At 39.1% G+C, this 72,089-nt stretch overlaps 1 protein-coding gene and 1 pseudogene across 1 annotated transcript; both read right to left on the reverse strand.

Annotated features, from left to right (window-relative positions):
- Nucleotides 1-19,379: 19,379 nt before the first annotated feature.
- Nucleotides 19,380-59,150, reverse strand: RAB11FIP2 (RAB11 family interacting protein 2). Its single transcript, XM_032423114.1, has 5 exons — nt 58,798-59,150; nt 52,792-53,234; nt 51,623-52,091; nt 27,305-27,350; nt 19,380-21,494 (listed from the first exon to the last, which is right to left on the reverse strand). Exons 1-5 carry the CDS (start codon nt 59,148-59,150, stop codon nt 21,267-21,269), a joined length of 1,539 nt encoding a protein of 512 aa, XP_032279005.1. The 3' UTR covers nt 19,380-21,266.
- Nucleotides 59,151-66,746: 7,596 nt separating this feature from the next.
- On the reverse strand, nt 66,747-67,335 carry LOC116643926 (annotated as a pseudogene).
- Between the last annotated feature and the right edge of the window lie 4,754 nt (nt 67,336-72,089).

Raw genomic sequence — 72,089 nt, forward strand, 5'->3', positions numbered from 1 at the left:
ATATTTGGGGGAGGGACAGTACTTGAAATGCAGAGATATGGGTTCATCATACTCAGTTCATAGTACGCTATTATTCCATATACTATCTTTCCATCCATAGCCCCCTTTTCTGTATTTTTAATTATAATATTTATTCTTCATGCCCTACTCCCATCACCCACCTCCACCACATGCAATTGACTAGTGTCTTTTGTTTTTGTATGTGTTCTTGTAAAATGCATACTGTTTTCTGTATGCAAGTATTGTCGATTTACATAAACAGTGCTGTCATATAGATCTCATTCTGTATCTCGCTTTTTTTTGGTCAGGACTATGTTTTATCCAGTCAATCATCTTGCTGTGTAGATATCTATTCTGTTACTTGGAATTACTGCACAGCATCTATGATATGCGCCACCATGTTTTACCTGCCCACACTCCCCAGTCTCTTCCAGGATCCCCTATGAAAAATAATACTGCAATGAAACCATCCTCTACCTGTCCTGTAGGAACCTGGATGAGCATCTGCTTAAGATCTACCTTAAAAGGCAGAATTGCTGAATGATAAGGCATGCAGGCTTACCTGCCCAGCACCGCCAGCAGTGTGGGAATATGCTTGCACCCCTGCGTCCCCACCAACTTCCTTCTTCCCAGCCTAAGTGGAAAGTGATACCAAGTGATACCTCATTTGCTCTATGGTTCCGAAGAGTACTTCTAGAATTAACACAGCTCTTTTTTTGGAAAGCTCGAAAGACTTTAAAAACTCTTTGTGTTCATCCTCAGACCTGGTGATTCTCCCCACTTGACGTTGATTCAGTTATGCACCAAAAAACTTATATCTCATAAATTCTAACTTCCACCTACTGGCAAGGAGGGAGAGATGAGGATTGCTTTTCTTATCATGGTATCTCTCCATTGATTCAGCTCCGTATGCTAATCACTAGCAAATACTTCTTGGGTAGGAACCATAACACCTACTTCTGACTAGAATGTTTTGTCAATTAAAAAAAAAAAATGAATGTTACTTAAATAGAAATCCAAAGCCTAGACTATAAAGTGAACTTTTTCAAATGACTTCTAGAAGAAGTCACAGTCCCCATGTGAGATGAAATATACTCCGGACACAGAGAAGTTGCTCTACTTTAAGAACAGACTAATATGATGATCTGGTCCAGAGTCTTGACTGATGTTGCCTTGTCATTACAGAAATTATTTTCTTCCTTTTCTTATGGCATAATGTAATCCAATACTTAGGTGCTTAAAAAATGTTTCCCCTAAAGCGGCAGGAGTGATTATCATGAATGATAAGTGCATTTGTCAGCATGAGCGCACCAAAGTAGCTTCCATCGGTCTACTCGGAGACATACCCCAAGGCTGGCAGGGTGCTGTGGGCGTCCGGCTCACAAGAGGGGCTGTTGGGTGTGCGCCGTGTTTTGTTTTCCATTCTGACATCGCAAGAATATTATAAGTAATTTAATGTTTGCTAAAATATTGAAAATCCTTTTAATTGAATAAGTTTACTGAAAAGCTTCATAGATTTAAATGGTCTTACGAGTCATTTACTAGAAAAGATTGATTTCCTTAAGAGGATCCAGCTGTAACTTGCCTTGAGCATTGTACAAATTCTTTAGGGGGAACGGATGGCTTTTTTTCTTGTCAGTCTAGTTGAAAATGATACTCAATAGTTCTATTTATCAGTGGGGAAAACTTGTTTAAACACATTCAGAATGCTGCTCCTGTTTTTCTTGAATCTAATCCTTCTGTTTCCCTTTTTAAGAAGGTTTAAATATAAACACAATCAAATTTGTTCTGTGTGAGCTGTTAAAACCCAACAGTAATACAAAGAGGACCAAAATAGCTCTGCCATAATTCATATTGACAACATAATGCTATTTATTTATAGGACAGAATGATAACACCCGAAGAGATCAAAAGAAGAGTGAGGGAGAACACTGTCCACAATTAAAAGTAACAAAATTAAATTTCATAATTCTAGACTGCAGGTTGCTCAGGGCAGGGACCAAGTCTTAGCCTTCTTTATAGACTCGGTTCCTGGGAATGAGCCTGGCTCCTTGTAGGTAGGCGTCGATTGACTTATTGGAGTTGCAGGGGCCACAGTAAATCACACCCCTTTCTTCCTAATCTGAGACAGAGGAGGAATGGGACAACCGGAGACAAAAATACCCACTTTGTTAAAGATAAAATTAAAGGCATCATGCATCCAGAACGGGTTTCTTAATCCTCCATTCTGAAGTTGATAAAATTGGCCACTTAATCACAGTCAGCTCTGGCCAACTAAAGGTTCCCCTGCAGATGGGGGTGGGGAGCACCCATGAGCTCCCAGTTTGACTGAGATGCCCCAGAATGCATGCTTCCTGGGGACAGCCTGCCTCAGAGGCAAAAATGCTCCGCCCCCTCCCCACGCCCACCCATCAGGTAAGCCACGCCCCCTCCTGGCACCGAGCACCTGCAAGTGATTCAAAGGCTTTTCCTTTCTGGAAGCAGAGCGGGGACTGCAGCCTTTCTATGGAGTCACACAGCCTTGGCAGTGAATGTGTAGTAAAATGGGAGGGGCAGCGGGGGCCAAATGGTAGGTTTTAGTATCCTATATGGGCTGCGCTCTGGCTAGAATTCTCAACTTGACTTACGCTGGTAACCGAGGTATAACTATTGGCAAATACAGGTATCTCCTCCTTTTCCAAACTTCACATTTTGCCCCTTTGCTTTTCTGAAAGACCTACATGAGTACCTGTTTTCGCCCACCGAAGTGGGATTTTTCACTTTTGCGGAAAGAAAGGGTGGCGGGGGGAGTGAAAACAGCATCGAGCGCCGAGCGCCGTTTGCCGGAGGCCGGCGGAGGCTGCGGGCCCGGGGAGAGGCTGGGCAGTGGGGCCGCCCCGCTCCTTCCCTGGGGCGACCCTGGGCATCTCGGCACCCAGCCGCCCCGTCGGAACTGTCTGTGAGCACCTGTGCTTTATCTTGACTTGCTTTGTGCCCCCGTTAGCAAGATGTGTCCTAAGGTATCAGAAAAGCCTAGGCTGGGTCATTTTGGGGTCTGGAAATGCTCACATTTTTTTTTTCCTAAAAATTAATGGTAATTGTTTCTTCGCTTTACGCCTTTTCAAATTATGAAAGGTTTCGAGGAGCACTCTACTTTTCGATAGCGGGGGAAACCTGCGTTCCTCCAAGTAACTTGAAAGTTCATGCCATTGCTTAGATCCACATTTTATATCTGCCTTCCATTGAGCTTAAATTATGTTGTTGTCAAAGGAATTGCTTGATCATACTTTTATTTCTACGTTTGTATTTTCCCTCCGTTCTCTGACATGATTTGGTATACTCTTTTTGTAACTTGTTGCTGGGGAAACTCACTAATTCTAAGCTTGGGCAGCTATTTGAATCAGGGCACTGTTCTTTAATGACCCTAATTGGCTGGAAAGAAAAATCCTTGTTATAGTGCTTTCTATTCTGTTTTGGGTTTTAGAATTTCCGGATGTGTGACAAATATTAAACAAACGATCACTTTGATTTGGGGTTTCAGGCTCAGATCAAAGTTACCATCATCAAACACTCGGGGTGAGGTGATGAAACCAGGCACGGCTGGGTGGTGTAGAATGCAGACGCGCAGGCGGGCATCCAGTCGTGTTTGCCGAGAGGCTCCTCTGGGACTCAGATCAATGAGGAAGATACCCTGGTGTTGATTCACTGCCCTGCCTGCCCCCTGCTCCGGTCTTCACTTGTCTCCCGCTTCGTTTTATATCATCCTCACCCTGGGGTCTGATCAGGTTTGGCTGCTCAAAACGGAGCTATCAGAATTATGAAATACACAAAGGCATTTTCTAGACACTATCGGGGAAGAAGGTAAAACCCCAGACCACCCTATTTCACGGTCATGGGGCTTTAGGGCTGGAGGAGGCCCTACAGGTCATCAAATCTACCAGCCCTTTGCCCCACTTCCTCGATTTACAAAGAGGGGGAACAGACGCAAACAAGTTTGGTAACTTGAACAGAATTACAAAGCTCATCGCTGACTCGGTCAGGGTCAGTACTCACTTTTTCAGATCCTCCAACTATCTTTATTAGTCTCTGTTTCTCAAATGTTGGAAACTTGGAGGAAGAATACCCAAGAGTCAAGAGAAGAAGGCAGTGTCGATGCCACCTGGCCACCTGTACTTTGTGTCTAGTGCTGATTTGTTGAAGTATTTAACTAAGGATAAATCTATGTTGTAGATAGCAATGTTCTAGCCCGAAGCCTGACTGTCCCTTGGTTCCCACAATTTTCCAGTTTTCATTTCTCTTCTTGGTAGATTTTTATACTATAGTCACTATACTAATAGTCCAACCCATCGGACAGATCACAGCTCAGATCTGGGAAATCCAGGTAAGAATTTATCCATGCCTTGCTTCCTTGCTTGGGTGGACCCAGTACGAAAATCATTAAATTGGCCTCAACTGTTTGGATTTATTTGCTTTTGGTGTTATTTGGAAGGTCTTGGGGATTCCAGGAGAATGATAGGAAAGCTTTCAAAGTGTGAAAGTTAAAAGGTCAAACAAGGGTGAGAAGGGGCGGGGGGGCCCCCAGGAAGGAAGAAGCAATGGCACCTTTCTTGCCGCATGGGCTACTGACAAGTGGGAACACAAACCCAGACAGGCCCTCTCTAGATAAAACAGATGCTGATGATTGAGAACATGTCCCGGGGCACCCATGTTGGGAATCGGTGCCTGGAGAGACGTGGGGGCACTCTCAACTGGGCCTTCCTGGTTTTGGAAAAGGCCAACAGCAATTTACATCACAGCTATGAACAGGACACCTGGGGATGCTGCTGCCCGGACAAAAGGGAAGGGAGGGCAGGAAAGGCCAATGATGCTGACAAGAAATTCATGACAGCCCCAGAGGGGAAAAAAGAAAAAAACAAAAACCACCCACCCAAGGAGGCCCAGGACGGAAGACGTTGCCAGGTGGCACCACTTCAGTTTAATTAGACAAAGGCTTAAGGGGTGGGGTGAGGTCTGAAAGCAGAGACACCTGGGAGCAAGACAGAAAGGGGGGGTCAGGGCAAAGGTTGAGAAAAACAAGCCACCTAGGACCCTGACAGAAACACTCCCCCCGGGAGAAGGTGTAAGGAAGCAGGTCAAGGAGGCTGGCAGGAATGGAGGCTGCGCAGGGGGCAGGTGGTGCCCATGACCTGGCCTGCTGTTAGTCAAGAGAGGTCAAATGGACCGGGAAGAAAGGACAACGCTCACAGGGACCTTACCAAGAGAACGTCCTCCCCTCGGAGGAATCGGGGTACCTGTCAAAGCAGGAGGGGCGGCAGAAAGTGAAGGAGTCTAACCTAAAAAGTCTTCTGTCTTCTTTTTTATTTCATTTTTATTACGATTTGCTACTACTAAAATTAAATACTATGATCACTATTTAATACCACTTAATACTACTAAAATTTTCATTTTATTACTATATAACTACCATAATATTATTATTTTTGCTGTATTTGTTTATTAACAGTATGATTTTATGAGTCAAATCAGATTTTTTTTTCTCTCCATGTTTTCATTTGAAAATTTCAAACTTTCTTAAAGGAAGAGCTGAAAGAAATATACGCTCTCCACCCATCTACCCTTCATCTCCATTTACAAATTGTTGCCGTTTGCTACATTTGCTTTAGCTTTCTGGCTGTGTATTTTTTCTGAGCCGTTTTAAAATAAGTTGCAAACACCAAAATGCTTCCGTCCTAAACACTTTAGTAGGCCCCTTACCTAATAAGAAGGCCATTCTATTACATCCACATACCTGAGAAAATTAACAGTAACTTTACTTAATAAGAGTTCATATTCAATTTTCTCAATTGTCCCCCAAATATCTTTTTTTTTTTTTGCCTTTTTTGTTTCTAATCCAGATCCAATATTTGAGCAATACATTTGGTCGTGTCTCACTAAACTATTTTAATTTGGAGCAACCCTTTTTGGTTTATTGTTTTTCATGATGTTGAAGATTTCGCAGGCAACTGATTAGTATGTACTACTTCTGGATTTATCTGATTTATTTCTCATAATTAGATTCAAATTAAATATCTTTGGCAAGAATACTGCATAGGAGGTAACTATTTTTCCTAGAAGGAAAGCATGCCTTAACTACCCCCTAAATACCTAGAGGACAGAAAAGGTTCTCATCAGAGTGACTTCAAGCCTGATCATTTCTTTACAGTTTACTTTGCTGTCATGGTTTCTCCCATAAAAGATTTACAGTAAATGTCTTGGTCCCAGACCAGATCCTTAAATAGTTATTAAGCACCCAGTTATGTACTGAGCTCTGAATTTGGTTCTAAGATTCTGTGGGGGGGGGGAAAAAAAAGCAGCATTCTGGTAAAGAAACTGAATTCAAGAATTTCATTGTACAACTCATGTTGTAAAAAGAAATTCCTGGACTAATTTCTGCCGGAAATTTATCCTAAGAAACACATAATGGGCAGCACCCTCCCTGTGGTTCTCCAGCCGAGGCAGCATCCATCCTCATGAAGAGCCTGGGTCACAGGGATTCTGTGCTCTAAGGAGAAGGGCCCCATGTATTCTGGATGCCAGATGTGACAGTGGGGAAGCTGACAGTTTTGAAAATGAAGGAGCCTGACTCCTATTCTTGGCCAGATGGTGAACCCCTCACCTCAGCAACGCAGTGGCTTACCTGAGGTTCTCTGTGTGTTATTTTCCAAATACAGACCCCCCCAAATTAAATAAAGAGTGGCTCAAGTCTCTCATCAGAAAATAGTCAAATATTCCTGAAAAGGATCAAAAGATGTATCTTATTCAATTCTGAAAACGGCACATGGATACGATGAAAAATTAAAACAGGCCAAAAGGGGTTTATGAAACATTAATCTGTCTCCTATGCACATACCCAGTCCTATGTTTCATAAATAACCACCACCTCATATATTCTTCCAGGAATGTTCCTGCAAATACACATACCCATACCATACATAGTTTCATAAGAAGATTATTGGAGCTCTTTATACTTTTCTATTGCCTTTTCCTTCTCTCTCTACAATGTACCTTGGATATTTTGCTGTATCAGCTTATATACAGATTCCCTGCTTTTTAATTGCTGCATAGTACTCCATTAGATACCAAAAACGTTTGGCTAGTGGCCCATTTCCAGTTTTTTGTTTTCATCAACAATGCTGCAGTCAGCATCCTGGCAAGCACATGTTTGTATATGTTTGAGAATATTTGTAAGATAAATTCCTAGAAAAAAATCACTGGATCAGTAAAGGGATGCATTGAAGATGTTAACGGATCTTGTCAAACTGCCCTCTGAGGAGCTTGTCTCCAGTTACACTGTGAATGACCTGAGTACCCACATCTCCTTCTCCTGGCCAGCCGGTGTGTTTCTATGGCCTAGCAATCTGCTAGGTGAAACACAGCATCTCCTTTGTTTTTTCTATTTTGTAGATGTTTATTAGGATATTTGGGTTTCTTCTGCCTGTCTGTCATCTTCTGAATATTTTCCTAATGGTTCACCTTTTTCTTACAGGTGTGTGGCAGTACTTTGTATAATAGAGAAGTTAGACCTTGTTTATCACATGTGGGGCAGTCTTTCGCCATTTTACCATTTGCCTTTTGACTTTGTTTACGGTACTTTGTTGTTCAAGTGTTTTAAAAGGTTTATGTAGTCAAATATATCTATGTTTTCCTTTATAGAATTTAGGTTTTGTGACGAACAGAAAGGGCTTTTCAGCTCTGACATTATTAAGAAACAAAACAAAAACAGAACAAAGTTTCCCACACTTTTTCGGTGCTTCTCGTATTGTATGTTTAAGTTTTTAAACCATATAGAATTTATTTTGGTATAAAGAGTGAAGTTTGGATTTGAATTTGTATTTTTTCCAGATGGCATTCAGTTGCCGTAAGTCTATTTATTGATTGGCCCATCTTTTTCCCATTGCTTTGATGTTTGGTTTTCATCTTTTGAAGGTAATTATTCTCAATAAAAAGGCTAAATCAGACATCATTATATCCTGGATATGAAAATTTGTCAGTTAGTTTATTCAGTTTAGAAGCTACTGAAAACAATTCCTTTTATATACAACTCTTAATCCATTTGGCAGTTTGATACTTATTTTTCTCCAAACCAAAGAAGTCATGTGTCATAAATGTTGATGAAGTTTTCTTTTTTCTTTTCTTTTCTTTCTTTCTTTCTTTCTTTTTTTTTTTTAGAGAGAGAGAGAGCGAGCATGGAGGTGTGGGGAGGGACAGAGAGAGAAGGAGAGAGAATCTTAAGCAGGCTCCTCGCCCAGTGTGGAGCCTCACGCGGGACTCGATCTCACGACCCTGAGATCATGACCTGAGCCAAAATCAAGATTTGGACGCTTAACCAACTGAGCCACCTGGGCACCCATTAATGAAGTTTTCTTAAATAAAATATCCTTTCTTCATCTTTCATTTCTAAATAATATGGCTGCAATTCCAAGTGGAGAATGAGGAGTTTTCTGCAATGCAGAAAAGGATAGCAATTGGGACGCCTGGGTGGCTCAGTCAGTTAAGGATCTGACTCTTGATTTTGGCTCAGGTCATGATCTCAGGGTGATGGGATCAAGCCCCACATGGTGCTCTGTGCTCAGTGGGGAGTCTACTTGTGGATTGTCTCTCTCCTTCTGCCCCTCCCACGCCCTTCTCTGCTCTCTCTCTCTCTCTCAAATAAATAAATCTTAAAAAAAAAAAAAGGAAAAGGCTAACAATAGTCCATTTACATCATTACCTCTAATCATTCAAGAATTTTCTCTATACTGGAGATAATTCAGTGTTTTCTTTTTTTCTTCAATCTTGTTAGGAAACATCTCCCAGGTTTCAACTATATTTTGTCAAAATTAAACTTGTGAATTAACTAAGAGAGTCATGGGAGAATTGCACGTGAGCTCATCATTACTTCTTTGTGATACTGGATACATCTATCATTAGCTGTTGTCCAGTCTCAGTATCACAAGATGACATAAATGTCCACCCTCATAAGAAGATAACACTTAACTGGTTCCTCCAACTTGAGTAGACCTTAAAAGACTCAAAAATGCCGGGGCGCCTGGGTGGCTCAGTCGTTAAGCGTCTGCCTTCGGCTCAGGTCATGATCCCAGGGTCCTGGGATCGAGTCCCACATCGGGCTCCCTGCTCGGCGGGAAGCCCGCTTCTCCCTCTCCTGCTCCCCCTGCTTGTGTTCCTGCTCTCGCTGTCTCTCTCTGTCAAATAAATAAATAAAATCTTTAAAAAAAAAAAAAAGACTCAAAAATGCCTCTTAAAAAATGGGGTGGGGAAGAGGGAGCATGAACTTCCTGAGCCCTTGGTAGACATCACTGATTGATTATGGCACTCTTTCTGTTTGTCCATCTTGTTCAACTGTGTATCATTTGTGTTTAGGATAGTACTTTGCACATAGCGGGTATTTAATTTGTTGAGTGGAAGGAAGGATGGGTGATTGTGGGGTCCAATCAATGGATGGGTGGGAGACTTTGCCAACGTCTACAACATAGTGGTAACTGTTTATTTATCAGTTAACACTGGAGGTGAAATCTATTTACCTTGCTGCACTGAGGTTTTATTCTCGACTCATTTTTCCTGACTATTCAATGAAAAATAGGTGCATTAAATAAAGCACTTCAGTCAGAAAAGCCCACCTTGCTTAGTGTGCTCATCAAGATGATATATTTTTGCATCATAATGTAATTAAATAAACTGTTTTTATATCTAGAATTTCCATAAGACGCCTAAGCAAAAGTAGATCAATGTACTCCCCGTTTCAAATAGGGACCACTCAAGCTTTCTTTCTTATTAATTACAAATATAAGCCATATTAGAATGGGAGCTCCTCCCTTCATCAAGGACAATGAAAAGTGTTTTTATAACAACCATGGTTGCAATATTTTAAAGTGCAGATAATTAAAATCTCAGTATGCTGCCATCCAAACCACATACAACAAAAAAGTAAAACCTTACATCGTATTTCAAAGGACCAGCTACGAAACTCCTCCCTCCCCTCCTTTGTCTAACGTGCATCTAGTGAGGACCTGGAACGTGACGTGTGATCTGTAACTGGTAGGGAAGCAAAGGTGAGCAGCTATTTTGTTCTGTTCAGTTTGCATACAGATGAGCAGGGCACGCAGACAAGTAAACAAATATCTACAGTGGGACATGGCAAGCCCTCCTAAAATATTGAATGAAGAAGCTGATTAAGCATGCTTATTAAATTTTGATAGGCTGCCTCTAATTTGAGATGAATTCATTTCTGCCTGCTCCCAGTTTCCCCTAAGCAATGTTTTGGTAGCCATCATTTCTCCTCTAGACCCAACTCCTACTACCTATCAAAAACCCTTATTTTCATTCATTTCAAAGGGGGCTCCCTTATAAGATAAAATCACTCTTTATAATAGCTATTCGTAATAACTATGTGGATCTTGGTAAAAATAATTTGATCACTCATTCAACGAATATTTATTTGATATATACTAGGCACAGTGCTAGCTGTCAGTACTGGGGTTCCAATGACTAGAGGCTCAACTCTTCGTCGGGAATTCTTTGTATATTTTTATAACATTAAAAAAATAACTATTAGACTCAAAGACAAGGACAAGTAAATGTGTAGGTTGGGGGTTTGCTGGAGGTCGGCAGAGATCAGATGCGGCAATTTGTGTGGAGTGAAACCAGCAGGACTGGAAGAAATGTATTCATATGATGTAAATGTATTCATGACAGCTCATTCCACAAAAGATCTGAGGGGATTGGCCAGGATACGTACAATTCAAAAATGATGAAACAAACGAGTCAGGACAAAGAAATAAGGATATAAAAATAATAAAGATAGGAGTTAAGTTTACCATTTAAAAATGCATACTGAAATTCACATAGTTACTAGGAAATGCTGAACACTAATGATTGCCAAACTGAAGGGTAACTTTGGGGAAGTCTGTTCAACTCGACAATTCACTACAGAAATAGGAGGAACTCAGTGCAGAGAAAACAGAGAGGCATTTATAAAGTGCTTGGCCCATTTGTGGGAATCAGCAGACAAGAAAATCCCAAACTATTTTAGGTGGATAATAATAAATACCTAGGGAATCTATAATAATGTTGAAAGAGTAAGGGTCAGACAAAAAGTTGAAGTAATATACTCATATACTAAACTAGTGAGATATTTGCAATAGCAAATCAGAAATTAAGGTGTGGTCCATGGCTGTGGTCTTAGTCTGGCTTTTGACAAGAGATGTGCTTTGGGAGTTTGAAGGACACCCATGAGTGAGGTCACTCCTGTCGTTGTGAGGCCAATAAGTAACAGGCACTAAAAATAGGTTGGAGTCTGGTTTAGATCACAAAACACAAGAGTTGAAAGCAGTCAGAGAAGGCACCGCTGGAGGGTGAATCCCAGGATGAAGACTTACGATCAGCTAGACATTCCCTAGGTCTGGTGGGAGCTAAGTTTTGTCTCATGTGTATACCATTCTGGCACATTCTTAGGAGGAGGCATCATGATAGGTGTCTTGGCCCTAGCTCCTCAAGTGGTGTGACCCCGAAGTCACAATAAGCCTCCCAGGAATGGGCAAGTCTCCTCGGAATCACTCCTAGCTCAAATGAAAGGTGGGTGGTATAAGATTCAGGTGTCTCCACGCAGCTGAGCGACTTAGGACACCTTTGTTTCCAATCTTTCACAGAAGGTCCCTTGCTCTGGAGTGCTGGGTGCCAACCTGCCCTCTGCCCCCGTCCTTCACCATCCAGAGAAAAGAAATAAACAAATAGCCTCAACCTGCAACAGGATTCAAGGATCCTGCACAACCTAGGATGTCACCTTGCCAGCTCAGGGTTCCCAAGACCATCCAATTAAACCCGATGCTCCCCGCAAACCCTTCGTCCAGGCCTGACCCCCAGACCCCCAAGCTGTCCCAGTCCCAGCCTCCCTCCTGGCCTGCTGCACAAAGCAGTGCGCTTACCCCGGGTCCCGTGCGGTCTTTCTGCAAGCACTCCTCACACCTAATGAAGAGCTCATATAAGCACAATTCCAATTAGTATGATTTCCAATGTTTTCATTTACAATCTATTCACTTAAAGTCAAAATGACATCTTAATGCCACTCAGCAGAGCAATTTGCCCAGAATAAGAAGTGAGCTGCATTTTTGGAAAGACTTACTGCTAGATTTCAGTCCACATTTTTTTTTAATTAAAATACATGGATTGTCTTCACAAACTCTTCCTGAATATTTCATGTGTTTTGTGCTTTACTTGCTGTACATATCTTCACAGCATGCGTATTATTCAAATATTCCCAACAGATGGTCTCAAGTGCTACATATTATATAGCATTAAGTGAATAGCTTGGTAAACAAATGAGTCAAGGATTAAAATATTTTACAGCTTATAAATCATGAAAGATGTTCAATAACAGTACATTAATAAAAAAATCTTTAAATGTAAACATAAAAACATTAAATGCCGCTATTGGATCAGTCAACTGTTTATGACAAATGAATTTTTTCGTAAAACAGGTGGTCGTCTTGTACGGTCTCAGATTAGAACCTAAATTAATCTGAGGCTGGCAACTAGCCTACCTGCATGCCTGGCCTCAACCCTGGTCTCCTCCACCCACCTTCCTTGGCTTTCCTTGCCATCTTCCCCTCATTAACACCTCCTCCATAACCAGGAAAGGAAAGAAAATACGTGAGCCAATTCTGGTAGTCTTTGGACTAACTTGAGCAGAATTTTGCTGAAAGAAGTTCAAACTACAAGTTCAAGTTGAGGATTCTGACCTGGCTGTGACTCTAATGCCCCGAGCTCTCCACAGTCAGCTAAGCAGGTGTTTGGCATAGATGTCTCCACAGAGGAAACAAACCAAAACAAAAAAAACCCCAACCCAACAACTTTTGCCAGTGTTCAGATGGCTTGGAATCCATTTTACGCAGTTAATGTTCTAGCCGTTATTCCACTGAGGAATAAAAAGCAATAAAATGCTCTCCTGCTAGATGCTCTCTCTCCCACCACCCTTATTTTTGATGATGTTACTTAAACCTAATGCATAACGGCCTTTCCTAACTAGTTGGCATTTCTAGTAATGATGCAGGATCTTGCAAGACTTTTAAATTTCATTCTAGATTTCCCTGGAAATGAGAACTCAACCCAGTTTTGATTGTGAAAATAATATAAGCTTTCGAAACTATTTTTTTTAAACATTTTATTTATTTGAGAGAGAGAGAGAGTGAGAAAGATGAGTGGGTAGAGAGTCAGAGGGAGAGGCAGGCTCCCCGCTGAGCCGAGAGCCCGATGTGGGACTCAATCCCAGGACCCTGGGATCATGACCTGAGCCAAAAGCAGTTGCTTAACCAACTGAGCCACCCAGGCACCCAAGCTTTTGGAATTATTTGACAAAATGATTATAACCAGCAAAGTTACAAGGTGCCTGTTAAATAGAGTCTCTCACCTACAGTCATAAGCTGGCCGCATTTGTCCTATTAAGGTTCGTTACCTGATTGCACACACAGAGTCAGGCTTTATTCTACTACATTCCATATGCGGCTGTGTTCTCTATTTCTTCTCTATACTAGTATCTTTGACTTCAGATAAAGACCTCTGTGAGGCGGAGAAGGATGCTGCCTTCCTTAACCAAACGTGGAATAGCCACATCACAACAAAAGGAAGACACTCTAGCCTGTCTGCAGGGAGGCCCATAGTCTCAATCAGAATCCCCAATCTTACTGCACAAACCAAAACATCCGTATCAATAAATCCATAGTATTTATTAAGTACCTACTTTGCATAATGCATTGTGCTTATCTTACGAACATTCTATGACGTTTCATCATACTTGAAGACTAAGTTTCTTTAAAATACAACATGTTCATTTCACCAAAAAAACAGAAACAAAAACAAACCCAAAAAACAAACAAAAAACCCCCTCCCAGATTCATAAATTCAGGACTGGCAAGGAAAGTTATATTAACTTAAAAAAAAAAAAAAAAAGGATTCTCTATAATAAGCTACCCCAAAAAAGGGCAGGGGCTCTATCTCAATGGTTCTCAAACTTGAAAGTACATTTGGAATACCTGGAGGGCTTATTAAAAGGTTCTGGGTCCTACCCTCACAGGTTCTGATTTAGTCGGTGTGGATAAGGGCCTGAGAATGTGCATTCTAACAAATGCCCAGGTGATAGTGACATTGCTCCTTTAGGGACAACACTGTAAGAACCAGTGACCTACACTATTCACCTTTCCTCACCTGGCTGGAGTCAAATATGGTAGAATTTTTTATTTTATTATTTTTATTATGGTAGGATTTTAAATGGCTAATGTACAAAATCAAGCAAACTATGGAATTGACAGCCATTATATTTTCATTGAAATACGTATTTTATATCCTAAAAAAAACACATGAAAACACATCAACTCAATACAAAGTAAGTACTACTAGAAATTGTCATAGACCTTATGACCTTAACACAGCACATTATGTGCCTAACTGATCTTTGGGACACTGAGCTTTTTTGTTTGTTTTTCTGGGAGGGGTTGGTTGATTTTTTTTTTTAATAATTTTTAATGCCGTAAAGTTTTGTTGTTGTTTTTTAAAGATTTTATTTATTTATTTGACAGAGAGTGAGAGAGAGAACACAAGTAGGGGGAATGGCAGGCGGAGGGAGAAGGAGAAGCAGGCTCCCAGCTGAGCAGAAAGCCTGACGGGGGGCCAGATCCCAGGACCCTTGAGACCAGGAGCTGAGCCGAAGGCAGACGCTTAACCGACTGAGCCACCCAGTTGCCCCGTATTTTTTTGGGATGCTAAGTTTTAACACAATTTTTGCCAAAAGCAAGACCATCATAAACAAGATACTGAAAAATCGTAATTACCACAAGAAGGGTATGTAAGAGATCCCAAGCTAACATTCTAAAATGCTTTAAACACTAGTGCAGTGGCCCTCCGACCGTAACTTGGATTTATCTATACAGTTTTCCTTGTTCAAAGCAACTGCACGTCAGGCTCAGGGACAGGCTAATCGGGGAAAGTCTTTGTTCTTTACTGTAGTAAGAAAATTTAATGCGACCCACCCTCTTAACAACTTTTTAAGTGTACAAAACAGTGTTAGCGACAGACACAAGTTTGCACAGTAGAGCTCTAGTCGAGCAGAACTGGAATTGTGTACCCATTGAATGGGGACTCCTTCTCAACCCCTGCAAGAGTCTTGAGCTGGGGTTCTTACATCTCACACACACCCCACATGCCTCTCGGCCAACCCAGTTTTTGATTAAACACAAAATCATTTGTTGGGGGAAGTAAAACACCCAGAGTCTGAATTGCTCTGACGACGACCAGATGGTACATTAGAAATAGTGACTCAGGATGTCGCACACTGGTGGCCCTCGGCTTTGTTGAAAAAATGAATTCGTTGCAAACATTTGGAAATCGTATTTCATATAGAAATCTGCATTTCCATTTTCTCTAGGAAGATCAGGTTTAGCAACCCTGGCCTCAGCTTCACTTCCCTGTGGCCACATGAGCCCGAGCTGAACAGCTGCTGTCCCCTTTTAGAGGAAGAATTGGGCTCTCCAGATGGCCCCGGCCTCCCCATAATTGCTACTCTGCTAAGCCTGGCCTGCCTGGTGACCCACCATACTTACCTGGCTCTGTTCACTCTGGAGTTTGCAATCCCTGCACGAAGGCTGTTGCAAATAAGGAAGTTGGCTGGGAACTGCAAGTGACCTGCAGACTTGGTCTCCTACACTCCCCTCTCCCTTCCCAGAGCCTAACAGGATGCAAGTAACGTTCTAATGGTGAAATCTTTACTCTGTTCTAATTCATTAGAAAAGAAATAAATTGTTTGCAAACTTTGGTACTAATATTAGTAACAAACTGGACCACAGCTTCCATTTGGCCACAACACACTATCATTGAAAACCTCTGATAGAGGAATTTGATTCTGTGCTTCCCAGCATCAGTTCTGGCTTTGGGGTAGACCTACCAAATGATGAAACCGCTGAACATAGGGTGTGAGGAGTAAAATAATAGAATCAAGCATTTCTAGTTCATGTAATTATAGGTTTCTAAAAATGTTGCTTCTAAGTAAAAATGTGAAAGCATGACATTTGTGTTATCATGTAAAATTATTTGGGGGAAAAATGTAGAATGCGAGCATCCACGTCACAAGGCCATTACCTTGAAAACCTGAACAGAAACATTTCTGAGACAGGCATTGCATTACAACAAATCCTTTGGGGAAAATGGCCACTTTAATAACATGTCCCTATTCTCAAATTACCCCAAATATCTTTTGTCTCGGTAGACTAAGGAAACTTAAACCTGGGGATAGGCGGAAAGGGGAACAATCTAGAGATATAGTGGGGGAAGTGCAGGGATGTGTTAAATGGGCCCCCCAAAACTGATAGCAGTTCAAAACAGGAAGACGTTCTGGCCTGCAGAGAAATCCCTTGCTCCAAATGTGTGTGATTTATGCCCCAAAACTACTACATATGGATCACATCTCCCAGTCTGGAGTAATACAGCTGCCTGAGAGGCTGCCATCCATATACACAGCCCCATCGCCATGCGACTGGGCCCTTCCATGCCTGCCTCCTGCAGCCAGCAGAGGATGGACAGGCGCACCCTTGGACTGCTGGGCGGAGACAGTGGGGGGTGATCAACGAGTCACTTCTGCACGAGCTGGACAATCCAAACTGGTAAGAAATGCTATGGGTTTGCCAACTCTGTTCTTGAGTTTCACAAATAGACTTTTCATTTGTCGTCTTACATTTCCTCTGAACCCCTAAATGGTCCTTACCTTACAGGGTTGTTGCAAGGGATAAATGAAATAATGCATAAATAGAGAGCTTTCAGGCTTGGCCCTAGCCTCCATCTAAATACTCAAATGTCATTTTCTACCCAAACCATAAGCTCCAGCCCTCTGAGGGAGGGCATTCACACCTCTGTTGAAGAATGTCCAGTCTCGGGGGCTTGGAAACCACTCTCTGAATGACTTTTCAAAACTACTTTCCCACAGTGAAGTGAGTTTGTAGGTCTTACAATACGCTTGCTGTAATACGCCAAATAAGAGGCATCCTGAGTATTTTTCAAAGACAAGCAGGAGTCATGTAGAAATGCGTGCACTGTACAGTTTTACCTGCAATAAGAAATTACAACTGAATTAAGATTGAACACTTTAATCAACTATAATAAATCGATAATTATATATTATATAAAAATTCTGATTCATGCATCAGATTACATAAATTACACAACTGTCACATTCTGCAATGCTTACAGACTTTTGGGTTTGTACCTGCAAAAATGTATACAAGTTACCAGAGCATTTTACTTAAGAGGATGTAATACTCTTCAGTTATAAATAATGCTTATATCTTTCAAGTACCTACTAAATATATACACTTCTAGATCTGCAGCATTTTTTTTGTACCTCAAAATACAAACCACCTGGAAGTTTCAAAGATTAATAGGTCCAATGTATCATTTTTTACAGACCTCAATTCCATTGTAAGAGTGGAAATTTTCGACACAAGAAAATAAATGAAATAAAACGTCAACTCTAGTTTAATGCTTGAAAGCTTCTACACTTATTAAATACATCAGAAAACCCTTCATATGCAGATTAATTAGTTAAGGTGCCACCTATTGCATATTAAATACTTCCAATGATTGCATCTGGATTATTAAAGTTATAAATCTGTGAAAATGGGGGCTTTCGATGTGTGCTGACAGACCCTTACATCTCCATGAACCAGCAGCGCTGTGGTCCTTTACCTCTTACTTCAAAGAGATCGAGTGAATGAGCATGCTTTATACTTCACTTACACACACACACACACACACACACACACAGACACCTACCGTATCTATAAGACATATGAGTACATGGACATCAAAAAGTTTCAGCTTGAATTACAAATCCAAAGTAGGTCGCTTCTCCTAAAAAGCTACAGAGGAAAATAAAAGTTCTAGTGTAACAATTACTAGATACATTAAAGACAGCAGTTTTTTGTTTTCGTTTTAAGATTCTCCTTGCTAAAGAATAAGCACCCTTATGGGGGTGGGAGGTGGGGGGAGGGGGGTGCGAGGATGGAGAAGTAGGTGAAGGAAGGATGTGAGGAAAGCAAGTCTGTCACTAATGAGCTGAGTTTTACTTAGGTTTCCATTCATGAAATCCTTTTAAATACACGGCAACATTTTCACAGCTGGAAAATTACAACAAAATCTTCATTTACTGCCAAAAGCAATAGATGTAGTTATGCATAATCTATGGATAATACTACATTCATGGGAGGGTGGCAAAACTAGGTTCAATGCACAATACAGCAGCAAAAAGCAATACTTGAACGTTTTTCATGAATGGGTGACACGTCACTTTATATACAATTCTAAGCTATAACCCTGGGATTCGGTAAATGCAATTTGAAGTCTAAGTGGTAGGACAGTAGGTTCAATACTTTCAAAGCCGAATTTTAGAAATGGAAGGGGAACCGGTTGGAAAACAATACTGTTTTGAAAGTAACAGCAGAAATACTTTAGTCAGTAACAGAAGTATGTTAGCCTAAGATAGGTTTAGGATAAATATCGATGCTGTGATTTAAAACAATTCTCTTATGGTGGGAACATTCTTCAGCATGCATTGTTTAAGCCTAAAAGTAAAATCTGTCTATAAGTCTACTGTGCTGTGCATTACTGAATGAGTGCATGTCTTTTATTTCTATGTCTAAACTACTAACAAAATATACCCTTAGAATACTTAAAAGTTACATTTTGGAGAAATTAAATGAAGGTGATCTTTTTTGGCCTTTTTTTCCCTACAATGCTAGAAACTAAAACTACTCTGTTCACACTTCTGCCCAAACACAGGAAACACTGACATGTTTGCTCGGGAATTCATTTTTACTTTTTGATTTTAATGTTTTATATTGACCAAATTATGAAAACTTATAGTAAGTTTGACTCTAGGTCCCGAGCAGAAGTTCATAAACATGGGGACAGAACATTTTCAGGCGGTGACAAGTACAGATTCCGTTTTCAGCACAATTCTTGTCTCAGGTTGAAAGATAAAAATATTGATTCAGTTATAACCGAATCATTCATGTCTGATAAGGCTAATCCTTAACAGTTCCATCCTGGCAGAGAACCTCTCCTTAGAAATGAATTTCCTCATAAAAAGAATAGTAGTATTTGCACAATACTTTTTAATGAATTCTATTTACATAAAACAAATCCCCAATACAAAACGGACATCTTGGTTCATTTTATAAGGAACAAATTTGGCCAAAGCATATTAAAATATCTGCAGATAATCTGTCATAATACTGAAAACACATGGATTTTAGTATTTTAAAAAGTATAAGAAGAGCTTCAGTTATACTAACAGAAAAAAATGCTAAGAATTTTATAATATTTAATAAAACGCTAACTAAAAATGTCACTGTGTTAAAAAAATAATAATTACTAAGACCTCAAATGAGAAAATAGAATTCTAAACCAGATTTTGAGGTTTAGTACAGAAATTTATAAGTGGAAAAAAAAAAGTTGGTAAAAGCTATTTTTCCTTCTCCATTTCTTCATTTAAAAAAATTATTTAACTTTTTGTATTTAGGAAAAGTTCCCAGAATTTCAAAACATATATATGCTCTCATAGGAAAACTAAGGTAACTCAGAAAACACAAATGAGCAATTTTTTAGCTCACAAATATACAGTTGGCCAAGTATTATCTGATTCAGAATATTAAAATGAGCAAAACTATTCTATCTGCTTTGTACTGAATTTTCAATAAAGTCTTTGTGGAGATAAACATTAGACAAAAATGCAGTTCATTAAAAGCCTGGAGGACATAGGTCTCCATATACGGGTGAATTTTTTCTTTTAAACCAGAAACAGAGATTCAGTGTTTCATGGTAAGTATTTCAGATTTTTAAGGGAAAAAAAAAAGCAGATGACTAGTAATATTTTCATACCATTGTTTTCCACTTTACATTTCAGGCTTATTTTGTACAAATCTATAAAGATAATTCACGGAAGTAATCAATATTTTGGGGGAGCAGACTTAAAAGAGCTGACATATAATTTTGCAATAAACCAATTCTTAAGGGTGGATGTAGAACAGTGTGTAGAGTGCCATGCTAGTGAAGGGCTGTTCCAACAACTCACTCCTCCTTCAGTGACTCTTATTTTGGTTCAAGACCCAAATGCAACCATCTGTTCTATTATTTACGTAACTTGAAACCAAGCCGAATTCTTCATTCCTAGAATTTGTCCATTGCTTTGGGTTATCAGGCATCTGACGATCACCTACTTTTTTCCCCCTCAGAATTATTTTCAGATCTGACTTCCTAATATTTTCTTTGCTAGTGATTTAAAGGCATTCAGAATCTCAACAGAACAGACTACATTAGCTTCTCTCCTACTTAAACAAAACGCAAATGTTAAGATAAAAAATTAACTCAAGAAATTTGTACTCTTGTGACGCTAGTAAATTTTCCTCATATATGTCACGCTTTAAAAAAAAGAAAAAAACCTTGGAATTAGTCCTTTTAGAAAAAGAGCAAACATCTGATGCTGGAATAATATACAGGAGCAGCTCATTGTGAAACCAAGATTCGCAAAGTCAAGAGTGATCTGAAGCAGCTTCCCTCTAACACACTGTATTGGCAGCAATGACGACTTGTTTTGCATCAACAGAGCACACACTAGATTTTCAAATTAAGAAATTGGTATCCTAATTTTAGAGGCAATCAGTTGTTTTTAAATGTTCTAGAAACACATGTATATATATGAGGTATATGCATGTATTTTACATACAAAGATACATGAACATACATTCATGTACATATATATGCATATAAAATATGAACTTTTTAGTGTTTATAATGAACAGTATTCCTGCAGCTAAGTATGTCTACAAATTGACTTCTGAGAACCCAGCCAGAGCATCGATTCTGCTTTATGAGATCCATTCCTGAGGAACAGTACGTCACGTACCTCGCAGCTACCCCTAGGCCTGTGGCAGGTTCGTAGGCCGGCACCAGCACCTAAGTGAATCCTAAGGAACTGCTTATTCATTGAGAATCTGGCCCGTTTTCACTTTAAATGTTTCAATTATTGAGCTCACTTCAAAGGTCACTCTTGATGGTCCCTGTTAATATTTACAGGTAAAATAATTTTTCGCAAGGAAACAGTATATAATGACGCCTGATAATGCAGTTTCTTGCGGTACCAAGATTTTCTTCATTCTTTTTCTCTTTCTTCTTTCCTTTTTGCCCCTAATCATAAATGCAGCACAACTGGCTTATTAACTGTTGGCAAATTTGCCAGCCTTCCTGGACGGTTCGTACGGCACTCTGAGGATACTGGGTGTCTCCTCCATGACCCTCACGAGGAGGTTGTCGATGTAGTCCTCGAGTTCCCGGATGTGGGTGTCTTTCCTCCTCAGGAGCTCTTTGTGCTTCACCAGCTCCTGGAGGACCTCCTCGTAGGTCAGACCACGATACCCTGCAGTGGCATCAAAAGGGTTGCTGTCCTGGAATAGGAGAAAGATGGGTCACTTTAGGAGACAGAACATGGCGGGCAAATTCAGAATTATTTTGAACTTCAACTTTTGATTTTTCAAATCCTGACCAAGTTTTTTCTGTGTCTGTGGCTAGAACCAACGCGACTGTTCACACCGCGGCTAGCCTGTCCTGAGGCAAGAATTAGGGCAGATGCACCAAAGCCTTGATTGTGATTCTAAATCCTTCTAGAACCACTTTTTACTTTGTGGACAATGTTCTAATATATGAAATTGACCATATAATTTAGAACTAAGAGAGAAAATGTTCTATAACAGATATAACTAAAATAGATTAAAACTAAAGATCTCTAAGAGTTACTTGGAACAACTCTAAGAAGTTACTGAAAACTATACATTTGGACAATGGCTTAGTCTTCATGGAACTGCTTCCAATGAACTGTGGTTTAATGTTATGACTTTGGCTTTCTATTGAAGATGGTTTCAAGAAGCAGCAGTATCCCATGTGCTTCTCCACTTTGCTATGAACTGTTCAAGGCCTCCAGAATTAAATCAATGAGCAGCCTTGGAAGAAGCCCCGTGGGGGTAACTTCTGTTTTAATTTAGAGGCAAACGAAGCTTCTTCTCCCCTGAGGCACCAGTCTATTTCCTCCTCCTCCTAGTGCTAATCCCTATATAACTTATTTCCCTTTTTGCCCTGGTTATTAGGAAACTCGGAGTTCAACTACAATCATGTGAAGGAACACTCAGGATTAGTTTATCTGCGTTCTCTCCTTTCACTTATTATTTTGCTAACCTTACTCTAGCGGTATTCTTTTTTACACAAAAATAATATAAACAAAACAGAAAAAGACACTGATTTAATTCATTTTTATTACAAAGCACTCCAATAATAAAAGAAAAATATTTGTCAGAAATTTCATCAAAACAGCACTGGAACATCATCTACAGTGTATAATATTTAGATTTATTATATAAACTGTAACATCCAAATATAAAGGAGCAACCTTTATGCCTTTTTATACATAGTTCTATCCTTAAAACTCAACAGCTTAGAACTGGTTTTTATCACTTTCTTTCAAAACATTTCCATTTGGCTGTAAGGAAAAATACACTGAGGAAACCAGTCCCGCTCTCAAGGACTATATCTAATCTATTCCATGGAGGATGGAGAACAGGGACTGGCAGGTGAATGCAAACAGGCCTTTTTCTTTCTTGTTGTCATTGGATTAAATTTGTCTTTATTCATTTTCAGGATCTACTTTAATTTGGTATATGTCTAGTGCTCATCACGAGAGCCGAAGTGTAACTTTTTATCCCCTCGGCCCCAAGGCACCTTGACTTTGCCGATCAGAGAAACACTGAAGTACAGTTATCAGTTTGATGCTTCGGTTACCAAAGTCACTCCCTTCTCAAGGAAAAAGGGAAAAATTCAGGATCGAAAAATGCTCCAACCTCATGGAATCGCTCACGTTTTATAGAGAAGATATAGCTCATGCTAGGCCTTCAGAGACCCTGCCAAGCAGAAATGGATAACAGGCATCCCAAGCAGTGGGCTCTGCTTGTTTAAAGGAGGAAACCAGATTGAAGGCACAGTGGGCTCAACAGCAGGTGATCAGGAGAGAATGGGTGCCAGAAAACAAGGTTCAGGGCAGGGCATGGAGAGACTGAGATGGGAGGTTCCAACAGACCGTCGAGGACGCTGGATTATTGCAATGGGAGACAGGAAGCCACTGAAGGTTTCTAAACAGGGGCAGGAAATGACTGAAGCGAAGTTCTAGGAAAATTAAAATGGCAGCAGTGGGTAAGATCATTTGGAGGGGCTGAGATTCTCTGTAAAGCTACTGCAATGTTAAAGTTAGTGAGAGCCTCCGCTACATTAACAGAATGAATAGAGGGGATGCCAATGGAAAATGAGCTTAAATTCTCTAAGACTGTATTTAAAACAACTTATTTTAGCAATAGAAACTGGGACCAGATACAACTTTAGCAACTGTATTACCTTTGTCCCTAAAAAACATTTAAGAATATTGCTTTACCACAACCCTGGAGACAAGTGTGCTTTACTTTTTCTTCTCTCTCAATCTTTTGTAATAATAAGAGTATACACACACACACACACACACACACACTCATGTATTTACTAATTTATTTAATTGGTCATGAGCAGTTTAGAGATATAAAACTTAAAATTTCCTAACCACAATCTTATTAAACATTTATTATATTAAGCAGATTTCTACAGAAAAGATAAGACACAGTATTGAGGTAAGTATATTTTTTAAATTTATTAAAAATAAGCTAAACTTTCTTACTGTAACTCAAGTAATTCTGCATAGATTTGAGACAGATACCAGCCTGGGCCTCACTTCCCTTATCTGATAAATGAGATGTTCACCACGGTTCCTTTCAACTCTAAAATTTCCTGGTCTACAAAGTAATTTTTTTTCCTGAACTGCATTTTAGAAAAGTAATAACATCCAACTAATGTGATTTCATTTATCTAATAAAACATATTCTGAAAAATAGGCGTTCTTGTGCGAATTGCAGGGGTTAATGAAATCGAACTAAATGGGTTTCATTACTGACTAGTTGAGGCTGTTTTATGTTTTCTTGGTTTAACATAATAACAGCATCTGAGTCTCTCTAATCTTAATCAAGTTACACATATATGAACTGATTTCTCCAAACTAAGTGATGATACACAGTTAGAAAATCATTTATATTGTTATCTTTAACCACACCAGTACTACCAGATAATGTGATTGAAACTTTTTTTTAAACATTTCTCTAAAGACAATGAGGATGAAAGACATGTTGAAAAATTCTTATTCTGACATACGTAGTCTACATTAATGCCATGATATGAATCAATCTAACGATTTAATCTCTCAAAATAATTCATCATCATCCCAGGATAATGTTCAATGCTTTAAAGCCATAATCTAGAGTAGAAAAGCCATTATTTGGCTTATTTTTCCCCTCACAACCATCTAATACTTATGTACAGACAGATTTCCTGAAAATACATTTCTGACCTTTCAATACATTTTCCATTTGTCCTTTTATGTGAAAATTTTCCCCCAAATTTCTGCATCAAGTTTCTAGGCAGGAAAACATCTTAGAAACACATGTACTATAAACTATATTCTGGAAAAGAATATATAATAATTAAAAACAGTTTTGTGCTTAGTTCCAGATTTTATCCCATATTTGAAAAGCATTTAACCCCTCTAATTTTAGGCCTGAGATTCTCAAACTGACTGATATACTCAATACATATGTATAGATCTACGTCTCCTTCTGTTGTTGATATAGTTCCCAATAAAATAATAAAGATTAATATTAATCCATACAATAGGAAATTAACTTTCTGGTCACAAAAAGCATTTTACTTGAAGAGGAAAACTCTCAGGCAAATACAAAATCAATTATTTTTCCAAAAGATACTTCTAATACTGTTCTCGGAAAAACTTCTAAAACTGAGAAACCTCCAAAATGGTAGAGACCCCCCTAACCTACAGTGGGACTCCGAAGTACTTAATATTTACTCCCCTGGCTCCACACAGATAGCACATGTGTTTTTAAGATGTCTTCTTATATTGAAATTTAATGTAAATTTGTCTTCTCTCTTCCCCTTTCACAACCGATCCTTTGTCATTCCGACCCAACCTCTGTTAAAAATTTCCATATGCAGATATCAGAAAATAGGGAGTGGGTGAGAGATCAGCAGAATTATCACAAGAAGTTTTCCAATCGCAATTTTAAATAACAGAGTTGTACAAAAGACTTTGGAGAATTACTAGTGATCTATTTTTACTTCACACATAGCCTAGCCTTTTAAATGAGGAAATGTATATTTTTTGCAATATTTAAATTTCAACAAAAGCAAATTATCAGGACTCAAAATAACTGGAGATTTAAAGAAAGGTTGTCCTGGTAACCAAATATTGGTGGGGCACTAACTGACATCCAAGGCAGCCAGAGGAGAGAGAGAGAGAGAAGATGAAGGCTTGGCATTCTCTGATCATCTCATTATTGTTCTAATGAGGAACTTTGCTCTGGGAATATCATCTCAGCTACTTTCACATCTTTTGTCCTACTGCCTTCATCTCCCTTTCAGTTCTTAATTAGGCCTTAAAGAGCTCGCACTGCCCTTTCAACTGGCTACTCCTCCTGTTTAAACACTGAGCTTTCACAGACAGGTGTTGGCAACAGCATGTAAGACACACAAACTTAATTACAAAATACTATGTCCAGAAGGGGAAAGAAATAACTTGGTGGACGGCTATTATCAGAGAACTTAATGTAAATTACTTCAAACATCTTATAATCTTCAACATAAAAATTGTTCAAATACTTTTCCTCAATAACGCTCGGTAGAAGGATGAGCTTTCTCCTCTTAATTGTATCCTGCAGTAAATTAACAACACCTAGTAATCCTTTCGCTGCCATTTAGAATAGTTAGTATTCCAGAGAAAAATAATCACACATCAAGGATTTTTTTTATCACCTTTAAATCCTTTAACTAAAACAATTTTCACATTTTATTTCTTTAAAGAATTCTAAGGATGCTTTTACGGCAATAAATTACAAGATTGGGAAAAGTACATTTACAAGCACAGAGAAATTGTAATTAAGGTTACTTAATAAACAATGGCTGCACATTAGATCGATTTTTTGATGTTGCATTTTGTTTGAGATTAAGTAACCGCCTGATAGAATTCATTTTACTATCTGATCAAAGGCTGACTTCATATATTCTGACATTTCTCACCAGACTGCCATATTCTAAAGACTTGAGTATTTATGAAACATCAAAACTTATAAATCATTTACATAAAACAGCAAAAACGCAGCACAAAGTCCTCTGCTTCTATAGTGTTTTCTACCGTTCTAAGTACAAATAACTACATTTAGAATGGTTTATTCACCACACCACACTGTCTTCTAGGCATATCACATCATAGAAAATTGTGATATGTTATTGCTTTAAAAAATTCTTATTATACATCTGGATCACACACATTAAGGACAGATGGTTCAAACAGCAACCACCAGTCTCTTGGAATAAAGGCTCTATTTCTGTTATTCAGTGAGAATTCAGTTTTCTACCAAGAACATGTGCCCATACTTTTGTAAAGTAACTTACTCTCCAGGTTTGATGCATTTAGAATTGACTGAAGATGCAGTGGAACTCGGAACAGAGAGTCAAACCTGGGCTTCAAATAATAATAAAATGAAGTTAAGATATCTGAATAGTCCTTGCAAAATCTGTGAGTTAATTCAGCTGGTCGCTTCCAAGCCTGTTAATATATTTGGTTTTGTTCTAAGAAGGTAAGTGTCCTAAAGGTTCTTTCAAAGCCTCTCCCCGTTAGCTAGATCTCTTGCCAGGACGCTTTTCCTATTGTTCAATGTTAATAAGGCAATTTTATTCTTTCTTCGATTTTTGCCACAACAACAAAAAATGTTCATTTTTCTCCACGTGCTCTTATTTCCTAACTATAATGTTGACCCTGACATACAGCTTTCACATTAATTTTAAAACAGTCTGTAAACAGAATATGTGGATTCTAAATTGGCTTCAATTAGAACTATCATATTTGCTTGAATTTCTATAGATCATAAAGTCACACCCTATCGTATATTAAAGACAAAGCTGGAATTTTGCTTTTCTTCTTTCTCCCCAGATTACCACATTAAACTATAATCCAAAGGTAACTGAGGCATTCAGGATGAAGGTCTTTTTAAAAATGTATGCCAGCCAGAAGGCCGGCTTGTGGCTTCTTTTCCCGTAATGCACTAACCCCTGTGCAACTTACCGGGATTTTCCTGAGGTCCTCATTACTTGTCGGATTCATATGAAAACTAAAGAACAAAAGACAAACACAAATGTTAAAAGTATATCGCACAGTCCGCATGGTTGAGGAAACATAAAAACAGAACCCTCCTAACCAACACGGCAATAACAATTTCTGAAGTCCTAAATGACATGGATGAATGAAACTTAACCCAGGATGCAGGAGAAAAACAATATTGACTCAACATTCCCAAGCACCTACAATTTTAAACTTTAAAAGAAAACCTTTCAGTTATTATCAGAACTGAAGAACTGTACCTCTAAATGTATAGTTTCTAAAAATCTTTAAACATAAGCGATTTTACCCAGCAAGATAGTTTATACAGCTGAATTTTATCACTTATTCATGTTATATACACACTCACCTGAGGCCCTTCTGATATAAACTGTGGAGAATTCAATAAATTTTAGTTGGAAAGACTGCAGAATGCCAGAGTTAAAACAATGTTTTAAAAAGATTATATAGGTATTAGAAAAATTAACTTTTAAACATTATCCTATCAAGGAGAATGAGTTCAGAGTTGTATGAACTATTTCTGTCATTAATGTGACTTCTAAGTAAGTGGTCTTCAAAATTTAAATACCCAAATGGACCAAAACAAAATGGATTTCTTCCAGGCAGAGAGTAAGAGAACATCACAGCTGAATGCTACAATCATTTTCTTCTTTGAAACATCTCCATTAGGAAGGGACTACAACCAAAAAGTGGCTAAACTTCAAAGCCATCTGATGAGTAAATATTTCATCATTGCTATTCAAGTTTAACTTTTACCCAGCACTTAAGAGTATTGGACATTAGAGCCTCTACTAAGCATTACTGTCCTAGGAATCTTTTTATACCACCCCCCCAAAAAAATACTTAGCTATAAAATAGACATTTTTCTTTATCTGTGTTTTATCAGCCAAATAATTGGAATCCTTTGAAGAAATCGAGTTTTACAACTTTGGATGGCACGCACAAAAAGTCTGAACACTGGCTATAACGTCTGGCCAGTCTCTCTTCCTACGGGCACATGTCCCAAGCTATAAACCCATGGGGCACACCTGCGTTTCTTGCATGAGAGCAGGCCTCACACGTCCAACATTTCATTTGTTATGACTAAGATTCGTAGCACGAGCTTCCAGAACTGATGACTGACCTTTTCTAGCTAGAACTCCTGTGGATAAACTGAGTATATTTCAGTAGAGCTGGGTGACATGGCAGAGAAGATTAAAACATATTTTAAATACCCACAAATGAACACCCCAGCAACAGGCTGATGCAGCTGACCCACATTTTCATTCACTGTCTTTACAGTGTTCTGTACGGTTCCAGACTAGCATCAGTGTACCAGCAAAGCCTCAAGAGCCTGAGCAAAGAGTGGCTTAAAAGAAATTAACACAAATACAATCCAACAAGCCACACGTAGGCCTGGAGTGTCATGGGAGGGGCTGCTAAACACAGGTGGTCCCTGTCCTCCCCAATTTCCAGTCCCAGGCAGTCAACGTCAGGTTAGTCCTGGACGGCTAACCTCTCCTGGCCATCCCCTCACGGCACACTGTTTTCTAATAGGTCAAGAAACACATCCTGTCGCATGGCTCTCCAGCCAACAGAGATAGTCTCATGCACAACATGATTTCCATTCAGGTCTGCGGTACACACCGTGGTTAGAGGAGAGAAGTGACTGATGGCCCTGGGGCCAAGGGGCGTGAATTCAAATCCTGATTCTGCCCTAATCTTGCTGTGTGACCCTGAGCAAGTCACTTAACTTTGTATCATCTGTAAAAGGGGGGTGGCAATAGTCCACGCACAGGAGACTACTGTTAGGATGAAATGAGTTAACAACATGTAAAACACTCAGCACAGTGACTAAAAGAACATGCTCAGTGAATTATTTTATTTAATAAACATTTACATGGCACTTAGACTGTGCCAGATACTCCTCGAAGCACTTTACCAAAATTAACCCATTTAATCTTTATAACCCATAAGGGAGGTGTGATTTTTCATTTTCAGGATAAGGGAACGAGTCACAGAGAGGTTTGGTAACTTGAGTGTGGCCAGTCAGTAAGAGGGGGAGGTGGGGAGGTGTGTGGTTCCAGCCCCTGCCCTCCTAACTCGGACACACGGCCTAGCCCTGCTCTCTGCACACGGACGTGCTGAGTGCGCCCCGGCCACCCTGCTGAAGCCCTGGACAGACAGGACTCCCGGATTCCTCAGGACACAAACCCCCCTCCTTTAGAGCAGGCACATGGCAGAGCTGCACCTGTGGAGGGAGGGGAGCGCACTCGAGAGTCTCATTTTTAGACCACAGGGAAAATGAAATGTCCCATCGCAGCAATTAGCTAAGGAAGGCCCACGTCAAGGAAAAGGGAGGATTCAAAATTACACGAAGGACAGGTTTGGCAGAGAGAAAGGGCTCTGAAGATAGACGCGTGGCCTGCGGCTGCGAGACGGCGCCATTGCAGGACACGGAAGGGGCTAGAACACAAGGCCCGTGGGGAGGAAGCAGCCCTTGAAGGCTCTTGATGCAAAAGATGGGGCTCTTGGACCTGATCCCTTAGAGCAGTGGGCAAGTTTTTGACAATTTTAATCTTCTTTCATAAATGCTATTTAGACAACTCACGTCCGGTAGCATAATCCATACCATTACAATTGACAATAATGACAACTGTATGACTCTCGTGAACAACAGTACGACTGTGCAGATATCCTTCTCTGTCTCAGGAAGAAAGTACTGAACTGAGAAACAGAAATGCTGGCATTAGATTTACTGTAATACCGACTTTTCGAAAACAGACATTGAGGACACAGATTTTACCAAAATCACAAAACTACCAAGATGTAACACCCAGTAGCTTTAGCCTATGGAACTAAAGTGAGACTCAGTGACAGCCCGGGAAATGTCTGAGAATTCTTAAGAATGCTGAAATGACAAAGGTCGCCCCCGGGCCGGCGAAAGGGTGTCGTGCGCAGCCGGCCCCGCTACCCCCATTATGACTGGCAGCCATGCGCAGCGCAGCGCTGAGCGAGAGGGCTCTCGCGGGGCATTGTCTGCAGTATAAAGGCACGGCCCCTCCCTTGGGGTCGGCTTTATTTTCACACACTGACGTGTCAAACACATGACACACTCAGTCATTCATGGCTACCTTTTTTGATCTGTCCTTAAGGGGGGAAAAAGAGTTAACTGAACTGGATTGAATTAGCTTGGGGAAAAATAAAATGTCTCTATTTATCGAAGTGTGGCACCAATTTGTGTTATCTTTCTCTCTGGAATGCTGTCCTCCTGTCAGACAAGATATCGAATAATGCAGTCTGACTGCTCAACTGAGTTGTTGACAGGTTAAGGGAAATGGTGTTTTTAATCAGGTGTAAGGATGAACTTAGACATGCTCCTACTGAAAAAGTCTATACAAATTTCAACTTCATGGTTAAGGAACTTTAGTTTTAGAAATCAAAACTGAAGGAGCTTGGGGGTGACAAAGAACTTTAAAGCAAATTTTAAGCTGATGAAAATATTTTAAAATTTGTATTTTCAAAAATATTTTAAGCTAAGAAGGTGTGTTACCCGAACGTTCTAAAGCTTTTATGTCAATTTTTTACCTCATGGTATTTCCCAAATTTTAAAGAATTTTTCCCAAGTAAACTCTAATTTACAAGTTTAAATGAATACTACCAAATATATTTCGAGGAATCATTAGTATCTCTTCTATAATGTCACTTATTAGTTATTTTGAAGTTAAAATAAATACTGAGTAAGGAAACAATTGGTAAGAACTTGAAACTGTCCTAAAATAGCTGCTATGGACCAGCCCTTCATAGACAGACTAGAAAGGCCAACCAACCTTTATAAAGTGATAAAACTAACAACCGCATGAGTCACTAAGGCATTTGGCCGCATTCATTTTCTTCTTTGTCCTTCCTTTTCTCTAACAAATACATTCTTTTAGAGCAAGAATATCTAAGAAAGACTAGAGACTATTGAGAGTGAAAATGTATAAAGTCCTTGTCAAGAAAAAAAACAAAAACCCCACAGAAGAACAAAGATCTATTAAAACTGATTAACTGTCTTGTTAGCATAAGACAATGCAAACTGTGTAAATTCCTGGCTCTAGGACTTCAAATCTTTCAGTGAGAAGTCACGTAACAACACTTGAAGCTCTTCTGAAGGCATTTAAAAACAAGTATTATTACCTCTTCCATGATATCTCTTTCCAAGCCCCATTATTGCTGAAATTATAAAGCTAAATATATTTTTGGCCTATACTGTGACCCATTTTGTATTTAATAAGGGAATTCAAGTTATTTGCAAAATCCAGGAGGTGACCCACCTGGCTAGAAGGGGGCAAAGAAGGAAGGGGGGGTGTAGCAGAGGAGTAACTTTCTCAAACACCATTCAATTCCTTATTGTGTATGGGAAATAAGTATAACTTTAAACGATCACAGAATAACTTCTAAGATCGTTTGCAAAGGACACTATGCTATTGCTCTTCTTGTTTAACTGTGAGAGTAGGCACTAGAGACCCAGGGCTTCACTCTGGGGACAAATGTAGTTGGGAGACGAGTATAAACTAAGACCTCTAACGTAACAGAAAACTTCTAATGAATCTGAAAAGAGGAAAAGAAAAAATACCCCACTGACAGTGAAGCAAGGGCAAAGAATGACAGTAAGCCTTACAACAGCTGATATTTTATTGACTTTAACTGTCCTACCAGGCACCCTTCAGAGCACTTTACATGTTAGCTCACTTAATCCTTGTACTGTGCTGTTTTTATTTCCATTTCCAGCAGCAGAAAGAGGCACAGAGAAGTTAAGAAGCTTACTCAGGGTAACACAGTTATCAAGTGGTACAGTCAGGATGCAAAGAAAGGCAGCCAAACTCCACAGTCCAAGCTCCTGAGTCGAACTTCTATCCCTCACACTTTCTAAACCCTTCAGTCCTGCTGTGAGCTCAGAGAGGGTTCGCTTCAGGGAGTGCAGGATAATTTCCTGAGGGGTCTCGCAATCAGAAGTGACTAAGAAAAAGTACAAGTTGATCTTAAAAGAGGTAGAACACAGGCTGCAAAGCAAGAGGTTTCCAAAGAACTGTGCCCACTGTTTTCTGTTGGCCCCTCCTGCTCCATATTCTGCCCCTCCCTGCACCCCAGCAGGCTGACGTCAGCAGAGTGCGTCCTCTGCGCCGCCTTGCCCAGTGGCTTCCAGTTACTCTCCGGCCCTGGGAGGCACCTGCAAGAGAGTGGGGACAGAAAGGGGCGGCAGGGGTCAGGGCATGTATCCCCTGCTCCAGCCCCATCTCACTGCTGCCTCAGGCCCTCCCTGCTGGGCTACAGTTTTAAGCAGGAGCTTCTCTATAAATGGCCACAGATGAACTACAGCTGTCCCTTCGCACTAACACAGCTGTCTCTTCTAGCCAGTGCTGGCTCCCGGGGCTAAACCTTCCCTCCTCGGGGTCCTTAACCCCAGGCACCCCTCTGTAAATGGTCTCTCACTAAACGTTCTTCAATTATCTGTTTGAGCATGTCAGTTGTTTCCTGCTGGGGCTCTATACATGATACAAGAATATACAAGAAATGCCATCAACTATTAACTTCATAATATAAAGCGGTTAAGGACAAAGGTTTGTCCTATTTATCTATTAAAAAGAAAGAAGAGAGAGCCAAAGAAAAAACAATATCCCACAATTATTCATATGAATTATCTACACTTCCCTTCTCCCTTCAATTTCTGGCTTTTGCTCTATAACTACTTATTTGAACACTCTTTTCTGTCTTCCCAGAATATACAACGTCTTCTACTTTGTAAATGATAATTCACATTCACATGCTGGCCACAAAAAAGTTCCTGGCCTTCATTTAACAACTCTTTTCACATTCACAGAGCTAGAGTACTTTATGTTCAAAATTATTTTCAATTTAGAATTATATTATTAAAGACTGATTGCTCTTGCAGTTTTGAAATGGCGTAATTGCTTAAAGTGACTTGAATCTGAATAATACCACCTCATATTTATATACTACCTTACAATTTATAACATATTTTCCCAAACAGAATTTCTCTAGACATGTTTCCAAAGGAAGAGTAATCAAGGTGGGATACTGCTACTCACGTTCAGATCCATTCAATCAAAATCCCATTTGATCAATTTCGTCTTCTGATTCCCCAACTCACTCCCTCTGACGGATCTGCTTTGTGGACCCACTACCATCCCAATTGTTCCCTCATCCATTGTGTTTACTCACCTCTCCCCCCAGAGCATGTTGACAGCCTGTTACCCACTCCTACACTGCCCATTTTTATTTTGCCAATTTCTAATCCCTCCTGAGTAACCCCTGCTGACTTTGTTACTCACTCACCTTCTGTAATCTGCAACACATCCCCCACCACCAACACTCACTGCCGCTTTTATAAAGGTCACCAACAAACTATTTTTATCAAAGGCAATAGCCTCATTCTCTTTAACCTCTCAGCTCCATCTGATAACAATGACTGTGTTGTTCTTTTTGAGACTCTCTTCTGTGATACCTGGTAGCCGAGATGTTCTCCTACGTTTCCAATTACACCCTTTCCTTGTCATCTTCATCTTCTCACCCCTATGAGAAAGACACTGGATATTTCTTAAGGTTCTGCTTTCAGACCTCTTTGTACTCTACCTTGGTGATTTCATATTCTCCCCCCACTTCCCCTGCCACCGTGATATGGCCTGGTGACTGCTAAATCTTTTATCTTCCACTACGGTTGCGTTATCCTTTGAATAGCACCTTTACAAATGTCTGTTTAAAGTCTCAGACTGGATATCCCCCCGTACCTCAAAGTTAACATGTCCCAAACCAATCACCATCTTGACTTTTGTATCAGTTCAGTCTGATTTTCCAATTTCTGGCATAACCAAGTCTGCTGGTCATCCCAGGTGAAGCCTCAGGGAGGCACTGGACCCGGCCTTCAGCTTGGAAGATTCTGCCTCATCAGTAAGCTGCAGATTCTCCCCATTCAGCTCCTGGACATGGCTCTCTCATGTTCCCTTGCTACTCATGGTCACTGCTACCTTTCTGATCACAAGACCACATCACCCCCAGCCCAGACTACTGCCAACAGCCTCTTACCAGTCTCCACCAGTCCTTCCTTGTCCAATCCAGCCTAAGCAACATGGCTGGGTAAGATACTCTGAAGCTCAAGTCTAACCTTGTTACTCATCTGTCAAAATTAACTTCTGGCCTTCAACTTCCTCCTGAATAACAAATTTCTTAGCCTGGTTTTCAAAGCCTATTGGATTTGACTCAAATTATCTTTCCAAACTTACCGCCCAACCCCTAGTACCCAGGTACAACCTACTTGCTCTAAATTGCATATTTTTAATGAAGAAATAAGAGATGCCACCTATTTCAAAAAATTAGGATTGAAAGAAGGTTAAGAGAAATGAATATGACATTTTTATGACAAAGTGCTATTCAAATGTAAGGTAAGTAAACCTAGACACAGACCTTATATCCTTCATAAAAATTAACTCAAGACTGACCACAGGTTCAAATGTAAAACAAAACCGTGAGACTCCTAGAAGATAACATAGGAGGAAATCCAGATGACCTTGGGGATGGCAATAACTTTGTAGATACAAAACCAAAGGCATGATCTATGAAAGAACGAACTGATAAGCTGAACTTCATTAAAAATTTCTGCTCTGTGAAAGGCATTAAGAGAATGAAAAGACAAGCCACAGACTGGGAGACAATATTTGCAAAAGACATCTGATAAAGGACTGTTACCAAAATATACAAAGAACTCTTAAAACTCAACAATAAGAAAACAAGCAACCCCATGGAAAAATGGGCCCCAAATCTCAACAGACAACTTCACAGAAGAAGTGATACAGATGACAATAAATATATGAAGAGATGCTCCACATCATATGTCATCAGGGGAGTGCAAACTAAAATAACGAGATACCATTACACACCTATTAAAACGGCCAAAATCCAGAACACTGACAACACCAAACACCAATGAAGATGTGGAACACCAGGAACTGTCATTCACTACTGGAAATGGAAAATGGTACGGCCACTTTGGAAGACAGTTTGTGGTTTCTTACAAAACTAAACCTACTCTTTTTTTTTTTTTAAGATTTATTTATTTGAGAGAGAGAGAGAGCTCAGGGGGAGGGGCAGAGGGGAAGGGAGAGAGCCTTAAGCAGACTCCATATTGAGTGAGGAGCCTGACACGGGGCTCAATCTCATGACCCCGAGATCACGACCTGAGCCAAAACCAAGAGTCGGATACTTAACCAACTGCGCCACCCAGGCTCCCCACTAAACATGCTCTTACAATACAATCCACGCACAATGACAACTGCACTACATGGTATTTACCCAAAGGTGTTGAAAATTATGTCCACACAAAAACCTGCACACAGAAGGTTTATTCATAACTGCCAAAACTTGGTAGCAACCAGGACGTTCTTCAGTAGGTGAATGGATAAACTGCAGTACATACAAACAATGGAGTATTACTCAGTGCTAAAGAAGAAATGAGCTATAAAGACATGGAGGAACTTTAGATACATATTACTAAGTGAAAGAAGCCAATCTGAAAAGGCAGGCTATAGACTGTAGGATTCCAACTATATGACATTCTGGAAAAGGCAGAAACTATGGCGACAGTAAAAAGATCAGTGGTTTTCAGGGTTTGGGGGAAAGGAGTGATCAACAGGCAGAGCACCCGGGACTTTTAGGGCAGTGAAAATACTCTGTATGATACTGCACAGGTGGACACATGTCATTATACATTTGTCCAAACCCACAGAATGTACAACACCAAGAGTGAACCCTAACGTGAACTACGGACTTTGTATAATTATGATGTGTCATTATAAGTCCATCAACTGTAACAAAAGCACAACCCTAGGGGGAGTGCTGATAATGGCAGAGGCTATGCATGTGTGGGGGTGGGACACTTATAGGAACTCTCTGTACTTTCTGCTCAGTTTTGCTGTGACGTAAAACTGCTCTAAAAATAAATTTTGTTTAAAGTTTGCCTTTTGTGCATCTATCTTAATTCCTGGATTCCCCACCCCTTCTGCTATAAATTACTTGAAGAAAGGAATGATATTTCATTAATCTTTTCAGTCCTGTCATCTGACCCAGTACCTAGAGCACAGCAGATGCTTAATAAATATATATTGAATAAATCAATAGCCAGTACTTAATAAAAATTTCTAAGAACTGGGCTAATAGTTGACTGAGCAAATCGACGGCAGGTCAATATAAGTTTTAACAACAAGGTATCAAGTCCTCAAAGAGCAGAGGAAATCGTTTTTGCTGAGGAACAAAGATTAATTATATCTAGACCTGATAGTATATTAATGGAATGTTTTTCAGTTCTTTTTAAGATAGGAAGAATTATTCTGATACTTACAACTGCCAATATGAATTGAAGTAAGTTTCAAATTGGTGACCTGCAATAAAATCAATTCAACTAGCCAGTTTATCCAACCAGGTCTACCACAGTTTAGGTATTTGACCACAATACAGATTAATTTTGAGATTTTTCTGGTAAACCCTGAAAACATTTATTCCACAAAAGCTCAATGTTAAAAGAGCTTAAAGAAATGCCCTATAATGATCCTCTTTATAAAAACCCTAAAAAATAAAGTGTCCAAAGAGAGATCCCACTAACAAACACAACCTGTAATGTATTTCAGTTTTATTACATGTGCAAAAGGGCTTAAGAAACAAGGTACAACTCAATATTGCTCCTTCCTTCTTTTTAGGGGAAAAAAAAAAAAAAGTCAGCACAAATCAAATTAATGACATTATAGATTAAAATACTACATTATCTCTCCTGGGACTGGGCACACACACTGAATATCTGAATGGCAAAACAAAACCTAATACATAAATGTCTATGGGGATTAACTGTAATTTACTTATTAATATTCTCACAGGATGTCTTTCATGAGATCTCATAGGCAAGACAATTAAAAATTGTGGTCAATGACACCAGAGATCATGGACAGCAAATTCAGAGCAAGCTGCTTTTCAATCATGAATATCAATGAATATGTCATTGAAGAAGTCCTAAAACTTGACGATTTAAAGAGATCTACGAAGTTAAGGCATTTTTCATCAAGAATATCATATTCAATCCAGTTTAACTTACCATTTTCTCCTGGTGAAGAAATGAAATAATTATTTTAAATACATTCCCAAATTTCCAAACATAAGCCCTATGGCTTGTGTAATCAAGGCCAACCCAAGCACCCTGATAAGCCTTTCCTGTGAGAGGCTGAGGGCTGAGGACAACCTGGGCACAGGAACTCCTCCATGAGGGGCGGGCAAGGCAAGTTAGCCCTGGGTCCCTTTGGCCAAGGCAAAGAAGGCCAGAGAGCCCACAACATCCTGGGCCAAGAGCATTCCAAGCTGGCTCTGTACCTGGGACAAAGCCAAGTTCTGGAGAGGAAGCCACGGTGCCCTCTGGTCACCAGGAAGGCCTCAGATGTTCAAAAACAGCCTGCAATGAGGCCCCTGGCCAGAAAGCATCTGCTTCCCCAGCCAGTCATCTCTGTTGAGCCTTCAGGGAGGGGCTCCCAAGGCAGCCAGACTTACCGGGGCCCCTCCATTAGGTGACACAAACCCCAGACTCCTGTGCATACTCCTTGGAAGCAGAGCTGCTGGGGTGACTGGGAGACTTCTGGCCACTACACCCTCAGCTGAGAAGCCCAGCCTCAAAAACCAGGTCTTGGTGATCAAGAGATGGTTTCACAGAGCTAAGAAATTATAAAATTTTGCTGGAAAAGAATTTATTGTTTTGTATAAAAATATACTCCCTAGCCCCTCGAAAAGTAGATGAATATAATGATTTCATTGGAAATTGCATATTATACTGTATCCCTCAGCCACCTTTTTCTGAATGGTTCTTTTATTAAAAAAAGGAAAAAAAAAAAAAACAAGAACATTTTAAACACAGGCATCCACTGATTTTTTTACAGCGTACCTTGTCATATTTGCAAATTTCTGCTGCCACAATAACTTCCCCATTGTCCTGTTCCTACAAGCTACATGAATAAATTACTCTTCACTCTACACAGTTTTTATTCTGAATCTAAAAATCACACTTAGAAACAAGGTCTCACTGGCATCTTTTCTTTGATTTCGTGTCTCTTCCTATTCAGGCCTGTATTATGTATGTGTTACCCATATCACTGTTCTCTGGGTGTCCCCAAAATTGGTGTTCCATCACATCACTCATAGGCCAAAATATCTTTACACTTACTACAGAATTAGGTGCAAATTCTTCATTCTGGTATGCTACATTCCCATTAACAAGGTCCAATTTCCACTACTACCTCCGACCTTAACAATTCCAGGTAGTGGGTCCCTGATAGCCACTTAAAACACTCACTTTTAATGCACTGCCTGGTCTCATTTTAACCTCCATTCATAAAAGCACTTTCCTCTCTCCATAGATCCATCCTTTGAGACTCTGCCAATTCTACCTTTTCCACGACGCCTAGACTGCCTGACCTTACCCATTTAATCTGTCATTTTTAGCTCTCTGAGCATTTACTAACTGCATCACCAATTAGGACAATTAATTACATATTTTGTATCTACCTGCCTGGGATCTAAAGACAGAGACATCGCCTGATGCATCTCTGTTTCACAATATTAACAAATCTTATACAAGACAGGAAAGCAATGTCCATACCTTATTATCAAGTTCTAAAACATCTTTTTTTAGAATGTCACCCTAATACATAATGTCTCCTGGTAGTCTAAAGATAACAGGCACAAAAAGTGACATTTTAAGACCCTACCCATCTATTATTCCATAAAATAAACTGATGGCAATACAAAAATATCTTACATTTAACTTTTGTTTATAAGCATATTTTCTCTTAAGTGAGGAATATCTTTTAAAAACAGAATGACAAAATATTAAAAATGCAATTAATATTATTTCAGGCACATTAAAGAACCTTGAGTCCAGAGACTCCTCAAGCAGAATCTTATTGTCTTAGTGAAAACCAGAGAGAAAAGAAGGCACCCTCCCTAACAAAGAAATGAAAGGAAGAGCCCACCTTCAAATCTCAGTTAGAAGGGATACACTGGTGCCTGTGTTGAATTTCCTAAGGCAGAGACCCTTTTTGCAGAGGACTCTGGAATGTTCTGAAGAGTTTTCCGTTAAGTAGCATTTATCCTTCTTATAATGAGAGTTTGAACTGTCATCTTTAACAATTTAATCTAAGCTCAGCCACGTGAGTTTAGAAAATTTCCATCATGATTTAAGGAAAAGCCAAAACTGAGCTGTCTGCCCTGCCCTGTCCTTATTAGCGCTACGGAAGGATTTGTGAACACAGGATTTTACAGCACTATTGATTATAATACCTTTGCCTTGTAGAGCAATAAAACAAATTTTCTACTTAATACCGGGAATATTTTACTTAATCTCAATGTGGTTCAGTTTATCAAAGATTATTATTGAACATACTTCTTGAAAGAAACTAGAAAAACTATCAAGTTTATTGTTTTCTGCCAAATGTATAGATCCTCTACTAGTCAGTGAGAAACATGAGCTCTTAAATTCTACTTTAAGTTGAGAATACATTAGTACTTGGAAATAATTTCAGGTAACTTATTTAAAGCAACTATGACATATTCTGTAGACACTGCGCAGTGAGGTCACAGCGAGGGCTACCATTTCCAGGTCCACCCTGTGGCAAACCATGCTCAGCACGTTATCCCATTTTACAGTTGAAAAAAATGAGGCTTAGAAAGGTTAGATAAGTTCATAGAGCTAGTTATTCAACAGACTCAAATCCAGACCCGAATCCAAAATTTGAACTCTTAATACCTATGCTATACTTCCTTTACAATATTCTACTATTACTATATTTATATGTTCATGTTATATTATAACATCTTTGAGTGGAAGAAGGTAATCAAATATATATATTCTGAATCAAGTATTAAATTATGTTCAGTATGATTTCCATTTTTCATTTATTTGGGGCATTTAATTTCTTTGAAAATGAAAAAATCCGTATGAAACAAAATATACTGTATACCTCTGGTCAACAAAATATGTGATTAACCTGAACACCCCCATTCCCACTCCAGGATCCATAACAAAGAGGTCATTATACCTAATGCAGAGCCGCTGCAGGGCACTCACTAATTGGCTCCTTGGTAGCCTAAAGTAGCAAACATACTTCCTCAGGAACCTACCAGGCATGGAGTATAGCTCCATGACTCCAACTAAAAAAGAAATGGTAGAATTACCAAGTAGTGAGTAAAGAGCTAATGATACAAGAGTATATAGTCATTATTTATAAAATATTCCTTCAAAATGCATCTCTCAATTTTTAAAAATAAGCTTTCTTGCTATTTACTGAAATAACTGTCTATCCACTCATTCCCCAATTATAAAATCATCTCTGATGGTCAAGAACAAGCTCAAAGGCTTCTTCCTTGAAGAAGCGTTTTCCAATTTCTAGCAAACTGTTCCTTTACCTTTTCTACAGTAAACTCTGTTCAACACAGTTCATTCTGCCTGGAATATGGGTCACTGCTTACACGTTCCTCTCCCTATGTGGCTACTAGGACTTTATCCTCTATGAATTCTATCTTCAAGCCACCCACCCCCAGCCCTGGTAGAGCTTCACATACATGTCTGTTAAAACAATTTTTAAAAACTGGCAATTTGAATTAAGCTTTACTATAGGCAGAGCTGAGTCATGTAATTGCTATTTAAGTGGTATTAGCACTTTTGTCAGAAAGATTTCTAAGGTTAAAATAAATACATAAGGGGCGCCTGGGTGGCTCAGTCGTTAAGCGTCTGCCTTTGGCTCAGGTCATGATCCCAGGGTCCTGGGATCGAGCCCCGCATCACGCTCCCTGCTCAGCGGGAAGCCTGCTTCGCTTCTCCCTCTCCCACTCCCCCTGCTTGTGTTCCCTCTCTCTGTGTCTCTGTCAAATAAATAAATAAAATCTTTAAAAAATAGATAAATACATAAATACATAAAATACATTTTTTTACCTGATGTATGATACGTTATATTTAATATATAATACATATTTATATGTCACATTTTAATAGTTATATTATAATTATGTTATATATTAATACTATATTTAACATATCAAAGAGCAATAATTTATCCTTAAAATATAAGTTCAAGGAGACAAATGTCAAATGTCTGGATCCCAATATTCATAGGAACTAGCTAAATGTGTAAAAGGAAAATCATTTCATAATCAAATTAATTGCTTTATTTTCTATCACCAGCAGCTATTTAGAACACCCTGCCACAGGTACCACTACTACCATTTATTAAAATATAGAAACAGTACATGTGTTTCAAAAGTTAAAGCTTTATTGTTATGGCAAAAAGTAAACCGCAGGTGATGTAGTCATAGTGGCCGAAAAGGAAGTGTTCTAAACATAAAAGTAGGGGCCTGGAAAAGTAGAGTTCACAGAAGTAGGGCTAAATATAAAAGAAACAGAAGTTATTCTCTTGTGAGAAACTAACAAAAGGAGTCCAACAGGGACAAGATTTGGTAAAGCCAAAACTGCTGGAGAGAAATACATGTAGTAATTACAATTCTAAGGTGAACACACTTTAAATGTATTAAAGAAGGGGCGCCTGGGTGGCTCAGTTGGTTAAGCCACTGCCTTCGGCTCAGGTCATGATCCTAGAGTCCCGGGATCGAGTCCTGCATCGGGCTCCCTGTTCAGCAGGGAGTCTGCTTCTCCCTCTGACCCTCCCCCCTTTCATGCTTTCTCTATCTCATTCTCTCTCTCAAATAAATAAATAAAATCTTTAAAAAAATAAAAAATAAAAAATAAATAAATGTATTAAAGAAACCAAGTGTGTTTCAGGATTCAAAAACAAACTCTCAAGAACTGTAATTAGTGTACTGATTCTAACTTGCTTGTCTTCAACAACTCAAAACACATAATTTCTATCTCTAAAACAAAATCCTAAAATAAACAAGACAGCACCTCATAAAAAAAAAAAAAACAAAAAACTCAAACCTCTCCATCAAGACTAAAATGCCAACTCTGACAACAGACCTGACGTTGTTAATATAGATCTTCCTTGACTCACAATGGGGTTACATCTCAGTAAACCCACTGTAAATTGAAAATACATGCATTTCATACCCCTAATCTACCAAACATCATTGCTTAGCCTAGCCGATCTTAAACGTGCTCAGAACACTTATATCAGGCTACAATTGGGCAAAATCACCTAATTCAAAGCCTATTTTGTAATAAAGTGGTGAATATCTCATGTAGTTTACTGAATACTGTGCTGAAAGTGAACAACAAGATGGCTGGATGAGTCAAGAATGGTTAAGTTGTCTGCCCTGGCGATCACGTGGCTGACTGCAAACTGCAGCTGCTGCTGCCCAGCCTCACCAGGGAGAGTCCTACCGCATATCCCAGGCCTGGCAAAAGACCAAAATTCAGAATTCTGAAGTATGGTTTCTACTGAATGCATATCACTCTACCACCATCGTAAAGTTGAAAATTCAGAAGCTGAACCATCCTAAGCTGGGGACCGCCTGTACAGTTTTTACATGCTGTGTTTCATCAAATTTAAGACACTGATTAAAGACACATCGTTGGAATAATCCTCGTTGCTTCTTTTCCTTTACCAATCCCCTACCATCCCAACCTCCACATACAAAAGGAATGTATCTCCAAGATGTTCCCTTCTTTTCCATCCTCACTGCCAAGTAACCTCCATCAACTCTCACCTTCATAACCATACTAATTTCTAATCAGTTTTCCTGCCCCAAGTCCTCCCCCTTCCCATTCCTGTCCCTACCAGTCTCCCCCACATCACAGGGCTATATCTAAGATGTTACTCTGATCATATCACAACCTAACTTAAAAATCTTCACGGCTCCCCACTGCCTCTACAATGTCCAGTCCTTAGCATGGAATGGAGACCTAATATTTACATGCCCATTTCTATGAACTCTAAGAGCAGGAATTTATATATTAATAAACCTCTGATTTTCTTGTATAGTAAATATTCCAAAAATAATGCAAATGAAAGTGTCACTTGATTATCAGATCTGAAATTCAGAAAAAAATCATCTGGAAGGACTGGAGTTGTCACACAGAAGAGGCAATGGAATGAATCAGGAGACCTGCAAGGGCTTTCTTTTTATTTTTAATCTTCAAAGTATAACATGTTTATAATAAAGGTCTGCTGACTGTGGGAGTTTTCTGAACCAAAACTCGATTCAGACCCCAACAATTTCAAATTTATGCAGGAAATAACTATGCCAAATGTCTGAAATTGGGAATATCAAGTCTCAACCTAGAAAGTACCGTAACAACCTGAGTGGCGCTGTGCATATCACATAAAAACTACACTGGTGAAGAACAGCCTCCTCAATGGCCAGATCCCGACAGCTTTAAAGGGGATAAGGAAAGTAAGGTCAATCTGGAATAGACAATTTTACCCAACAGGCCACTGGTGAAAAAGAAACAGAACAATAAATGTCTAAAATAATTTAGAATCATATAATTTATATCTTTCCAATGTATTGTTCTCAAAATACACATGTTCATTAATGGCAATTAACAACAATTATTAATCTACATGTAACAAGCTTGTTGGTTTGACAAAGAAATAATCCTCTCAAATTCTACCTTAAAAGTTAAAATTTACATATTGATTTGCACTGGGGTCACTGGAATATAATCTTAATACTTTCCTATCAGAAACCTCAGAAGGACTTACATACTATTATCTTGTATTTGATCATATCATAACAACCTGTTCTCTTTAACTATTGGACTCCTTGTGTTATCCTGTGTCCAGTGCCTAAGAGCTCGTTAATTACCTAAACTATATCTCCATAGGTCTTGTTAATTACCCGTCTCCTGTCTCAGAGGACCTTGTTAATAACTTGTACAGTCTCTCTAAAGAGGTCCTAACAACACATTAAAATTAAAGATGCTTTTCTTTTAGCACCTGTCAAGTGCTGTAAATTGAGAAATTTTCACATCAGTTTATTAGCCTACAGTAGTTTTTGTGGATTTTTTTGGCTGGTTTTCTCTTCTCACAAAATCTCTCTGTATCTCAATCTCTCAACTCAAAATAATAACAATGACTTAGCAAAGTTTCATCTTTTTTTGTTACAGAGCTTTTTTTGTTTTCAATTTTGAAGTCTATAAATATCAATTGCATTAGTGAGTTAGCAAAAGGATGGCATGGTTGGTATCTGCAAATTAACCCACTGGGAGATGTACCAATTAATGAGAGCTATTATAATGAGTATTAGGATGACAAAGGGTAAAAAAGTTTCAAGTAGTATCTGGGGAGTTTAGCATAAAAGTTCTAGTTAGTGTTAAGGGAACTAATCACATTGCATATTTCATGTTCCTAGTCACTGCTTCATTGGATACATTCTGCAAATCCCTGGACACTAATGGATTAATGGCTCTAAAAATCATTCAAAAGTTTTTGTTTTCTGTCTTGTAAATGAGGCCACAAAGTTTCAGCTGTGTAAAAGATTTACGGCCTGTCATGAATGAGGGCAAAATTATCTTTAATATTAGACAAATATGAACAAAAAATAAATACTGCTATTAAAATAAACCTTATACATGTTAAGGTTTATTATGCCAGAGACTGAGCTTTAAACTCATATGGGAAAAAAAAAAAAAGGTCCATACGGAGCATTTTAAAACTATGAATAGGATCATTTCTTTTGGAACATTTGTTTACTCTAACTTTTTAAAATCAAAATGTAGGCCTACAGTAAACAGTCTATCTTTTTTTTCGTGGACATGTTATATAACTTCATAATAACGACTACATGCTTATAAGCCTATGGTGATTTGTAAAAATTAGAAACACATTTAAATATACATTCTAGGTAACCAATTTTTTTGTAGCTTCTAAGAAAGGTATGATGCAACCATAGACAGGAATTGATGAGTTAAGGAAAGAAAGAAAGGACGAAAGGAAAAAGGGATGTAGGTCAACCTGATCCCAAAAAGTAAAAGGCATATTGTCATGCAAAATTATAAAATATTAGTGATAGACAGGAGTTCTTAATCTTAAGACACTATTTCTGTACTGTCCTAAAAAATAACTGTTTCACCAGCTAAGCAACACATAGGTTTTTCCACAGTAAATACTGTAAATGGAAATATATGCATATATGCTCTAATAGAATCAATAACACCACGAGTGATATTATACGACATACCATTAAGTGAACATAGAACAACTAGGAGTTTGCTACATGATATTCACAATGACAACAAGGCAGAAAATAATGAAGGGAAATCATGTTCTTTGTATGAATCACATATAGAAAAATATTCCCAAATCAACATTCTCTGGTAAAAATACTTCCCATAAGTTCTTGCTCTCCAATGAGCTTCCTTTCTAAAATCAAACATCAGCTCTTCATACAGAGTATGCTTATATATATATATATATACACACACACACACACACACACTTTTTTTTTTTTTTTTTACATTTCAGAATAAGACATACTCAACAAACTTTCTCCTTGTGGTAATGAATTCTCTTAACTGGGGGCAGTCCTTCAATCCTAAACTTTCTCATGGAGCCTCAGAAGAACACACACCACAGAGTTTCTGTTCAAGTTATGATAGGTAGCGTATAAACACAATCATATTTTCTAAGTGTTGTTCATCACTACTGATGTCTACGTTTTACCTGAACTCTGAGAAACAACTCATCCACAGATGCCATAAATATTAAATACTCAGACAATTTCTGCCTGATCTTAAATGCCTACCATAATTTAGATGTTTCTTAGCTATTCAGCCAAATCTTATACTCCTCTCCACATCCCTGTTTTAGTCTGGCTGACCTCCCTCCTGTGTCCTCCACCTTACTTAGGGCCCTGTGAGCAAAGCGAATGTGACTAAGTCATCTATTCAACTATCAGTTTACCAACAGAACTGCAGATTTCTATTCATCAATTAGTAATTACTGAAGTCTTATGAAATACATGATATAAGTTAGATCAGTACTTTTTAAACCTGACAGAGAATCAGTGGGAAGTTTTAAAAATGCTGGTTTTCATTTCAGGGCCCATTCACACTAAAGATTCTATCTAATTCAGTCTGAGATAGGACCCAACAAATTGCAGTTGAAAAGAAATCCCCAGGAGGCGCTGATGATCAGCATTGAGGACATGCACTCATCTAGATGCTGTGGGGCACCCACAAGAGAAGATTCAGCATAGCTATTAAGAAGCTTAGATAACTTAGTAAGGAAGACTAAGACCCAGACACAATAGATATCCTAGAGCAGTTATGTTCTGTATCAGCAGAAAGCCAAAGGGAAACACCATGTTATTAATTGAGAAAGAATTAAAGAGTTTTTAGCCTCAAGGATAGGCTGAGCACACTCAGATGAGTTAAGTGCATTCCAGGACTGAGCTAAGGAATGGGCATAGCCAAGGCTTACAAGGGCCTCGGAGGAGAGAGGTAAGGAAATTAACTTACCTAGAACAGAGAGATAAGGAATAGTAAAAGAAAAGTTGGACCATCAAGAAAAGCCTAAAATACAATAAATCTTGAAAGTTAGAAGAGTTGGATTTGGTGTTACAAATCAGTGGTTCTTAAATTTTTTTGAACTAGGCTTTTCAAACAGACCAAAATTACCATGGCTCCTGTACCCTAAATACTAAGAAATAATAATGCTAAGTGTTGTGATAAATAAATGCAAAAACCGCAGTTCACTTAATAGTCTCAGAATGTCTCACTCAGATAAGGTTTATTCAGTTATGCTTGGTTAGGTGGACTTCCACATTCAGGGACCCAGGCTGCCCTGTCTTAACGGCTCTGCCCTTTTCAAAGATCCCCATTCAGCCAGCCTAGGGCTGAGCAAGCGATTTCAGTAAACTCTGCAGGCCACACAGTCTCTGTTACATTGACTCAACGCTACCGCTGTAGGACAAAAGTAGCCACAAACCAGTGGCTAGGCTGTGGGCAGCTGAAACATTATTTACAAAAACAGGCAGCAAGCCAGATCTGGGCCCCCAGCCTTGTTTGCCAAACCCTGGCCTAAGGTACTGAGGAAGAGAGGCAATACAGCCGACTGCATAGGACATTTTCATGGACCAGACCTGGACGCGGTAGACATCTGTTCCACTAACTTCATCACCTGTCCCCACTTAGCTAAGGGTCTAGCTGTGTCTCTGTTTTAAAAAAAAAAAAAGGACATCCTGTTTGCTGAACACACCCACCATTTCCACTTTCCACTGGAAGACTAGCCTAGTGTTAAAGAAGACACGGCTGTGAACAAATGATTAAAAATGGCATAACAAACACTGAGGTTTTTTTGGAAAACTATGTACCTGCTGATGCAAACCAGCATTTCTTTACAAATCGTGGGGCTAACCACACAGCACATTAGTTGATACTTATCACACCAAACTACCTGTGATTGATAATTAAAAAGCAAGAGTAGCCATAATTTGAAAACACAAACAACAATACCAATCATAAACTGATGAAACATTTTCCTGAAAATGGCAAGCATTCCAACTACACTTTCCAGCGCATGTGCAGAAGTCGCGCAGCATGCCAAGTGCTGGTATCCAGACTTCTCAGAACTGGCACAGACCACAAACACAAGGAGGTGCCCTCACCACACCCAACTCAGTCTCTTCTGGGTCCATCGCCGAGCCAGATTTCTTCCCTGGCTGCACTGGGGTTGGGACACGATGGACTCTGGCCAAGGGGACAGCTGCAGAGGTGATGCACACCACGGCCAGGCCTGGCACAGAAAGACGTGCCACACGTGACCCTCGGCTCTCTGCCCCTGCTGTATGACCCTGCAGGCCGTGTGGTAAATGGTGGCACCACAAGAAGAAAGGAGCCTGGTTCCTGAATAACGGTGTGGAGCTGAATGACCACATGGAGCAAAACACCCACTTCCCTCCTCCCCGTCATCGTGAATCAGGCGGCGACAACGAGTAACACACTTTGACTGTGATAAGCCACCGAGATCTGGGGTTGTTTATGACAGCTGATAACCTACTTAACACGGGGTTCTTAAGAAACTCCAGAAATGTGCTATGTAGGGTCTGAATATTAAATTTCAAGAGCCCTTTGACACTCCTTAGGTTTTGACTAAAGCTGAGTTTTACGTAAAAATGTACATATTTGCCTTTGTGCATCTGTTTTCAGTGTACCAGAAGATCTTCAGCCCACACTGGGCTGCAAGAGGAGCCTAAAGGAATAAAAGCACATTTTAGGAAATCGGTCTGCTATTCCGTGTTCAGTGATTCAAAAATGATTTTTTCTAACACCCACTACCTACCAAGCATCAGACTGGAGATCACGGGTGGAAAGATGAATGAAATGCAGACGCTGCCCTCAAGCTGTTCATGGTGGTGGGAGGGAGATCAGTGACTGGTCTATTGGTGAACAATGGGATGCCCACAAAAAGTAAGACTTACGTAAGAAAAGACTAAGGCTGCCCCACAAGGATCAACTACCTCTCCCTACAAGAGCAAGCAAGGCTTCAAAGAAGAGGGGCAGGTAAGAGGAAGGAAGCCGCAAATTAGTTAAGTGCAGGGCAGCAAAGGGTTTCAAAGAACCCCGTTCTCTGTTCATTTCTCCTATCGGTTTTATGCAAGACTATTATAGGACCTATTAAAAGAACGGAAGCAAAAGGTGGTATTTTGGGGGGTTTACAAGGTGATTTCTTCAGGTGGATTTTACTTTTTCTTTACTAAGAAATAAAAACTCTGACCTCTAAGAAAGCGTTCCTTAGTACTTTCAAGTTTTTCGGAATAAAGAAAATTCTCCAGGTTTAATCACACCCTATCCCCTTGCAGGGCAATAGCACGGTTCCCCTGCACCTGCGATCCCAGGTGAGCCAGCTCACTCACAAAGAACATGATGCAGGTCCACAGCCACAGAGTTTACCCTTCACTCTGCTCAGTATTCTCACAGACGCCAGTCACAAGAGTCCAGGAGACTCTAAATAGATCCATCTAGCACTACTGGAAAAAATAATCTGCAGCACATGTCCTCGTGGTAGGAGTCTCTAGCTTCCAAAGTGCCTTTGACTGAGATGTGAACGTGAGAAATCTAAAATGTCTCCCATAACTGAGGGCTGATGTCGGCAGGAGAAACAGGAACACAAGGCCACATAAAGACGAAACTACCTCGACTGTATCCTCCCAAATTCCACTCAAGATCAAGCTGCTTTCCAGAACTTTCAACTGCACTCTCTTCCTAGATCTACTTATAGTCAATCCTTCTTTTTTACACTATAAATTAGAGCAACCCTTTAACTGCAAATGTTATTTACCACAAACACGGTTTTCGACACACAGAGGAAGAGGAACTTCCCAGGAACCTACAAATGTTGTTGGCCTCATACCTGGCATCCCAAAGAACACAAAGAAGAGGAAGACTTAAAATGTAAAAATCCTGTTTTACACACTTGCAAGCATTTTATGCATTTATCAAGAAATAGCTCTAATTTTGATAGAAACAGCATTTGTCCTGAAGTCGCCCAAACAAAGCCTAAATCTGGCAAAATGCCACACTCACTTTAAAAACCCGTGGCAATCCATGTAAACAGCCCAAGTATAGGGCAATTAAAGATGTGAGGATACTTATTTTTCCCCATGCTGCCATAATTTAAAAACATTATTTTCTTACCACTTCCCATTTTTCTTGCTTTTCTTTGAGTCTAAAATTATATAAAGTACCCAATCTCTAAGTTACCTCAGATAGTTGCTTTTCATTATCTTCTTCAAAAAAAAGTTTAGCAAAAGGGAGAAAAAGCAAATATATTTCTATTTACCTCTATAATTTAGGACTTAAGACAATATGTGGAATATGCTATGTGAAATACCAAAATAAAGTATTTGAGTAGCACAACGAAACTATGGACTCTTCGAAAAAACATTAATGCCACAGGATAAAAATATTATTTTTTGGAGTATAGTTTATAAAGAAAACTGAGCAATACTTTTTAAAGCCACAGCAAATATTTACTGCTAAAAGAAAATGAAAGAAATACACGTTTCCCTTGAAAATGTTAACTGCATACTTGAACGCATCGGCAGAAGATCAGAAGACAGATGGGAGAGCATGGTCTAAAAGGGTGCTTGTTAATAGTACACTTTCTGTTTATGGTGGGACAAAACAAAGCACTTTTTGAATAAAATATGGCATGACAGTATATAAAACATAGTAGTAACAGCCACCATTCACGGGTTCCCTATTTAGGCCCTGGCTTTATACCATGTACTTGATTTATAATTTATCATCACCCAATGCTACCAAGCAGGTATTCTTTTCCTTGTTTCAAAGATGGAGACGATGAGGTTTATAGAGGTCACAGAGCTACTGAGCCAGGATTCCCACTCAGGCTGGTATTCTATATGTTATTGCCTTGAGGAAAAACTACATTCCATGGCAAACACTCTACCCTGCTATTCCATAACTGCTTAGGATTCCAACAAATTCATCTTATTCTTTGATTAAGTTTTCTTTAAACAGCTATTCCACCGTTCACTTCTGCAAAATCTATAATCTCATTTAAAGGTATATAGTTCCAACTTGTACTAAGGAAGAAGAAAAGTACCATTATATATGTAACTGAGAACTCAGATTCTGAAAATCTGTATCATGATAGTGATTATTCCTATGACCATAAGTCATCATATAGAAAACTCTTTTGATATATTTAGAGTACCCACAAGGGTCACAAAATTCCAGTAAACATTCACAAATAAAAGCTGCTTCTAAACAGACATTTGATAACGGTAGTTAATGCCTACGATGAAAACCATTAATACTTAACCTAAGCCAGTATTTCTTAAAGAACAGCCCATGGGCTGCTTTTGGTCCACTAATCCTCTCCAGAGAGCCCGTGAACTAATCCCTGGAAAATAATATCTAGAAACATAACATATCACCTAATTTCTGGCCTGAATTAACACCCAGTGGTGATTCACTCTCACCATGTCTCATCAAAAGCTATGTCCTTCCCTTCGTAAGTTTCAGTGAGTTTCTTGCTCAGGGAAGTAGAAAGAGACTAGGGTAGGGATTAATAATCTTTTATCCTTCTAAGATAAAAAGTTCAATTCCAAAGATGTATGCAATGTTGCCTGGCTCCATAATTAATTATAAAAATAAGATAAGAATTTTGTTCAAGTCAAATAAAAGGAATTTAAAACATTCAAGTATTTAAAAGGGATATTTGATACTTTCAAGTATAATATTTTTCAAAATAGCACAATTTCCCCCAATGTTAGGCTTACCTTGAAGATGGCATTATATTTGAAGCCCTGAATTTTGTTGTAAACGGATTAGTTGACTCATAATCAAAATAGTCCTGACGATTTTCACTAAATGCATTAGGTGATTTCAAGTCACAAGGGCTATCAGATCCCCCATTGTTAAGTTTATCAGATCTTCGGCTATCTTTTTTTCCAGTCACTCTTTCAAACAGGCTAACTTTCTCCCTTTTCTCTCTTTTATTTTCTTTTCTAACTTCAACTGATTTTGAAAATAAATTCATGCCACTGTCCCATGATTCACTGCTTTCTTCAAATGGATTTTTCTTCCTTGGCAGTGTTGCAAATTTTTGGGGTAATGAAGCAGTCACATTTGTAAATGGGTCATTCTGTCTTCCGAAAGACGATTCACCTTCATCCACACTGCTGTCAGGTTGGTTCATTTTAGAAGTATCAAAGCTTAATGTTCTTCTGTGTGGAGATTTGAGACTTCCTGCAAACAATTTTGTAGTTAGCACATAATCAGTGACACATTACATCACACTACTTGACACATTCTGTGTGCATACTGCTGCTTTTAGAATGAGAGCAATTAGCTATTTAAAGATATTAACCTTTAAAATAATCAAGGAAAACAATCTTAAAATGGTAAAGAATAGCACAAGTAGGGAGGCTAATGATAATTAGCATATTGCTAGACAATCAGTAATTTACTCAGCTCAGAAAAAAAAATCACATAAGCTATAATGTCAAAACTAGAGGTTCTGGTGGGCATAAAGGTGCTATAAATTCTCAAAGACTTTTGTCATCATTAGCATTAAATATACTTTGCTACTTCTGAACATACAAGATCTTTTTTCTGAACTTTCTGATTAAATGGAACATTTATTTATGCTTCAGGCTTTCAAGACCAAAGAAACAGCAGGAAAAAAAGAGGCGAGGCCATGAAAAGCAACTGGGACTCATTTTTGTTATCATTTAATAATATAAACACAATGCTGAATACAGACAAGTTCTGCCTTTAATAAACTTACCAATTTTGAGCATACTCAGCACCTCAATAAAGAGTTGATGACTAAACTTAGAAACTACCAAGAAATTGCAATTTTTATTTTCTAACTTTATAAGTTAGACTTTAAAAATTACAACGGTAGTTCGGATCACTAAGGATACAATTAGAAGGTGTCACTTACCACTTTCCGGAACTGCTCCAAAGGAATCTATCTGCCGTCCAAGAAGATGCGTTTGACCAGTGGTGCCAGACTTCAGTTTCTCAGAAGATATGTGGGTCCCAGTTAAGTCAGACATTGAATGTGCTGAAGAGAGTCGCTGAGGACCCAAAAGAAAAGGCTTTTTTGGTTTGGATTTCATCTGTATTTCACCACTTGAAAATTCAGTATTGGCATCGGGTATGTGAGAACTTGGAATGATTGCAGAAGACGTATCAGAAAATGTCCCATCATTTTTTCTACCTTTCATCTTATCTTTTAATTTTGCAAAAGGAGATCTTGTTTTGTCCTTCATTGATAAGTCAAACATACTTGCTGTCATATTGTTCCTCATGAATTGAATATTGACCTTTATCTCACCCCTGTTTTTGGCTCTTTTTCCTTGTTTGGATTCTAATCTAAACCACCTTAAAGAGAAGGAAAAAACTGGGTTGTAACACATAATGAAGAGAGGATACGAGCTTGTTATATATAAATAGGTTTTCAGGTAAAGCTATTACACATCAAGGCAATCTAAGCACGACAGCTCTTCTGTGTCCATCTGACATAAGCATTGCTAGTGGCCTAAAAACATTTGTTAATGTTAAAAGACATTGAGGTAAAGGCTATGAAAGAATTCATCAGTTCACTACTCTTGAGCATTATACGATAATGACCCCATTTTTAATAATTAAATATTTAGCCCGTTTTTCTTCTGTAAAAACTATCGAAAGAATTTCGTTAACATCGGAGACCACTGCATTATAGTTTGCTCACTGTGAAAATTACCTAAGATGTAATTTAGATTCATATCAAGTGGGTCAAAGCCTTCTCCTGAATAAAGTATGAAAAATGAGTAAAATGTAGGAAGTGACAAATAGTCATAAATCCTGTAAAGTTTTTGAAAAAGCAAGCTTAAATGCTTCCTGTTAGAATCTATTTGCTTCATTTACTATTGCTACTGTAACAATACCAAAGAAAAATTATTTTAATTGGAGCCAAATCTTATGCTTGTAGTCAGTTTGCTGAATTGCACTGCCCATTGTCAAATGATGTTACAGCAGTCCCCCTTATCCACGGCTTCAGTACCCGCGGTTAACCGAGTTCTGGAAGCAGACGATCCTCCGTCTGACATATCCTCAGAAGGTCAGTAGTAGCCTAATGCTATGTCACAAAGCCTATGTCATTCACCCCGCTTCATCTCAACAGGGAGGCATTTTATCATCTCACATCAGCACAAGGAGAGTGAGTACAGGACAATAAGAGAGAGAGACCACATTCGCATTGCTTTTATTACAGTATATAACTGTTCTATTGTACTACTGATCTCTTACTGTGCCTAATTTATAAATTAAACTTGATCATAGGTATGTACATATAGAGAACAACATAGTATATCTAGGACTGGGTACTAGCCACAATTTCAGGCACCCACTGGGGGTCTTGGAACGTATCCCCGTGGATACGAGGGGGCTACTATATACGAAGCCAAGTTTGTTTTGGTTTTGTTCATAGTATTTTTATCCATAGGAAAGTCTCCGGTGGTCAGTGATACAAGTGGTTATTCTACAGGGAAAACAGCCAAAAAAAAAAAAAAAAAAAAAAAAATTGCAAAATCAAGCCTAGAAGAGTTTCTACAGTGTTTTCACATTACTTAACAATGAAGCATAACCTGCACACAGGTTATTACTTAAATACAGCTCTAACCAAGTGTAACAAATTTTCTTAGCTACAAAGGAACTCTGATCTAATTTTACATTAGTACTTTCTCTCCTTGTTACCAGGAAGATATGCCAGAAGAAGCCTACGTTTACTATCCATCAGGTGGAAGACTAGTTCACGGGTCTTTTCCAGGCAGGAGAGAAAATTGGCACAAAGCATCCATACCAGTTCCATCTCAGCAAGTAACACACGAGAGAAATGTTTTCTTCATTAATTTGAAGCAATTCAATCAATTAAGATCTAGTTGCATCAAAGCAGTTTTTTAAAAATAAAATATTTTATAATAGGAAGCATTACCCCAAGACCCTAAATTGAGAAACGCCCTTGAAGCAAATATTGAAATCTGAAGACACAGGGACTAGAAATAAGAAATGACAGCAATAAACTCTGTGGAAGAGAGAACCTTGAACAAGACAAAATTTAATACTCAAAAAGCAAGGTTATACACCCTGTTATTAATTCCCAGTTCTGGAAAATAAAGCCATTTTCAAAGGGGGAGAAATGCTTCTAATGGATAGTACATGGGAAATACTCTGTAACATCCAGGCTTTACACAAAATAAGTGAATATACTTTGCAAGAAGTGTACCAAAAACAAAAAACCTAAGCAGGTCCTCTTCCATGTATACAACAAATCAAAGCAAATCTGAGGAAAAAAATAAACCAATAACCCAATAGATAGTAGGAGGTGAGAGTAATCAAAACTCATTGAATTTCAGAAATAAGACCAAATCAATCATCTACTTTTAACATCCATTTTTCATAGATGAGGGAATTGAGGCACAAAGGCTAAGTAACTTCCCAATGTCAGATTAAAGTCAATAAGGAAAATATCCAAGTTGATGAATAACATCTGCATGAAAATAGAAGTTCTTTACTATTTGATGAACCACATATGTTAATAAGGTTAAAGGCAGGGCTGGCCATGTGTTACAGAACGCTGTGTTCAATCAGGAGGCAGTCACAACCAAGGAAGAAGGCAACGCAGGTCTTCTCCTGCTAAAGGGTAAGCTCCTTGAAGGCAGTTTGCCTTGCACTCGATAAATGTTTATTGAATATTTTTTTCTAAAACTATACTCTTAACACAACCAAGCTACAACTGTGTGTGTGTTGTGTTGTTTTTGTTTTATGGGAGGGAACACTACTCAGGAAAGCTTTAAAGAATCAAGCAAGTCAGTATTTGAATACAAATTCTAAATACAGTGTATTTTCCATCCTCTCCCCACCCTTCAAGAAAAAAAAAACTGCAAAGAACTTTTAACAAATATATAAAACTTAAAATTTAGGCATGACAAACTACTTTAGCTGCTTTGTTTTGAAAGTGATATAATGGGGAAGTCTTAATGAGACCTTCAAGAATCATTCCAGAGATAGCACTTATTTTCCCAGGCTTCAGAAAGATAAAATGAAGACACAGCATTTGGGGCTTAGTGGATTAATGTTGATTTTGTTTCACCTCTGGAGTGCTGTTTTTAAACTGTATGTGGCCTCTGTTCAATTTTTAGTGGGCACAGGTCCATGTTCAAAAACCACCACACATGTGGGAACTATTCCCAAGCAATTGGTGCTGTGTGGTCAGAAACAGGACAAGATTGGCAGGAAGGGTGCCAGAGGCCAGGACACAGGTGCAATGCAGAGACTCACACCAAAGTCCTAAAATCTGCATGTGTTTGAGTCATACCTAACTCTAGGGACTCTGATTGTTATTACTTTTCATGAGCATTAAAAAAAAAAAAAAAATCAACATTACCCATTCCTGTTGTAAAAAAATCAATAGATATTACATAACAGCATGAACGATTTTACCGTTCTATTATTAAACATTGTATTATTTCCTTAAATCTCATGCCAGAACCAACCCAGACACCCATAAAAGTGGGAGATACAGAAGTTCTCTTTCCATGCCCCACTCAAAATGTTCTGGCTCAGGCCCTTTCCCTCTCCTTAAAAGAAAAAAAAAAAAAGAAAGAAAGGCATTTAATCTCAAATTATAAAAATAAGTAAAGTAATAGTTTTAGCCATCACATTTCTTTGCCTATCATGACACAATTGGAAGACAAGCTGTAAATACTTGTCTTCAGTGTCAAGAGTATAAAGTGTCACACCCAGCAGTTTCATGGGACTTCTAAATCAGCTGGTAGCCTTCATCACTCATACCGGTTTTCTAAAAAGCACTTGGGGATATGCCGACAAGGCTCAGCACTGTGCAGAATATTAAATATCTTTCTTGCAATACACCGGTGGCTCGAGTTCATCTCGTACTGTGCCACATGCACAGCTGTGCTGGAAAAGGAAGCTATTAAATATATTAAAAAAACTAGAAATATTACCAATAAAGCTATCTCATCAAATATGTGGTCCTCATTTATCCACAACGAAAATGGGATTTAATAACATCTGAAAATCACTTTGCATGCAATAACATCACAAGCCCTGTTGAGAACATTTAAAAGTATTTTCCCCCTGAAAGTTCAAATGAATTTTACGTAGTAGTCAACAGAGAATTTCTGTAGGGAGACCACGATAGGAGAGAGTTGCTTACGGCCAAATATACTGTCATTCGGATGCTGCCAAAGATAAGGAGTAAAACAAGAAGGAATTTTAAAAACTCATTTCATCCTCTGAATCTCTGGATTCACAGTTGGGCCTACTTTCACTCAGAAAATTTAGATTTCAGAGAAGGCCTTTAATAGGTCATTCATTAACATAAAAAGTACCAAAAAACGCAGCATAAAATTTGCAGTTACAATATAAAGTTTACATTCAAAGCACTTTAAATATTATAGAGTAAGTGTCATCCAAAATTGGTGATTTGAAGCAAATTATTTGCTGATTATCCATTTTTCAGTTTCAATTTGATGAAGAACTCCTCAGAGGAAACAATGCCATTTTGCAGGTAACAAACAGTTGTCAAAAATCACCCGTATATATTCAACTTTACATTTTTTGAAAATTTTTTTCTTAAAATATTATTATCTCCTAATTAAATATTTACCATTTTTCCTCTTGCATTCCTAGTACTTCTTATCTCTCTACCCTTTTACCCTTCACGTATTAAATCTTACATGAAGTCCTAATTTAAAAAAATGTGATAAAAATAAAAACACAAATCAAGAGAAGACTGCAGGAAGATGTACAGAAAATAGTAAGACACACTTGTTCTAAAATACAAGAAATTAACACGAACTTCAAGAAAGTTACCATTATCAAAAGTTTTTAAAAGGGCAAATAAATTTCAGTTATGACTGAAAGAAACACCAAAGCTGCTTTGGAAACTTGAAGTCCTCTTATAAATTCAACCTATATTTTTCTCTCATTAATTCCGTTAATCTTAAGGTTCTCTCAGATCAGAATAATTACAGGTTTAAGGAAGGGTGAGTATATCTATCTCTAAAAACATATCATTTTTCAACTTAAGACATAATATCCAAGTGCTAATTTATATTATCCTTTTTTAAATGAGACTATATCTATCCTAAGCTTAAAAGTCGTAGGTTAAAGGTCATGTTTGCAGTGAAGATGTCATTAAATCACTTCATCACAAGAACTGAATCACTGTCTCCAATCTGAGAGCATTTAACATAGTCTAAACACGCTGGCTTTACAAAATTAATTCTGAAGTAATATACTAACTCCAATACATTGTAAATTCACAGAAAAATGTTAGCGTGTATTCAAGGTTAGGAATGTTTGTAAACACTTTTAAAATTTTTTTCTTTTAACAGCTTTAGACTCCATCAAGATGTACTGACCCCGAAAAATGGCTGAGCTAAATAAAATAAAGACCAATTTGTGTTTGTAAATCTGCAATGAAATACTGAGCTCTAAATTTGGTCATTTATCTTTTGACAGCTTCAGAGTTCAATATGAGACCTTATATTGGTGGATTTAATTTTCTGATGTTCCATTTCCTGGCAAATTGTAATGTTTAATGATCATAACAATTTGAACATATGTTATGTGATCCAGTCCTCTTATAAGTAGTGAAACAATGTCAGTTTACTTAAAATTCAGTGCAAAACATTCAATTATTTAAGATGTTTACCTTAAAAATGAGAGAGTAATGGATCATTAACGCCTCCATTTAAAAAATATTTCTTCACAAGGGCTATTTTTACTTCAGATTTGTGCAGATATGGTGCTTAAAACTAGGTCATATTTCAATCCAAAAACCAATGCCCCAGCTATACAAATAATTTCCAAGAACAGAATATCCATAAATAAGATATAGTTAATCTCCCCCAAATTCAAAATAAATTACATAACTTACTCTGTTTTCCTTCTTTGTTTGTCCTCAAAGATGTCATTGAGATTGATTGCCACCTGCCCTAAAAACTTATCCAGACCCACCAGGGACCTGTGCATAACTATGAGGAAAAGAATGTATTTCTCTGGATTCCCCTGCATTAGCAACCCAGGTAGCTCAAAAGAGGCCTCTTCCTTCCAGACTGGCTCAAGGGTTTTCTCAGCTACAGAGGTGGAGTACTTTTCCTTGCCCAACTGAATTATAGTGTATGTGTCATTGGTGCCACTTTTGCCTTTTGGCTTAAGATCTTTGGCTTGGAGCACTGTGACCTGCACGTGGGTAGGAAACCACTTTTGGGCTTGCTCGGACAGCATCATTCTGTCCTTTTTCTCTGCACCGAGTTCTCAAGCGCAGGCAGTGCCCCTCCCGGAGGGAGAGCCCAATTCCTTAATCACTGCATCCTAAGGGCACTTAACGGCGACAGGCAAACTCACAGCTGCCCAACTTCCCCAGGGCTCGCTGTCAAGCGCCTCGCTGGGGCAGCCCGGAGGCACGGCTGTTCTGGGGGTGCCCTCTCCGCTGCAGAAGCCCAGGGGCCCACCATCCCCTGGCCGCACAGCCCAGGCCTCCGTGCGGACCCCCACGCCTGGCGTCCGCACCTTCACGCGCCGCCGGCCGCGGGGACGGACCGTGGGCGGCGGCGAGCGGCTCCCGGGCCTGCGCGCAGGTGAGGCCTGGCCGCCAGGGCCCCGCGGAGGGCTGCGGGGGTGGGAGGGCGCCCCCCGCCCGACCTACTAGAGCTCGCCCGCCCAAACTCGCAGCCCCCGGCCCCACGCCTGCCTCCTCACGGCCGGGCCGCCCCCGCCTCCTCCGCGTCTCCCGCCCGCCCGCGCAGGTCGGCTAGCCCGGCCCGGCTCCTCCTTCCGACCCCGGTAATACGAACCGCCGGCGGCTCGCGCGGCCTGGCTCCCTCTCGCAAACCTCTCCCTCTCCCTCCTCCTCCTCCCCCTCCTCCCCCTCGCCTCGGCTCCTCCTCTCGGGCGGGGGCGGGGGCGGGTCGCCTGGCCGTGGAGCGGGACGGGGGGCAGGGGACGCGGCCGCCCCAGCGCCGGCGGGCCACGGGCTGCAGGACGGCGGGTACGGGGCTCGGCCTCGCCCGGCCGGCTGCTCCTAACACCCGGCGGGCGGCGGCGGCGGCACTTCCGGGTTGGCCTTCTCCATGTTGAGCTCGGGAACGCGACGGGGCGGGGCAGGGCGGGGCTGCGGGGTCAGGGGTCAGCGCCTCCCTGGTTGCCGTGGCGACCGGGGGCGCGCAGCGCGAGCTCCCCGCCCAGGGCTGGGCGCTCCTCCCTGGTTTCGCGCTCGCTCCTGGGGCCTGGAAGGGCGCTGGGCCCCGGGGACGTGGGGGCCTGCACAGGCCAGCAGGGAGGCTCCAGGGGGAGCGGCGGAGTGCTCCTGAGAGGTGGCTACCAAGGCCCGGGCCTGCACGATCTAGGGAGAGACCCGATTTCAGTCCTTGGAAACTAACACAGTTTGGTTGTACCCTGATGCCTGGCGCCTGGCACAGAGCGGGCGTTAGATAAATGGTGGCGGGATGCGTCAGTCCTCTTCATTGACCGAAAACACGCTTTTCCCCAACCCCTTACCCACTCTTCTCTAATTCCATGGAAAGACATCCCCCACCCCCAACGGAAGAAGAGAGGAAAGCAGATAAAAGATTCCCAAACCAACACAGGAATTAAAAAAGATCTGGAGAGACACTGGCTAGAGTCAAAAGACCTGGTTCCTGAACCCCATGTCGGCCACCATCAGTCTGTGTGACCTTGGACAAGTCATTTCCCCTCCCTGACCCTCAGTCTCTCCAGGGGCAAGAAGACTGTGTCTAGGACACCCTCTGGGCACTCCCAGTCTCGTAGGACTATCCAACTTCCGAAGCCAAACCCAGAGATGATTCTCATTCACCAAGGGCTACAGACTGTTGCCTTACCTGCACTTAAGGGCATAACCTGATGGACACCAGTGCTGTTGGAAAGGAGGAGGCTTTTTAAGAGAAGGAAATGGAGATCTGTTAATACTGAGCTTTTTCTGGACTAGCCAGATCTACTGCGAAAAGTATGGGTAATGGCTGATGAGTCAGGAGCCCTGCTGGGATGTTCTGTCTCTGCTGGAAATTCAGTATGTAGCCTGTGATGGGCACTTAGCTTCCTTGGGGCAAGGGACTGAGATTCTGGGAGCCTCCGTCTCTTTGTCCATACATTGTAGATAAAATGGCTATTGGATTGTAGATAGCTTTTTATTTTATTTTATTGTGACTAAAATAGTTTGGAGGAGTATTCTGAGATAATGTACATTTCCTAGCATAGTGTGGCACTGGGTCTCCTTTTGCCCCTCTATTTCTCAATTATAAGAGATATTTATATACTACTTTTATTGTATTTATTTCTGTTCATGGCTTATCTTCCCAAGGAAATTCTAAATTCTTTGGACTGCCTTGTGTATCATGGATCATCCCTTCACAGTGCCTAGCATTCAGTAGGTACTTGGTTTATTGAATGACTTAATGCCTCTTTTCCCTTTATAGGATGAATTTTGAGAGTAAAACAATTTGATAGATGTGCATATACTTTTCCAACTAAAAATGACCATAAGAGTACGATAGAGTGTTTATTATTTTTAGGCAAGGTTCAAAACTTTTCCATTTGAAGACATTATGTTCTCCATGTTCCTCAGTGTCCCATGTTTACAGGATACTAGCTGCGGCCCTTAAAACTAACAAACAAGGGCCTTTTCATTAAATATTTATTGAATGGAGGTATGTGAGGGCCCAATATATTTGTGTCAGAAGAGCAGTCATTGAAGAACCTTAGTGGGAGAGGGGATGACCTTATATATTATTTTAGTCTTGTGGAAGGAAGGTACTTTTCTAACACTAAAGGACAATGACACAAACCTCAAAGAGCACCCAAATTCTAGCACATTCTTTCAGGGACCCACTGACACTTACTAGTGTCTATAGATTTCCTTTCATGTATTAGAAACTCCCAATTTTTTAGTGCTGCTTACACACAGTGGCTGGTGTGAGTTCTGCGTGAAGTAGGTGCTTCAAAAAGAGACACTAGATTAATTTACCACCAGAATCTTCAGGGAAACAAACTATAGATTAATCTTAAGTAATCCTGAGCTAGATAACATCTAGAGTGAAAAGACCTGGTTTTAGGTCATTCTAAGGAAAGCATACTATAAAAATGTTAAAAAAAAAAAAAAAAGCAGAATTTTCCATCTCTGAGACACAGTGTATGAAAAGACCATATGTGGAAAATAAAACAAAATCATTATCGTACTGTGAATATAGCATCTGGATCCCAGAGTGGGCAGTTGTCAACTTTAAAGAAAAATATTCTTAGGGATTTTTAGAGAGTGCACTGAATAGTCAATGGTGGAATTTCAACCAGCCTCTCTAGAGAGAAATAATTTGACACCTGAAACTTACAAAAACAAAATAAACATCATGAAAACAAATTTAAGTTTAGAATTTTTACAAATTGCACTTTTAAAAGTCTTCATGTCTCTATTAAATGTTGTAAATAAATAAACAATAGGCAATTAATTATGATAGTGGATGTGTGTTTCTAAAGAGCTTAAATTGTTTGGTAAGCTTTATTAATGATTATAAACTTGTTTACAAGTATCATTTCACTCATCTCTGAAATATAGTTATCTCTAGGGTGGAAGTTGGCAGCAATAGTTCACAGCAATGCAATAACATACTCCGCCAACACAATTCAGGGAATACTCTAAAGGCAAGAGCTAAACAACTAGAATTACTAGCATCTCTTCCTGTAGCACCTAAATTTCTTTTGAGTTTTCCCAAAACCTCGCTAGAGCCAAAATTGTTTAGATTTACTATCTGGCAAGATCAGAAGTTATGACCTAATGTTTGTAAGCCAGAATAAGAAAATAGCCTGTTTTTGCCCCAGAGAAGAAAATAAATGACAGCAACAAAAATGAGCTAAATAGAAGCCAGAATTACATTGTAAAAGTGAAGTGATTTCCTATAAGAAAGTGTTTTTCTTTTCTGGTTGTTTATTAAAAGAGTAAAAACCATGTCAGTTAGGTCAAATATGTAGTTGGCTCAGAGAGAGAAATAATGGCAGTTATTTAAGATCTGGAATCAAAGTGGTTCTGCAAAATGTTTATTGTCTTATAGTTTTAAAAATCCTTCTTACTAATTTTAAGACATACTGGGGCAGTAATTTAAAAGGGGGAGAAGGATTGCATACATAAAGACAACATACCAGAGTTGAAGAGAGTCACTTTTTTTTTTTTTTTTATCCTGCACATATCCTATGTCTAATGATATGTGCAGAGATGTTTGGTATTGAGAAACCAAATACCAGGGCTTAGGAAAATAACACATCTTAAAGGAGTAAAATGCTGAAATTTCTAATTTTAAACTGTTATAATGCCTGTTGCAATGAATAAGAACAATTTTACCAGAAAGTAAAAATAGTCAACACTTATTCTCCAATAGTGGAGGATTTCACCAGTTGAAAATATTTACTAAGTGCTGCACCTTTAAGTCAAGTCCCATAAGGAGACTTATTCCAAGCACTGTGAAAGATTTTTCCCTTTGGGCATCAGCGTCTCTAAAATTGCACCTTGTGAATCGATTGTAGGACAATTATAGTGCTCTTAGTGTTTAAATAACCCACTAGGTCACTCCCATGTACATTATATAACAGATATTCATTATTTTCCAGTTGGAGGTTCAGAGACATAAGGGCAACAAGAAGCTTTCCCAAAATACCATCACAATCTTCAGACTTCAAATACACACACACATGCACACACACACTTCAAATATACATACAACTCAAATATATACAAAACTTATATACATATGGCAAAACTCCAGAGTTATGTTGAAGATACATAGATAGATTAATCTTCACATAACCAGTCAAAAAAAAAAAAAAAGAAAGAAAGAAAAGAGTGTTTGGCAAGTTGATTTGAAATTATAGTCACAATAAGCTAGTATCTGGGGGGTTTTGATGATCATTTTGTTTTCATCACTGGATTGATTGATTTATCTTCTGGGATCGAGCAGTGTATGGACACAGTTTGTGGTACTTGAGAAGCAGTGTGGTGTGTAATATAAAGAACTCTAGTCAGCAACCTGGGTCTTAATCCCAAGTCTGCCTATTACTAGCTACATCTCTTTAGGGAAGTAATTTTCCTTCCTTGGACCTCTGTTTCTTCATCTGTAAAATAAGAGTCTATAATAGGAACCACTAAAGCATTCTATAATATTTAAAATTCTAAGTAGTACGTCCACAACACGAAGAAGCAAATTGCATTTTAATTTAATTGAATTTGGTCAATATACTAAAGCAGATTCCCTTTCTATGTAACTTATTAATAAAGAATCCTCTAATTCAAGAGAAAAAAAATCTTCCAAATGCCTTGAGAATTCTCTCTCCCAAATGAAAATGATCATCACAGAAAGGAAGTAAATAAAACTTTTATTAATAGACTGTACATGACGAAATTGACACTTAACAGCTCAAGATTTGGAAGAAATTACACCTAAGTGTAAGTGGTTTGGGAAAGACTTAAACTCTTCACTTGTAGTAATAAACACAACTTCTGTTCGTATTATTCGTAGCTTTTTCAAACTATGAAGACATGCTGACTGAGGAGGGTAGGAATTTATGGACCAGAATAGATATTTGCACAGGAGAATATTTTGTGTGGCTTTTAATTTCCACCTCATGCTATCATACTATTATGTTGTGCAATTTTTGTTCCCTCAACAAAATTTATGCATGTTGATGCACAGAGGGTGAATTGATTTACTTTAGCTGTTCTATGGTATTGGGCCAGATGAATAAGCCCCATTTGCTCTTTTTCTTTCCAAAAGATGTTTAAATTGTTTCCCATTTTTTACTATCATAAACAATGCTGCAGACATATCCGTATATATCTCCTATGTACATGTGCAGGGAATTTTTTTTTTCATAATCATGCCTCTCTTTGACAACTGGCAGTGAAATTATTAGGAATTTGTGAATGGTAGGTAGTGTGGAAAACCCATGGGCCTGAGCATCAGATCTGTGTTCTATTCCTGGGTCTGCAACTGAGGAGTTGTAATCCTGACAAGTCATAATCTTTCTGTGCCACTGGGTGCCCTTCCATCTTCAGAATTCTCAAAGTCCTTTGTATGTATTATATATATTTTTATATTATATATAATGTATGTTATTGTATATATATAAATATGTACTATTTATATATAATGTGTATGATATATATGTGTTACATAATAGATATGACATATAATATAATGTATATTATAAATTATGCATATTATACGTGCCATATAATACCCATTAACTCATATTAACTTATATATACTATTTGCTATCTTTTTATACTATATGCACTATTAACATATAATATGTATAACTTATAGTATATTATGTCTCATAGATATTAATTTATATGTGATTAGTTTATATTTATAAAATCAAATAAATTTACATATATATGAAATTACTGAAGAGCAAAGATTATCATTATGGAAAAAAGTTTTGTGCAACTTAGATCTATCTTCAAGTTTCAGTTGTCTCATCATCATGAGCCTTTCTGAAATCTCCTAGAACATTGCAACTTGTATAGACAGATGTATGTGGAGGTTAACAGAGACTGGATAATTTTGAGTAATATTGAAAGTAATGTTTATCAGAGTTATGTAAACTTATCACCTTTGTACTTTGTAAACGTGTTAGCAGTTCTTCATTTTCAGTTAGAATCCAAGATGGAGGATTTTTAAACAAATAATAAGGGATTAAAATTATTATATCTCTGGAACTAATATATATATGTTCATTTGGGACACATTAAACTAGTGGGCAGTTGGCAAAAACATTTGGTGGTTATGTTTTTTTTTCCCTACGTAGGATCTGGTAATCTAGTAGTCTCTCCCTTTCTACTTATTTAATCTATGCTAAACAAAGCAAAGGGCTTTAAAAGTATTTGATATATATAGTGTGTGTGTGTGTGTGTGTGTGTTATACACAGCCTGGCTGGGTGGAGTAGGGGATTGCATTTTGAGGGACAGATCCAACTCTTCTTGTTCCAAGGTCAGATTTTATACCATTTCTACCTAGCAGTTTTCAACCAGCCTGAACAATGTTTTAGTCCATCTGAGTATCTGATAATAAAGATAGTTTTGGCTTGGAACTGGGTGCTTATCTTTTACCCAGCCCTGAATTAGGTCACCTTCAGAGCACTTACAGTTTAAGATATAGGGAAGGATTATTATAAGACTGTATTATAATCATTTTCTAGTTATCGGAATCAGCACTGATGATACAAAATTAAGCATAGGACTTAGCTTGGCAATGTAGACCTAAAAGAAATACCTGCTTCCAGGAAGTTAAGTAGTATAATGGAAGGAACATTGAACTGACAAAAGTTGTTTGACTCAAACAGCTAATGGCTTATATGACCTTGAGCAACTTAAATTCTTCCTCAATAAAATAGCAACTGTAAATTTCTTTTATCGCCATACTTGGATCTCAGATTACCGAGAACATCTCCCCAATAGTCTGACATCAATGAGCCACTGTGTTTTATTGTGGTTGTTTATCAGGCTTATGCAAGAGGATAAGGTATTTACATTATGTAATTTGTGCCTATAACTGTGCCCTTGTAACCTGAAGTCTTAAAAATATTGAAGAAGTTAAAAAAAAAACAAACACTCCCATCCAAGTATGAAGGGCTTTGTGTGAATTTCTTTTTTGGGGGGGAGGGGTACCAAATTACTTTGTTTGAAGAATGGTACAAATGAAAGAAGTTAAGTTGATGTTTGGGTACAACTTACAGAAAAGGTAAAGGTAACCCCAACATGCATGCCCTGCCTTGGTGACCAGGAAAGTCACCCTTGTGGCTATGGGAAGAAAGCCTAAGGCTTAGCTCTCACTATCATTGTTTTCCAAGGTGTGCTTGTCAAAGAGATACTCTGCCATGCCAGATTTGGGAGCCTCCATCTTGCGCAGGTTGGTTACGTGGTCACCAAATTCTTTGATGGATTTCACCTGCTCATTCAGGTAAAGAGTCTCAGTGAAGTCACACAAATGGGGGTCATTTTTATCAGTGGCCAGTTTGTGCAGTTCCAGTAGTGACTGATTCGCGCTCTTTTCCAAGTGTAATGCACACTCCATTGCATTCAGCCCGTTCTTCCAGTCATCACGGTCTGGTTTCTTGATATCCTAAAGGAAGATTTGGCCACCTTGTTGGCTCTGCAGCTTCATGAGTTTCTCAGCATGTTCCCTCTCCTCATGAGATTGGTGAAGAAAATATTTGGCAAGGTTCTTGAAAGCCACATCATCGCGGTCAAAGTAGTAAGACATGGACAGGTAGACGTAGGAGGCGAATTTCTAAGTTAAAAGTTTTGCCTAAATCCTCTTTGTAATTTTGAGGGTTTTTGTTTTCCTTTTCTGTATGCACTTGGACATTGGAAAGGAATGGAGCAAACTGGCTTCCTGAAGTCTCGTGCATTAGGCACTTCTAGAATCAAGGGCTGGCAACATTTTCTAAAACAAGATTTTTCTCCACAGTTCCTGGGATACAGACATTCGCTCAACTTTCCTTGAGTGCCTAGCCCAGGATATGTTTCATCCCTTGGGCACCTAACTACCTGTGTGACTTTGGGCAAATCATGTCAACTCTCTAAATTTAGCTTTGTTTGCCTACACAATGGGTTGTTGGGGGGATTAAATGAAGGGTTGGGCACAGCTCAGGGAGGGCCTGGTATGTAGGAAGTGCTCGAAAGATGTTTGTTGATGTTGGGTTGATGGTGCAACTCCACTTCTCCTTGCAACTGCTTTCCTCATATCTGAAGGCAAAGAATGGACAGCACAGTTGTTCTGGGCTGTTCTTCACCAAGTAATTAAGGATCTGGGGCTGCAGCAGATGCCCAGCAGGCGAGAGCCAGGGAATGAAGACCCTGAGTTACTTTTGTCCTAAGCCAAATGCAATGTTGTTAGACCCTTTTTCCAAACAAAAATAGAAATATAAGAACCCCTTAATAATATTTCAAACCTTCATTTGAAATTTAATAATGATTTGTTAAACTATCATTTTAACATCTTCATAAGAGTTAATCTGATTTCTGAATTGCAGAAAAATAAGGACTCCCTAAATTATACAGCTTCCATCTCTACAAGTAGCTGAATTAGAAACTTAATAGATCATATATCAGATAATATTTTAATATACTAGATTTTCGCATTGACTTGTGAAAACAAAGAATTTGAAAACAAAAGTATGCCATCCTTTGGCACACTTAGTAACAAACATTCGGCAACTAATCAGTGTTTTCTGACTCCCATGTACCACTACTCTAATTTTAAGCATGTTATCTCTTTTAATAAAAACAATAGCTAACATTTGCTGATTGCTCACCTTATGCTAAATTCTTTAACATCACAATCTCATTTAATTTCGAAGAGGTAACATTACAGTCAACACAAACATTCCCACTGTGTTTTCCTAACCCATCAGGAAGAGTGAAGGGAGTCTGTGTGGTGAACTCTCCTCTTCAGGCATGACTCTCATCAGGACGAGGCAGGAAACTTGGAAACCAAAGCCTTCATATCCTTTGAACAACTCTTGTACTTCAATTGGCTTTAAGCATTATCATAATATCCTTGACACAATCCCAGAGCCTAGCACTGCTTTAGTGAAAGCACAGACAAGCAAAAAACAATTGATCTATTTTGCAGCTCATAGCATCTTCTGTGAAGCAGCGGTTGGACATCCATAAACTGCAGAGGATTGAAATGTATTAGTGAACACATTGAGAAAAAAAAAATCACTGTTTACGTTCCCGAATTCTTGCACTTTCATAATCAAAAGACAAAATGCTGATACTGATACGTAGTCTCTTGTGGAAAAATACTGGGTTCTCATTCGGGAGTACAAAACTCACACACCATCTCAACCTACCAATTACATTTATTGGATATTTGCTGCAGAGTAAAACACAATAGTGTATGTAAAAGCATTTTATTAAACTTTTTATAAATATAAGAATTTTATAAATATAAGATTTTATCATAATTTTAGGTGTGTATCTATTAAATATATACCTCTTAGCATTCACACATTCTCCTAGCATCAAAAGTTGCTTAAAACGATTAAGGGTTGAACAGATTCAAAGGCAAGAAAATTCTAGTTTGCCATCATTCAAACTATGTTAAATCCAATCAGCTTTATAAGGCAGTGAATAAATAAGAACTTGATAGCTAAGTGGATAAATATATGTGATGGATCAAAACTGGTTGACCATTGCAGAAAAGATAGATTACATTGTATTGACAGATTAAATTTAAATTTATTGTGAAATGAAAAGCCTAGTGCCTTCTTGGAAAAACATACTTTCGCAAGCTCATGTGGCTGTAAGGTTGATAACATGTTGATAATAACTGATGTGTTTTTCATTCCCAGTAGTACCCGGTCCCCTTGTGACTTTCCTCCCAGTTTCAGGCAGCATCAGGCAGAGCCAGACTCATTGCTGTTCCAGGGTCCATTCTCAGCTTTGCCATTTCCAAGTAGCCAGGAGGGGAAGAGGTATAAAAACCAAAGTTCATGCAGTAAATGAAGAATTTTGGAAGGAATGCAATTGATGAAAGATGTCACTGGCCAGGGAGAAGGGGAAAAAAGGAGACCGGGAGAGAAGATCAAGTGTGTCACATATTTTTTAAACATCTCCAAAACTTTTCCCTTCTCCCCTTGTTGGCATGGGAACTGGGCAAATTGTTGACCAATTTGAGCACCAAAAGCCATCAATTCTATCTTGGTTTCTAGGAGGGTCTTTGAAGATGAGCAAGGTCCAAGAGCACCCCCTCCCCGCCGCCCCCAGTGCCTTGCATCATGCTGACTTGGAGCAGTGACAGTGGTAGTAGATTAGCAGGGCAGTGAGGCTCTAGGCAGAGAAGATTAGAAGCAACCCCTGAACCCCCTGTTTAAGATGAAGCACCAGAAAACCTTGGAGAATTTTATCTTTCCCGGAAAGGTGTGAGAATGACTAAGAAACCACTGGTAAACCTCAGTGATTCTCCAAGTCAGGATCTGGAAGATCGGGAGTGCAAAGATCAAGGACCAGGGACCCACCAGGATGGGACCGACACATATGTCTGTACACAAGGAGAGGCTAGTGGGAGTAGGTGCTGACAGCTTTGGGCTCACCCTGGCTTCTCCCTTGGGACCTCCATGTCTGTTCAGCCCTAAGAATTTCAGTTCTGTCCCAGGAAGGAAGATAGAGAGGCAGCAATTCTTACTGAGTGTAAAACCTGAAATGACTGAATATATCCGGTTAGGATGTTTTCTGGATGAATTTTAACAGGAGCAGAAATGGGAGAATCCAAATAGAGATTAAGTTGAGTGACGGGGACATGGAGTTACATATCTTGCCTATCACCTGAGTATGTGGCCTGAAATCCTATACATGCTAGAAGGCATAATACATTGTAAGAAAAGTGAGGGAATTGCCCATGCGTTTGAGGGGCCCCACCATGATGTTACGAGACGGTGTTGGATCTCCTTTTCCATCATCTTATGGTTGTACATTAGGACTAAATGTTAAAGTGTATTAATATATATAACGTATATTACCAATGTATTATCCCGAAGTGATATCTCTAATGAACTTGGTCTTAAAAATCACCTGCAGGTGGACTGGACAACCTCGCAGCAGCATATAGGGAAAAGATGAAGGGCCATGGTTGATCCACTGAAATTGATAGTGTGGTATAGTTTCTTGCAAAGCTAATGTAAGTTTGGGGTGCATTAATGGAAATATAGTCCAGGAAGGTGCACCCTACTCTCCTTCCCTTTCCTGTCCTGTAACCGTGATCGTCCATCTGAGGACAGTTCCTGAGCACCAGTAATCGAACTCATCCCTTCCTGTGTTCTCAAGATTTTATATCTGCCGTTAACCCTTCTCCTTCCTGCTTCCTCAATTGACTTCTTCCCTGCTGGACCAAATCTCATCCACATATAGAGTCTCTAATATTTCTCATATTAAAGCAATGACTCATTTGACCTTACATCCCCTCTGGCTACCATCCCACTTTTCCATTTCTTTTTGGAGAAAAATTTCCCGAAAGATGTGTCCACACTTGCTCTCTTTCTCCCATTTTCTCTTGAACATGCTCCAATCAGATTTTTGTCTCAGCCATTCTACACCTACATATTGCCTGGGTCAATTTTCAGTCGTCTTCTTTGGCTGATGAGCAGCACTTGATACAGTTAATCACATATCTTTCATCCACTGGGTACCAATACTGTTCAAGTTTCTAAAGCAAAGACATCCTAGAAGAACACCAAGGTTCAGAGGGATGCCTACCCTGTTGTAGCATTTGGTGTGTTATAGTATGATGTGTAAGTAATGAAATGGTGGTAAGTAATGAAAACATAAACAAGTTTACTGTACTCATTTTGTATATTTTTAAAATTATGCTTAAAATATGTTTTATATTCATCCATTGCTCTGACCATAAAGTTTATTAAATAACTTGAACCAGTTGATTGTCTAAAAAGCGTGATCACTAAGGAGAATGCTAATTTGATAGTTCTCACAAAGAACTTGGGGCTTGGATTTCAGGCATAGATATTTGAGTCCTGGGCCCTGTCTCTGATTTAGTGAGATATATATATATATATGCCTACAATGTTATATATGCAATATATAGTATATAATAGATATGTGATTGCTAATATATTTAATATTACATAATATGTTATAACTATATATAAACATTATATATTGTAAACATTATACTATACTATATTAAATATAAAATATGCAATCACATAATATTATATACCATTTATTATATTATTTATAAGCTGTGTATGGGATATATATTATTAGTATGTATAATTTTATACTATGTATATAGTTTATAGGTTTTTTGGGCTGCACAAACCTGAGATTCCTACCAGGTAAATTGCTTAAGTGGAGCAAAATTAGAGATAGGGAATAGAGATATGGATATTGAAGTCTAGGAGCCAATTCTGGGCTTGGTGTCCCAGAGATCCGAGCTGGAGCATGAGACGTTTGGGATTCTCAGCAGCGGGGTTTACAGCTTGCACCTGTGATCCACCACGGATGTGCCTCTCAGCTCAGTCTCTTTTCCTCTTCTCACTGTGTGGCTAACTACCCACTCCTACCCTGGACTCTGTGTCTTGTCCCTGCCTCACGGCTTTCACATCTTCCTCATCTGAACGCTCCTTCTCCTTGCCAGGAC

Source organism: Phoca vitulina, unplaced genomic scaffold (genome assembly GCF_004348235.1).
Source record: "Phoca vitulina isolate PV1807 unplaced genomic scaffold, GSC_HSeal_1.0 scaffold28, whole genome shotgun sequence".
In the NCBI taxonomy this organism is placed as follows: Eukaryota; Metazoa; Chordata; class Mammalia; order Carnivora; family Phocidae; genus Phoca; species Phoca vitulina.

Coding starts and splice junctions, on each gene's coding strand:
- RAB11FIP2 (XM_032423114.1), bottom strand. CDS start 59,150: ATGATGCTGTCCGAGCAAGCCCAAAAGTGGTTTCCTACCCACGTGCAG. Junction 53,235..58,797: donor AAACAAAGAAGGAAAACAGA/GTAAGTTATGTA, acceptor CTTCTCTTTAAG/GTGGTTTAGATTAGAATCCA. Junction 52,092..52,791: donor TGGAGCAGTTCCGGAAAGTG/GTAAGTGACACC, acceptor AATTGTTTGCAG/GAAGTCTCAAATCTCCACAC.